A 72,089-nucleotide genomic window follows, 5' to 3' on the forward strand; every position below is an offset into this window, starting at 1 on the left:
TACTAAAATTAATTCAAAATGGATCAAAGACCTAAATATAAGACCTGAAACAATAAACTACATAGAAGAAGACATAAGTACTAAACTCAGGGACCTTGGTTTTAAAGAGCATTTTATTAATTTGACTCCAAAGGCAAGGGAAGTGAAGGCAAAAATAAATGAATGGGACTACATCAGACTAAGAAATTTTTGCTCAGCAAGAGAAACTGACAACAAAATAAACAGACAGCCAACTAAATGGGAAATGATATTTTCAAACAACAGCTCAGATAAGGGCCTAATATCCAAAATATACAAAGAACTCATAAAACTCAACAACAAACAAACAATCCAATAAAAAAAATGGGAAGAGGACATGAACAGACATTTCTCCCAGGAAGAAATACAAATAGCCAACATATATATGAAAAGATGCTAATTTTCATTAGTTATTAGAAAAATGCAAATCAAAACTGCAATGAGATACCACCTCACACCTGTTAGATTAGCTATTATCAACAAGACAGGTAATAGCAAATGTTGGAGAGGCAGTGGAGAAAAAGAAAACCTCATCCACTGTTGGTGGGACTGTAAAGTAGTACAACCATTATGGAAGCAAGTATGGTGGTTCCTTAAAAAACTGAAAATAGAACTACCATATGACCCAGCAATCCCTCTACTGGGTATATACCCCAAAAACTCAGAAACATTGATACGTAAAGACACATGCAGTCCCATGTTCATTGCAGCATTGTTCACAGTGGCCAAGACATGGAAACAACCAAAAAGCCCTTCAATAGATGACTAGATAAAGAAGATGTGGCACATATACACTATGGAATACTACTCAGCCATAAGAAATGATGACATCGGATCATTTACAACAAAATGGTGGGATCTTGATAACATCATACGGAGTGAAATAAGTAAATGAGAAAAACCAAGAACTGCATTATTCCATACATAGGTGGGACATAAAAACGAGACTAAGAGACATAGACAAGAGTGTGGTAGTTATGGGTTATGGGGGAGGGTGGAGAGGAGAGGGAGGGGAATGGGGAGGGGGAGGGGGAGGAGCACAATGAAAACTAGATAGAAGGTGATGGAGGACAATCTGACATTGAGTGATGGGTATGCAACAGAATTGAATGACAAGATAACCTGGACATGTTTTCTTTGAACATGTGTACCCTGATTTATTGATGTCACCCCATTAAAATTAATAAAAATTTTTTTTAAAAAAGGACTGATGACTTTTCTGAAATCCAGTCTGTCTTTTTTTTTTTTTTTTTTTACAGGGACAGAGAGAGAGTCAGAGAGAGGGACCGATAGGACAGAAAGGCAGGAATGGAGAGAGATGAGAAGGATCAATCATTAGTTTTTTGTTGTGACACCTTAGTTGTTCATTGATTGCTTTCTCATATGTGCCTTGACTGTGGGCCTTCAGCAGACCGAGTAACCCCTTGCTTGAGCCAGCGACCTTGGGTCCAATCTGGTGAACTTTTTGCTCAAGCCAGATGAGCCCGCGCTCAAGCTGGCGACCTCGGGGTCTCGAACCTGAGTCCTCCGCATCCCAGTCTGATGCTCTATCTGCTACACCACCGCCTGGTCAGGCCAGTCTCAGTCTTATCACAGCAATCAGAATTCCTAGCCTATTCTGGAGTCATGATTACTAAGAAAGTTCGCCCAGACAGTGATATCCGTCAGGACTCCCAGGTCTGCATCCCACTCTGTTAATTCCCCCAGTGGTACAGTACAAGGGGAGAGATGTGCAGATGAGCAGAGGAGAAAGATGCAACAGAGAGAATTATAATAAAGGAATCTACAGAACATTGGGAGCAGGAGGAAAGTGGTGATCCATTGGGCCTGGGGAAAAGGAGTTCAAAGAAGATCTTACAGAAAAGAGATAGCTGAGCTGGCTCTTGTGGTGGAGTAGGGGTTTCACATAGGAAACAACACTTGCAAAGGCCCAAAGGTGTGAAGAGGTGTGACACATTCAATTAGCCCATAATCTGATCTGGCCAGAGTGTTAAATACAGGGGGGAGGGTAGGTGGGGCTGGGCCATGAGCAGCAAAAGATGAAACTTGAAAGGCAGGATGAAACTCAACAGTTAAGAGCTCCACACTAGAGCCCAAGCACCGAACATCTTCTATCTCTGAGCAAAGAACCCTCCAACTTAACAGCTGCACCCTTGCTCTGCATGTGGACATCACTTCATTCTTATCTACAGGAGGTTTTGGTAACATACGCTTCCAATCCATTCATCTTCCTCTTAGGCACTCAGCAAGGCTACATTCCACAGCTTCTCACACAACTACATGCAGCCACATGAGGAACTCTGGCCAAGGAAATGCAGACAATGGCAATAGAGACTACTTCCAGAAACTTACAGTGGAGAACTGAGACTCCAATAAAAAGGCGAGTCACCAAATGGGAAGGATCGCAGGTCCCAGAATCCCGGCTTGGGAGGCCTTCTATCACATACCCAGACCAGAAGTGAGTGAGAAATAAACTTTTTAGGTTATTAACCTACCAAATCTTAGAGCTAGTCCACTATAGTCATTAGTCTGTCCTGATTAATTCAGTGGGTGAAGGAATTCTTGGGAAAATGTAGCTGCTTGCAGATGGTCTTGTGTAAGGATGGAGGCAGGGGAGGGATTCAGCCGGTTCGCACCAGTTCAGGGAACTGACACCTAATTTTCTATTGAGTTCAGTGAACCGGATGTTAAAATAGCACTTATAACCAAGGTTCTTTCTAAGGTGGACACCTGGGCTGCTGCCCAATGTGGAAATCACAAATTTACATTCCTTACTTTTTTTAACGTTCATCTGTGCAACCGCGTATTACAAGCACCTGTAGTAATGTTCATTCCAATCATAAGGGAGAAAAATTGCAACCCACACCAATCAAGAAGCAATATGGAAATACCTTAAATAACAGTTTTATTGGTTTTTGTCAAGTATTATTTAACATTTTTCATTAATATTTTAAAACTCTTATAACACAATCTAGTTTTGTGTACCTCTTTTATTGTTCTTATTTAAGTATTAAGTGCATGAAATAATAAACTACCTTTTGGTATATTGTTATTTTATACTTAAAGTGGTCATTAGGACAGAGAGCTGGTTATTAAATTATTTGAATCCCTCCACTAGGTGAAAGAACACCCATAGTCACTGCTGACTTTTCTCCAGAATTCCCAGTGCACCTGCTGTAGCACCAGATTCCCTCTGACTCTCACAGTTCCCTGGTTCTCCCAGCTCTGACCGATGATCTCCATAGACAGCAGACAGGACAGAGCCAGCTCCATGAAATATAGTCACCTCCCCCCTATCCCATAGCCACCATTTAAGGTGTTGGTTGTGTTTTATGACGCCTTCCTCAAGGACACTCTTAACGTTTATTTTACTTTACTTTGACCACATACAAACATATTTATTTAGAGAATGTTCAGGAGCTGCTGTCTGTCATAGGGGTAAGCTCCACATCTCTCTGGCAACAAGTCTGCCTACGGTTTACAAATCAGTCTTCTGCCAGGCAAACCTGAGCAGGCTCTGAAGAAATGGGAGAAGTGAAAGGGTGAGGAGTCAAGGGCAACCGAGGAAATCTCATTTGGGATCCAAACACTTTTGCCAACAAGGGGCTGGCTGGTGACATGTGGCTTTAATCACTGCTTTCCTGACCAGGTTATTTAACAAGAGCTGGATTTCTTTTGAAGTTAGAGACTTGGGCTGATAATGACAATTTTTTAAGGGTTCATTCTAAAAGATTTTCTTATCTGGATGTAAGGATCAGAAATTCACGCTCCTTTTACAATCAAATGCCTTAAGTGTTTATAGTCTTGGGGTTCTGGGTGAGAGTGCAGCACAGCCATAGGGAGAGAAGCCGGGAGCCCTTCTCACGGGACTGACCTTTGAACAAGCCACCATGGGACCCCACTGTGTCTTCAGTATTACTGCACTGAGCTTCAAGCTCTCACAACTTACAACCCACATCAGTTCAGTGAATTCTTTCTTGAAGAAACCCATAGCATCATTTCATAAAGCTTTATTATTGCCACCTGTGAGTCTTCCACTAAAGTTGTTTTCATGAAAGCCTGCCAAAAGTTTAGCCAAGATGGTACAGGTATATCAGCAAGAAGGCAAGCTCTCAGAGGAGACTCAGAAGTGTCTTCTTAGGCAAGCTCTAAGAAGTGACTCAGAATCATGGAGTCAGACTCCCAGGGATCAAATCTCAGCTCTACCAACAAGGATATGAAGGACTTTGGACAGGGTATTTAAACCTCTCTGTGCCTTGATTCCCTTCTCTAGAAAGCGAGTTATAACATTATCCACCTCATGAGACAGAGATCACAACGTTTGTTCATAATTCTCTAGTTCTTTTCCCTCCTTTACAGTTTTCTGTGTAAACATCCTTATCACACTGATTGGGTCTTGGCCATTTGACTTGCAGAGATGGGCCAAAAGGAGATGAAGCATGTGCCACATCTGAGCAGAGGTTGATAGAGGCGCTGCCTGTTCCCATCAATCGTAATGTTCTGGCCTACACTCCGAGGCCAGCAAGGCTCTCATCCTCTGCAGCCTAGGCTCTGGAATAAGAAGACACGGAGCAGCGCCAAGGTGCCCCCAGCAGAGCTGTAAATGTCCGGAAATGCTGCCTGCCTCTCCTCACCCAACAGAGACTGGCAGCTGCAATCCTGCTCATCGCACACAGCCCCTCACCTCCTTCTTCCCTCAGGGATAGGGGAGTAATGATGACTAATTATTCAGCTCTGCCTGTCATATTGCTGGGGGACAGAGGAAAGGACAGTTATGTCTTTATTGTCATTTAAATGCTGGAAGTCAATTGGTGTGTTTTTATATGGCAATAGATTAAGGAGCAAGGTGCCCAATCCGAGATATCTTCTCAGCCATGAATGGCATATTTTTCAAAACCCACCTTAGAGGAGCCCAAGAGTAATACTGGAACAGGAAAAGCTGTCCAAAGGGTGGAATCAAGCACCACAGGGAACCATGAACTGAAAAAGGACTCCTAGAAAATGTTAGAGGAACGAATCACAGAGCATACCCTACCATAAGGGTGGATGCTTGGAGCTTTTGTTCTAATGCTTGGAACATTAGAATTGCTACAATCCAGTGACTGATATGTACCTTTTTTCCCATTGTTTAATAGGGTGTCCCTACCCCACCATTGTATTATATTGGTGTTTGGGAAGAATGAAACAGACAGACAACTGTCATTTTAGTTCCTACATCTCTGAATCAAGAAGAGCAGTGAGTGGACATGACATACATCTCCAGATTCTGAATTTCTGTGACCAGTGCCTAGCAGTTTCAAGTATCTTCAGGAGAAGCAAAAGTATCTTGTGGACAAAGAGCAAATTGGGGCAGATTGCATTATTTGTTTATAATTATTTGTCCTCCCTTCCATTGCCAAACTTCTCCATAGATGGAATAATCTTGCTAACCACACTGGCTTTGAGAATGGCTATGTGACCAATGGGACAATAATGGATGGGATGTTTGTCATGACCCAACAGATGATTTTAGAGGCACTGCAAGCTTCCACCAATCTTTTTGTTGTCTCAGAGAGTGGTTTCAGCCCAGTTCTTAGGATGAGAAAACACGTGGAGTCTAGCACAGGTCAATAGAGCTGCATTAATTCTCAGCTCTAATGTAGCATGAGCCTAAAATCAATGTTTGTGGTTGTGAGATTATCCTGTAAACTGTAAAGGATATATTTGTTTAATCAGCATTTAAAATAACTGAGATGAGGAAGCATATCTTGAGCAATAGTTTAAAAAAGAACCAATTAATATTTTTGATGAAAAAAAAAAATATATACACACACACACACACACACACACACACACACACTTTTTTTCTCTCTCTTCAAAAATAGGAGAGGACTATTTTCTAGAATGAAAAGTTTTGCAACTATAACAAACTTTCATCAGTTGGTTTGGTGGGGAATACTCACTAAACCCGAATGAGACTCAAATTCTTATTAAAAAGACTCAGTGTGAACTTTGTTCCAGAGCACAGACATAGCTTTCTTCCCCTGATATTTAGAATGCTCCCCATGCAGACTTTTGGGGATTCTATTGAATTATAAGGTAATTTATTTTTGGACCTTGACATTTGCCATCCATAATTGAGAGCTCATTTTAAAGCTGCAATGACAAAGAAGGAAAAGTACTAAAAGTGGATAATAAAAATTATGAAGGATTTATTGGGGGCTCTTTAAAAATGATGTGTCCTTGGAAAGAGAGATGCTTTTAAAACATGAAATGTCCCCTTGGAAATCTAAGAAAGTCCCAAAGAGAGTGAAAAGCCTTCTGGGAACTCCTTCATACTGAACCCAGCAAAGTTTTAAACCAGTGCGAAGATCAGCATTGAGTTGATGGCTTTTTTAAAATTATTATTATTAATAATAACATCACCTAACATTTATATAGAAAATTTAATTTAAAGTACTTTCACATCCATTTTGCCATTGTTCTCCACAGCAAGCCCATGAGTCGGCTCCGACTCCTGACCCCCGCAGGAATGAGTGACATCCAGTGTCCGGTCTCAGCAGCCCTGCTCAGCTCCCAGAGACTCACGCCTGTGGCTTCTTTTGCCGCATATTTGGTCTTTCCACCGCATATTTGGTCTTTCCCTCTTCCCGCTGCCATCTGTTTTTCTCAGAATTGCTGTTATTAGAAAGTACTGTACTGACCAGGCAGTGGCACAGTAGATAGAGCATCGGACTGGGACACAGAAAGTACTGTAATCCACGGATTACATAGAGACACCAAGGCAGGTTACAGAAAAAATTTTAGAAGGAGTTTTATTATTATTAAGCCGGAGACATACACGGGGTGTGGGGGTATAGTAGCCCAAATCGTACAGCCTCGAATATAGCTCTGAGGCTGGTTATATAGAACTGGTCACATACTGGTTGGGGGGGAAAGGAAGAGGAGCACAGTACAGAAGTTATTTACTGATAAGCTTGCAACATTTACCTATCCAATTTATTAAAAGGAAAACATTCCTACATATTAAGACTACAAGATAACACAGTAGCGATAAATGTTTTACATACCAACACAGTAGTGATAAATGTTGTTTTACATATCAACACAGTAGCGATAAATGTTTTACATATCAAAGACATTCTCAAATCTTCTAGGGTTCACAACTTATCCTTGTCGCCACAGTAGAGGGAAATGAAATGTTTAGTCTAGGATAAGGAGAGAAGCTAAATGAAATTACTTTTGTTAAGAGTGTTAGGGAATAAACTAGTCCCCACTTGCTTAGTTTATAAATTTTATAGATATAAAGAATTTCAAAAGGGATGATTATTAGAAAGCATATAAAATGTTACAGAATGCAGGTTTTCAAGCAAGTGGAGTGGGCTCGTGATCCCTTTGTCTAGATCAGGGGTAGTCAACCTTTTAATCCCACCGCCCACTCTTGTATCTCTGTTAGTAGTGAAATTTTCTAACCACCCACCAGTTCCACAGTAATGGTGATTTATAAAGTAGGGAAGTAATTTAACTTTATAAAATTTATAAGGCAGAGTTACAGCAAGTTAAAGCATATAATAATAATTACTTACCAAGTACTTTATGTCAGATTTTTGCTAAGTTTGGCAGAATAACTCTTTATAAAACAATTTATTATAGTTAAATCTATATTTTTATTTATACTTTGGTTGCTCTGCTACCGCCCACCATGAAAGCTGGAACGCCCACTAGTGGGCGGTAGGGACCAGGTTGACTACCACTGGTCTAGAGGTATATGTCACTCTCAGGACTCCAGGAGGGGAGAAATAGTTAGGATCAGTGTAGGAATTTTAAGATATGTAAACGTTGTCTCCTAAAGGCTCTTAAATTGGGAAGAGGAAGTTCTCAGATAAGTTCTACCTTCTTTGCTCTGTCTAGCAAGTAGTGGTCTCAGTCCTTCCAGAGAACTGTAGTTAAACTATGATTAGTTACTAACTAATTTTTCCCCTTTAATCTCTTTCTCTTGGGGTTTGTTTTTTTCTCCTCACAAAGGAGGGGTAAGGAGGGAGGCGTGGTTCTTCTTTTTGAAATACCAGTATCAACAGTTTTGCAGTTCCTGGACACCCTATCACACTGTCCTTTCCAAAGAGCCCTGCCTTCTCATGAGGCATGAGGCAGGCCACACAGGTTGTACTATTATTATTATCTAACAGACAACAAAATACCTTCTCAGAAAGGTGTAGAGTTGCCTGAGGTGGTGTACCTGGAAAGAAACAGAAGTGTCTCATTCTGCCTCAGGACCATTACTCCTTAATTTATCATCAAACCTCAATAAAGATAGAAGCAACTGACTTTGAGCATTTAATGACAATAAAGATGTAGCTGATGCCTGACCAGGTGGTGGCACAGTGGATGGAGCGTCGGACTGGGATGCGGAGGACCCAGGTTCGAGACCCTGAGGTCGCCAACTTGAGCGTGGGCTCATCTGGTTTGAGCAAGAGCCCACCAGCTTGAACCCAAGGTCACTGGCTCTAGCAAGGGGTTACTCGGTCTGCTGAAGGCCCACGGTCAAGGCACATATGACAGAGCAATCGATGAACAACTAAGGTGTTGCAAGGCGCAATGAAAGACTGATGATTGATGCTTCTCATCTCTCTCCGTTCCTGTCTGTCTGTCCCTGTCTATCCCTCTCTCTGACTCATTCTGTCTCTGTAAAAACTTTTAAAAATAAATAAATAAATAAATAAATAAATAAATAAATAAATAAATAAATAAATAAAAAAGATGTAGCTGCCTTTTCCTTTGTCCTCCAGAAACAAGCAAGGCAGAGCTGAATGATGACTCAGTTACCTCATTCATCCATGAGGAAGGGGGAGACAAAGGGCTGTGTTCTGTGACCAGGGCTGTGGCTGCAAGTCTCTGTTGGGCGAGAGGAAGGAGGCAGAAAGAGCTCCTTCCTATAGGTGACTCTGTGAGAAGGAACTTCTCAGTGACCTATAAGGAAGCCTCTGTCATCTGCTTCATGGGCACCACCTGCAATTGCTGGTCCCGGACAGCCATTCTCATGAGAATGAGTGACAGCGACATGGACCACTCATGGGATTCGCACACAGAGATACTACAAAATAAAGGACAGAAAGAAACAGGGAGTGAAGGGGTGGGGCTGGAAGCAGGAACCAATTCAAAAAGATCAGCAGAACCATGACACTACAGATGAGGCAGAAATTCAGAAACATCACTGTGCATTTGCCAACATAGTTGAATCTGCTGCTTTACAAAACTAGAGTTTGGAGTTGGGTGATAAGGGCCCAGGGAAGATAAAGTGAAACAATGGGAGAGGAACCAAACCATCACAGAAACACTATGTGACTTTGGAATCAGCGCAAAGGAGGACAGACACTGCTGGGAACACAGAAACATAGATGAGAGTGAGAGAGTGAGGAAGCAGAGTGGAAATGAACAATGCTTGGGAAAGGGCCAGAAAGATAAATGTAGAAGATATGTTCCTGAGATCCAGAACAAATGGGAAACTTGGACCTCAATTTTAAATAGCCTATCTTATTCTCATAAAATAAACTCTCATCAAATGATCAGCACTGAGGCGTAGGAAAGCTACTGGACATCAAAGGTAAATATTTTCTCACAATAGGCACAAAATTCCGAGGGAAAGGAGCACATGATGAGAAAGATAAGGTAGGTTCAGAGAGTCCCACATCTTTCAAAGTCAGGCCACATTAGAAAGTTGCTCAGGGAACATTGAAATTTCCATGAGACCAGAAAAACATTTTATGGTCACAGTTCAAGGGTTGAGTAGTCAATCCTAGATCACAGAGGAATTTGTATCTTAACGCACCAGTGTGTGGAGAGTTAACGGGTGTGAAGTCGCAAGGCCAGGGTCAGGTTGCAACCTCTTTCCCAGATCACCACCACCGCAATATCCGCCATGCCAGAGTTGGAAGCTGTTTGAGTTTCTGAGTCAAGCAAAGGGAGGATCAGAATAGCTGGTTGTTGGTCAAATAAGTTTGTAAATATGATATATATGTTTGCTCACTTATAGTTTGCATTGGGTGTGGGGGACAGGTTGTAAGAAAGCAGGGTGGTTATAGCCTAAGGCTGAGTTTTAACACTAAGCCTTTCCCACCCTAAGTGACTTTGTATCAGAGACTCCCTTGTTTGTATATTGGATTAGAGGTTTTGATTTCTACACTATAAAATGGGGCAGACCGGGAGCTTGCTCTCTCTTAGCATTAGAGGGGAGAGCAGAGAAAGGCCACATGGAGGAGAGGAGAAGCAGCCAAGATGGTGGAGTGCTGAAAGGGAAGCCAGTTTGTGCAGAGTTTGTGCAGGAGAAGGTGATGGGGAACAGAGGTGAATAAGTCTGGTGAGCTAGAAACCTTAGATTCTAGGAAACTCGAATAAGTCAGTAGCTTTGTGAGCACTGAATGAGTGGGTTTTGGAGCCCAGTGTGTGTTTTTACTTGCTCGCTTGGTGCAAGCTAAGATTAAAGATAATGGCTCACCAGTTCTTGGTTCCATTGTTTCATTACCAACTGTCTGAATCAAATGTGAACCTGCACGGGCCAGGCGGCTGTGATGGTGGCCGTGGCTACAGGCTTTACACTGGTCTATCTTCCCTTGGGCCTTGGTGGGGGGCGGGGACGGGGGGGGGAGAGAAGAGGAAATGAAGTTTGTGCTTATGCTTTGCGTGCTGTGAAAGAGATGTTGTGACTCTTTGAGCAGTTCCTGTGATGATAATTCTGGGCTTTCTGTGAAACACAACTCTGCATCTGGTTGGTGATAGAGTTGCAGGTGGGGGCCGTGATCCCCTGCTCCCTTAAGTGGACTAAGGCAGTGGTCCCTAACCTTTCTGGGGCCATGAACCAGTTTAGTGTCAGAAAATATTTTCACGGACCGGCCTTTAGGGTGTGGGACGAATAAATGTATCACATGACCCAGACAAGCTTCAAGAGTGAGTCTTAGACGGATGTAACAGAGGGAATCTGGTCATTTTTTAAAAATAAAACATCGTTCAGACTTAAATATAAATAAAACGGAAATAATGTAAGTTATTTATTCTTTCTCTGCGGACCTGTACCAAATGGCCCACGGACCCATACCGGTCCGTGGCCTGGGGGTTGGGGACCACTGGACTAAGGGACATTGACAAACTAGATGTTCCAGAACACCTTCCCCCAGGCATTCGAGTGATTAACCTGAGTGTGGAAGGCCCCCTATTTTATCTACAGTTAATCTTACACAGATCACTGAAAGCTACATTTTTCCTTAATGACTACCAGCCCTCACCCTCAAATCCTCTATTTAACCCTTCTTATTAGAGAACCGGGGGCTGCTCTTCCTTACAGATAGCCCAGCAGGTCTTCTCTCAGTAAAGCCTGTTACACTGGTCTTTCGGACATCGATTGATTCTATCAGTTGTATCTGATTTTTTTTTTAAAAGAACATCTTATTGAGGGATAACTCACATGCAAAAAAATTGTGCATGTTTAATGTATGTAACTTGATAAGTTAGAGGATAAGTCTATACACTTAAAACCGTAAAAACATCCATCCTTTCCAAGGGTTTCCTATTACTCTATTTATTTATTTAGTGATAAGAGGATTTAACATAAGAGTTAACTTCGTAACAAAATTTTTTAAAATTTTATTTAGACAATTAATCTTAACAAGGTGACTTTGAACAATTAAGAGTACATAGATTCAGAGAAAACATCTCCAGATCATTTTGACTTTGATTATGTTGTATACCCATCACCCAAAGTCAAATTGTCCCCTATCAATTTCTATTTGGTTTTCTTTATTCCCCTCCCCTCCTAACCCCCTTCCTCTCTTCCCTTCCCCTCCCCCCGGTAACCACTGCACTCTATTGCATGTCTCTGAGTTTCCATTTTTTATCCCACCTATGTATGGAATCATACAGTTCTTAGTTTTTTCTGATTTACTTATTTCACTCCGTATGATGTTATCAAGGTCCATCCTTGTTGTCATAAATGATCCAATGTCATCATTTCTTATCTCTGAATAATATTCCATTGTATATATGTACCACCTCTTCTTTATCCAGTCATCTATTGAAGGGCTTCTTGGTTGTTTCCATGTCTTGGTCACTGTGAACAATGCTGCAATGAACATGGGGCTGCATGTGTCTTTATGTACCAACGTTTTTGAGTTTTGCAGGTATATATCCAGTAGAGGGATTGCTGGGTCATATGGTAGTTCTATTCTTAATGTTTTGAGGAACCACCATACTTTCTTTCATAATGGTTGTACTACTCTACATTCCCACTAACAGTGAATGAGGGTTCCTTTTTCTCCACAGCCTCTCCAACATTTGTTATTACCTGTCTTGTTGATAATAGCTAATCTAACAGGTGTGAGGTGGTATCTCATTGAAGATATTTTTCAATTTTTCTGTTGTAGTTGATTTCTAGTTTCATGTCCTTGTGATCAGAGAAAGTGCTCGATATGATTTCAATCTTCTTAAATTTGTTGAGACTGCTTTTGCACCCTAACATGTGCTCTATCCTAGAGAATGTACCATGAGTATTTGAAAAGAATGTATACTCTGCTGATTTAGGGTGAAAGGTTATGAAGATATCTATTAAATCGAGTTGATTTAGTATGTCCTTTAAGTCTGCTGTTTCTTTGTTAATTTTATTTCTTGATGATCTATCTAGTGATGTTAGTGGGGTATTAAAACCCCCTACTATTATAGTATTGCTATTAATCTTGCCCTTTAAATCCATCAAAGTCTTCTTTATATATTTAGGTGCTCCTATATTAGGTGCGTAGATATTTATAATGGTTCCTGTTGAATTGCTCCCTTTATCATTATGTAGTGACCTTCTTTATCTCCTACTATAGCCTTTGTTTTAAAGTCCATTTTGTCTGATATAAGTATTGCCACCCCAGCTTTCTTTTCATTTCCATTTGCGTGAAATATTTTTTCCATTCTTTTATCTTCAGTCTATGTGCATCTTTTGTTTTAAGACAAAAAACTACAGACAGCATATGTATGGGTCCTGTTTTCTTATCCATGCAACTACCCTATGTCTTTTGATCGGGTCATTTAATCCATTTACTTTTAAGGTTATTATTGATATGTAGTTGTTTATAGCCATTTCATTCTTTAAAACTGTATTCCTTTTTTGCTATATTCTTTATCTCCTTTGATCTGTTTACAACAGGCTCCTTAGCATTTCTTGCAGCATTGGTTTGGTTGTAGTAAATTCCTTCAGTTTTTTTTGTCTGGAAAGCTTTTATTTCTCCTTCAATTTTAAACAATAGCCTTGCCTGATAAAGTAGTCTTGGTTGTAGGCTCTTGTTCTGCATTACTTTGAATATCTCTTGCCATTCCCTTCTAGCCTCAAGTGTTTCTGTTGAGAAGTCAGAAGTCATCCTTATAGGGGCTCCTTTGTAGGTGATAGTCTTTTTATCTCTAGCAGCTTTTAATATTTTCTATTTATCATTTAGCTTTGGTATTTTAATTATGATGTGTCTTGGTGTAGATTTCTTTGGGTTTCTCTTTAATGGAGTTCTCTGTGCTTCTTGAACTTGTGAGACGTTTTCCTGCCTTAATTGAGGGAAGTTTTCAGCTATGATATGTTTGAACAGTCTCTATCCCTTGTTCTTTCTCTTCTTCTTCAGGAACCCCTGTGGTGCAAATGTTATTTCTCTTCATGTAGTCACAGAGCTCTCTTAGAGTTTCCTCAGACTTTTTGAGTCTCTTTTCTTTTTTCTGCTCTGCTTCCATGCCTTCATTTATCTTGTCCTCTAACTCACTGATTTAATTCTCAGCTTCATCCATTCTGCTTGTAATTCCTTCCATTGTGTTCTTCATTTCTGATATTGTATTTGTAATTTCTGACTGATTTTTTTTTATTATCTCAATGTCCTTTTTTATACTTGCTACCTCTTTATTTAGGTGTTTGTAATGACCATCTATTGTTGTTCTAATATCTTTGAGCATCCTAACAATCGTTATTTGAAACTCTGCATCTGGTAATTTGGTTATATCTGACTCATTCAGGTCCTTTTCTGGGGCTTTCTCTTGATTCATTTGTGTTGCACTTCTGTGCCTTCTCATTTTGTCTGTGTAAAAGAAGGTTTTGGCCACTGGAGTCCACTGGGTGTGGCCTCTGTGTTCCCTTGGTGTGGTCTCTCTGCAGGCCTGCCACCCCTTCTGCTGTTACTGCCTAGGGCATTTGGGCATGGGTGTTGCCAGTGCCTGCCCACTGGGGCTGTTGCTGTGGTTTCCGCCTCTCCTTCATAGGAGTGGTTGTGATCACGTGTTCGGGTGTACAAACCTCAGTGGCCTTGGCCTTTGCCCCACCCCCTGCGGGTGATATTATGCTTAGCCCTGAGGGCAGGGTTGAGCACCTTTGCTCAGCTGCAGGTCTCCACCTGATTCCAGGTTTTCGCCCCGCTCCTGCAGGAGAAGCCCGCTCATGGGACGGCTGCAAACCTTGGCTCCACAGGCCGGGCGGGACTGCGTGCCCATGCTCAGTAGTGGGACTCTGCCTGTTTGGGGCTTTTGGCTCCACCCCCATGGAAGGAGCCAGCTCCCAAGTCAGGCCACAAGCCTCTGTTCCATAGGCAGGGCAAGGCTGTGCTCCTGTACCCTTGCTCAAGGGTGAGTCTCCGCACCTTCCAGAGCTCCTCCCCTTCCCCCACAGGCAAGATTGCAGGTGGCCCACAGTTGGGCTTGACCACTTTTGCACGTCCCCTCCTCCCCAGCCGGGCAAGATTGAGCTCACACATGGGCCTCAGTGGTGGCCAGCCGGCTTCCACCCTTGCTGACAGAACCGCTCTTCCATATCCCGCCACCGCCTGCCCTCGGGTGAGCACTCAGCTGTGTGGGTGGGGGTACTGCAGCTCAGACCCGAAGACTCACTACTGTAGTCCTGAAAGCTCTCTCCTTCTATGCAACTCTGCTCTGAGTGCCACAGGAGAGCTTGTTTGGCTGGTGTCCTGCTTCCCTCTGCTGGTATTGCTGTTTCCAGGGGAAATATTCACTTCAGATTTGGGGAGTGACTCGTCTCAGGAGTTAGGGTGACTGTCTCTCAAAATGTTTCTCCCTGTGCCTTCTAGATTACACTCTCTTCCTGCTACTCCAGTTCTCTCCTCTCCCCCCATCCCCTGGAGCCCTGGGTGAGTGGTTGTGAGAGAGGTTTTCTGCGTGGTCCCTTTAAGAAGAATCCTGGGTCTGCGAAATCAGTTTCTTTCTCACAAACAGTATCCTGACTTGTTTCCAGCTAAATACTGTCCATATGCCTCTTCTAGGCTCTGGGGCTGCAGGCTGGGGCTTTGTTCCTGGGACTCAGGACCCTCCCCTCTTGGCTAAACTCACTTCCCGCCACATGAGTCTCTCCCAGCTGCCATTAACTCCAGGGAGCTGGGCAGCCCTCTCCGTGTTTCCGCTGTTCCTACCAGCCTCAGTGTGGCTTCTTCAGTGTTTCTTGGTTGAAGAGTCCTCTTAGTTTAGTCCAAAGTTGGTTTTTTCAGATGATGGTTCTTAAAATTAGTTTGTAATCCACTTTGGTTCTAGGAGGTGGAAGTTCGATGTTGCATTGTTAACTTGGGCTTTCTCTTGTTTTGTTCATATAGGCCTGTAGTGATATAAACTTCCCTCTTATTTCTGCTTTTGCTACATCCCAGAGATTCTGATATGTCGTATTGTCATTTTTGTTTGTCTGTATGTATCTTTTTATCTCTCTCTTTTATTTCTTTTTTGACCCACTCATTTTTTAGAACTATGTTTTTTAATCTCCACATTTTTGTGGGTTTGTTTTACTTCCTTTTTGCAGTTGATTTCTACTTTCAAAGCTTTATGGTTATGCTTGGTATAGTTTCAATCATTCTAAATTTGTTGATGTTAGTTTTGTGGCCCAACATATGGTCAATTCTTGAGAATATTCAATGTACACTGAAGAAAAATGTATACTCTGGCGTTTTGGGATGAAAATGTCCTGTAAATCTCTATCATATCCAATTGTTCTAGTGTTTTGTTTAAGGCCCATATTTATTTATTGATTTTCTGTTTGGATGTACAATCTAGAGCCATTAGTGGTGTATTGAAGTCTCCAAGTATGATTGTATATTTGTCACTTCTTATTTTTAGATCAGTTAGTAGATGTCTTATATATTTTGGTGCTCCTTCGTTTTGTGCATATATATTAATAAGTGTTATGTCTTCTTGATTCAATATCCCCTTTATCATTATCAAATGACAATCTTTGCCTCTGATTATCTTTGCTGTCTTGTAGTCAGCATTGTTAGATATGAGTATGGCTACACCTGCTTTTCTTTGGATGTTACTTGCTTGGAGAATCATTTTCCAACCTTTCACTTGAAATGTATTTTCATCTTTGTAGCTTAGATCTGTTTCCTAAAGGCAGCATACAGTGGATTTTCTTTTTTGATCCATTCTGCTACTCTGTGTCTGTTTATTGGTGAGTTAAATTCATTTACATTTAGTGTAGTTATTGACACTTGAGGGTTTCCTATTGCCATTTTATATATTGCTTTCTGATAGCTCTGTATCTTGTTTAGTTCTTCTCTTTTGTTTTTCTGTAGTTTGTTTTTGTTTGGTTGTATTCTATACTTCTTTCCTCTGTTTCTTCTTTTTTTAAGCCATGTGTTTCTGTAGTGATTTTTTCAGGGGTGGTTACTATTAGGTAATAAAAAAGATATATATATCATATTCATTGTAGTACATAATCTCATGAGTGCTTGTGCACTCCATCCTCCTTTGCTACTGTTAATCTTTGTCCTCTCCCTTTTTGTTTTTGTTGTCACAGATTAATCTTTTTTTATTGTGATCTTGTTGGAACCTTCACCTGTAATTCTGTTTAGTTTTGTTCTTTGTTTCTGTTCAGATAACCCCCTTTAATATTTTCTGAAATAGGGATTTTCTGGTGATAAATTTCCTCATCTATTGTATATCTGTGAATGTTTTTATTTCCCCTTCATATTTCAAGGAGAGTTTTGATGTATTCTTGGTTGGAATTTCCTCTCTTTCAGTACTTTAAATATTAGGGTCCAGTCTCTTCTGGCTTGTAGAGTTTCTGCTGAGAAATCTGATGATAGCCTAATGGGCCTTTCTTTATATGTTTATTCTTATTTTCCCTTGCTGCCTTGAGGCTTTTTTCTTTGTCATTGGTTTGTGATAATTTCATTACAATGTGCCTTGGAGTAGGACTGTTTGGGTTGAGGTAACTTCGTTTTCTGTTTGCTTCTTGATTCAAGGCTCTAATTCTTACCACATGCTTGAGAAGTTCTCATCAATATTTGTTTGAATATGTTCTCCATTCCATTTTCTCTCTCTTCTCCTTCTGATATACCCATTATTCTTATGTTGCTCTTTCTGATGGAGTCAGACAATTCCTGTAGGGCTTTCTCATTTTTTTTAATTTGTGATTCTCTCTCCTTTTCTTTCTGTGTGTCTCTAGTTGCCTGTCTTCTATGTCACTAATTCTCTCCTCTCTCTGGCCTGGTCTATTAGCTAAGCTTGTTACCTCATTTTTCAGTTCATGTATTGAGTTTTTCATCTCTGTTTGATTCCTTTTTATAGTTTCAATTTCCTTGGTGATGTATTCTTTTTGTTCATTGAATTGTGTTTTTGAGCTCTCTAAATTGCCTTTCCATGCTCTCTTGTATTTTCCTGAGTACTTTTAGGACTTCAATTTTTAATTCTCTGTCATTTAACTCCAAGGTCTCCAAGCAATTGAAATTTTTTTTCTAGAGATTTCTCATCATCTATCTGAGCTACATCTGTATCTTTTGTGTCCATATTTGACTTCTTTTTCCTTAATGTCATTTGAGAGTAGTGTTGTTAATAACACTAATAGGAGATAATTTTTAAAAAAATAAAATTAAAATTAAAAAAATACAGTGAAAAAATGAAAATTCTCTTGTGCTAAGTGGAACAAAAACTACAGAGAATGGGGAGCCAGAACTGAGAGAAAAGGACAAAGAGATAAAAAAAATGAAGTAAAAAACACATGAAATGCCACAAAGAAAAACATAAATCCAGAATAAAATAATTTGTTGATAAATGATGATTGAATGAGAGAAAAAGAAAAAGAAAAAAAAAAGAGAAAAGAAGAAAAAAAGAGTTCAGGTTTTTGAAATGTAATGTAACCCTCATATAAAAAACAAGAATGAATAATGTAACACCTATAAATAATGAAGTTCAAAAGGAAAAGGAAAGAATAAAATGGAAAGAAGATAAAATGATCAAAGTGGGGAAAAAAAAAAGAAATTATAAAAAATGTAATTTTTTTCCTCGTTTTGAGAGGTAGCTTCTTTTTTTTTTCAGCAGGTGGTGCTGTACTACAGGTTTTGCCGCTGTAGGCCCTTGAGTAGAGATTTGCTGTTGTGTTGCTATGACAATGATGTGGGCTGGGCCTAAGCCCCGTTGGTAGGTGGGGCTTGTTAGGGTTTGCAGGCTCCAATGATGAGAGGTGCCTCTCCCCACGTCTCTCCCTTCTGAGCTAGCAGCCTGGGGACTTACCTGTGAGGTTGCTCCACTCACTGCTTGCAGAGCAAGAGTCTCTAAGAGAGCTAGGTCCTTCCTTAAGCAACGTTCAAAGCACAGATCTGGGTAAGGCTGTGCCAACCAGAGCCGCCAGCGAGAGTAGGCAGGTCTGGGAGCCGATTGCTGGTCAGGCACCTTGCTAAGGGCCCCTGGGCATGTCTAGTATGCCTCAGCACTCTGCGGGTCTAATCTCCACAGGCTTTTCTCCTTTGTGCCCTGTCTGGTAGCCCACAACAAGCTACATGCACACCCAGCCCCACAACTTCCACAGTGCACTCAGAGGTCTGCTCCCACCCACTTAGGCGCACAATGCCTGTGATCTCAGTCAGTGTTGGAAATGCAGAAATGTGCTTTGTGACCTATATTGGCTCATGGAGTCACCGCACCCGGACAGGTCCAGGCCTAGGGATCCCGGCCCTTGTGCACTTCCCCTGCTATTGGTCAGAGAGCCATAACCACACAGAAATGCTGGCTACAGCCCACACAGAAGTCCACCACTGACAATTTTGGGCCTAATCCTTCTGCCTGGGATTGCATGTGCCCTCACCAGAGGCACCAGCTGGAGCCACTCGCACACTGCCTGGGACCATGGACCTGGGAGCACACAAAGCCCAAAGCCACTCCAGCAATGGCCTCCACGAAAAACCCGCTCCAACAACCTCCATTGGAGGCTGCCACCCATGCTAGCCCCGCGTCCACAATATCAGGCTGAGCCGCAGTGCTCTCTCTCCCCTGCTTGATCATCCGCCCTAGCCCAGCTTCTTCCCTCTGCCCCAGACCCTCCGTTTCTCTTGGTTCCAGACAAATGTGGCCCTTCCTCAGATCAGTGAAGAAAGTGGAATACTCTGTTCTCTGTCTCATTTCCTTCAGAGTAGATTATATATATTCATCCACCTTTTCGTTTAATCATACCTTTGTCTGGTGTGTGTATATTTCAGATGTTCCTAAGATTTTTTTCTCTGTCTTTAGTTGTTGAATTTGTTGAAATTTCAGGGGGAGATATTGGGAACCCCCCTCACGGCACCATTTCTCTGACATCACCTCCTGTAAGATTATTTTATGAGTTTATTTGAGCCAAACTGTTGACAATTGCCAGGAAGCAAAGTCTCAACAAGTTGAGAAAAGTGCCCCCCAAAATGGCGGTTTCACCACTTATTTTATACATTAGAATCAAAGGGGAAGATGTAAGGGATTACATAAAATAATTGATGATAGATTAGGGAGGCAGGAGAAACAAAGCGAGGAAATCTCTTAGCAAAATTTTAAGCAGACAGTACAGCACCATTAACTATGGGTTCTGTGTTGCACAGTAGATCTCTGGGACAAAACTTGTCTCTCAAAACCAAAAGTTTTGGAGCTAATCCTTAGTTTAAGACTTCCTGCCACTGTTATGAAACTGTCTATGGCTTGGTTCAAAACTAATTTTCTTTATATGTATTATTTAAATAAAAAAATGTCATCCCTGGCTCATTCGGTTAGAGCATCATCCCAAAGCACAGAGGTTGTCAGTTTGATCCCTGGTCAGAGCACATACAGGAGCAGATTGATGTTCCTTACTCTCTCTCTCCCCTCTTTACTCTCTAAAGTCAATACAATAAACTTTTGTTTCAAGAAAAAAAAGTCATAATATTGCATTTCATAACACTTTTAAGTAAGTTCTGATAATTTCATTAGACAATCAATTATAAAAGTCACTTATTACAACTGCATATTTAGATTTCCTTTAAACAATCTAAGCCTCTCTCTATTGCATTTTTTTCAATTAATACACATAATTATTTTAAATTAGTAGCATTGTGTGGGTGGAGCGCAGAGCACATTCCTAGCAGCTGTGGCTGATGAAATGATGTGAGAATACTCCCAGAAGCCTCCTGGGCACACCCAGGAAGGAAGCTCGCTTACTATAAGGAAGTGACTCAGCGCCAACCAGGCAGCTCCCTAATCTTTTCAGCCATTGGCTATGAAGGACACGCTGTAACACCCTATAGGCTGAACCTGTGTATATAAGCTAACTTACTTCTTGAATAAAGTGAATCTGCGTCACTGAACCTGGTCCCGGAGTCGGGTCTTTGCATCTCCGTCGTCCTCACCCCCAGCAGGACTTGTCCACAGCATTGCTTCATAATCCCATTATGGAATTGTTCTGGGTAGTTAATGGAGCAAATGTCACCATGCCATCACTCTGAACTGCCTAACTGCACTCTCCAGGCCTTCCGCAAAGCAAACCAAGCCTCAGGCCTGAGCCACACCCAGCAGAGTTAGAGCATTGGTGGAGGGTCCCACAGCATAAGTCTGTGTGAATGAACCAGGCAAAAGTCACCCAGCTGCTGCTGCTGCTAGGAGTCACCCAAGATACACACGGGATGGGAAATGAATCCATTCTGTGGCCAGAGCTGAAACTACCTAGGAATCCTCCCTGACACCCTAAGGACTCTGATAAAGACAGCCTGGGAGTAGTTGTTCTTACTTGCTCCACACACAGGTGTGAGCTGGGGTGCCTGAGGATACACCTTTCTGCAAGTGAGAAAGGGCAGGGAACAGGCCCATTCACAGTTGTTTAAATGAGCCAGATCCGTCACTTAACCAGAGGCTGTGGTTTCCAAACAGGACAGATGGGTGTGAGCTGAAACTATGGCATAACCACCAGAAAGAACTGAAATTGCCAAGCAGGAGGCATAACTACACACCCTGATTATGATCTTCTGCCTGGCTACAACCTACAATATGAGCCATGTCAGTTTTCTGAGAAAGTAAAGTTATCTAACTGAAAATGAAGAAAGGCTTAGTCCACAGAGTCAGCTATCAGCCCCAGCCTGAGAGCAGAGAGTGTGCAGGGAGAAGCTCCAGGCAAGCAGGAGAGCCCAGGGCCACCCCGTCCTGGCACAGTTGTTGACAAGAGCAAAGCTTACAAGTGCTCTCTGTGCCTTGGCCTGTGTGTCCATCAAAGGAGAACAACACCAACCACGTCCTCCTTGAGGAATTGTGTTATGGGTAAAGAAAACCCAGCAGCACGTAGCTAGGAGCTCCCAGTGCTTTCAAAGTTGGAGACGGATGGTGGGCTTGAACAGGGACCAGAGAATGTGTCTGGGCTGGAGCATTGCACAGTGCATTTTGGAGGAGATAGAGCTAAAGTCTGTGAAAAAAGTGGTGAAACACTGGACAGTATTTGCACAAGTACTCAGTTATAGAATATCACCCATAATTCCTCTGAGACTTCACAGGAAAGGGAGGGTGTCCACAGTGATTGAACAGCTGGACTGCATCCTAGAAACTGACGACAATCTGGCCAGGGCACAGAGGTGAGGACAGGTGTTCTTGCGAGAAGAACTGCGTTAGTGAAGGCGTCCAGGGAGCAGCGATCAGGTCAGGATCACTGAAGGAGCCATGAAGTGACTGGCAAGCAATTAAGGAAGAGGAGAGAATATAGTTGTATAGATAGAAGGAGACCAGAGTACAACAATGAAGCCAGACAGAGCAGGTTTTTAAGGAGACATACTTTCAAGCCTCAGTGACCCTGTGTTTAAGAAAGATTAGTCTGGTTATTTAGTATGTAGACTGATCAGAGCTAAGAAAATGGAAAGTAATATGGAAAGGCATCAATCACCCACTGTTAGTAGTGATGACAGAAAAAGAAATTGAGAAATCATGGAGGAAAGATCAAACATTATAGAGGAAAAAATTGAAAAGGAAATAGATGTTAAAAGTTCATTCAAGGTTTTGAGCCTTGGTGACTACTAGTGTCTGCTCTGTCTGCAAGGCACTCTGGTACTTTTTTGTGTGCTTTGGTTTTTTGGGGGATACAGGGGCATTTTGGGCATTGCATCACAGAGTATTCTGAATGCAATTGATTCACTATGAATGTACTTCTTCACCATGCACTGCTATTCATTGAACGGTTCTTTAAGTTTGGTGTTTGACTCTTCTCATTTTGATTTAACTTCGACGCCTGCTCTTCAGTTTTGCTATAAGTGTTCAGCACTGTGTTCTTTCCATTGCTTGAAGCTGCCTGAAGCTTGAAGTAGAATTGTTTGTTGTCCTTATTTAAACCAACAAACAGTTTTAATAAATTTGAGCTTCTGGGTCTTTGGTCAGACGCAATTCTGACTTTGTACACTAGATGGCAGACAATAACTACTTTCTCTGGGTCCCATCATAAAAAAGAAAGGAAGCCAGTGTGGAATCTAAATCCCTGGCCCACACATTTCTTTTTCTCCTCTAATTGGAGCGTTGTCCTGAAGCGCAGAGGTTGCCAATTCAGTCCCCAGTCATGGCACATACAAGAATGGCTTGATGTTCATGTGTGTGTGTCTCTCTCTCCCTACTTTACTCTCTTTCTCTCTCTCTCAACACACACACACACACACACACACACACACACACACACACACACACACACACACTTACCTGTATTACCCATAACAGCTATCTGCATTCTGCTTAAAAAAAAAAAGTGGAGAGAAGGATTTTCAGTCTATTGAGACCTGAGTACATACACTTGGCTTCTTTTGGGTTTGTTTTTTATTTCTTCAAGATTTTTGTCTAATTGACTTTGTTTTGCTTTGCCAGGAAGGAAATGGTGAAGGGAACAAACAATAATGGAAGTGGTGATGAGGACATTACAAAGTGACATGTTGATTGTGATATATTATTTATGCATTCATTCATTCATTCATTCATTCATGGTGCAGGGCAGGGTTGGGGGGGGTTGGGGTCAGGAGAACATAGAAATTATGTACCTAATTATATTAGATGAAAGATACAATCAGGATGAATAGCAATGAAATTGTTCCTCAGAGCCAGACAGCATCATCACCAAAACCCTTTCAACATTGCCCTGGCACACCGGGGCTGCGTGTTTCCGAAAGTCCTTTTAAGGAGATGTCTAGTTTATCCTTCTGTTTCTGGATAAGACTGTACTTAAATCAACTTAATAGAAAGAAGCAAACAGTGGACTTCCAACCTGACTGATTTCGAATTGCTGAGGAACATGGAGTAAAAACAGTTTTACTCAACATCCGTTGAGTGTCTACTTTGTGTGATGCACTCTGCTGCGAACAGTCCTTCTCATGTGTGACAGCTCCCACCTCTACCCCAGAGAAATTTAAAGCAACTGAAGCTTGTGAGGTTTCTGCATATTTTTTCATAGTCTTAACAACATTCAATGTCCTCCTATGTGTTTTCTTATTATAACTAGAAAGTAAAATAAATATTTTCTTTGACTGTAAAACTTGGGTGAAAATTCTGTTGATAATTTCCTTGATGAAGTCTAATATTGATATTTCTAGCTAAATAGTTTGAAGATATGTTTTTTTCAACATTTAAAAAAAGGAAAGGCAGCTATTTAAAGTTAACAAGGTCGTATTGAAAAGATCTTATTTCTGCACTGTTCCTTTAAATCTCTGGTCATTCTGAATAACCTGGGCTTCTTCATGACCTGCTTTAGTGGGAAACACCTTACAACTTATTTCAAGTTATGTTTCACACAGCAGGACTTCTAGATGCCTACTCTTCACCCTTGTGCTTCCTCTTGGCTGGACTCTATAGCCTTAAAGTGGATAGACTGCATTGCACCAAGGCAGACAGAGTTTGGCTCCATGAAAGGCACCTATGGGGTGAAAGCACGCTGCCCTGACTTGGCCTGGGAACCAGGCACTGGGTGTGAGGACAGCAAGTGACCCACCACAGAGGGAGCAAGCTGCCCGTGACTCTGCGACATACAGCGCATCAGGTTGCCAGGGATGAGTAAGATCCAGCTACGAAGACAGAACTGCTGTCATAATCAACTCTCTAACTAGCACAGAAATGACTCTGGCCAACAGTATGCTCAAGTTTTGACCATGTGATCTTACTTTCCAGGTTTCCTGGGAAGCCAGCTGCTGAGCTGTGTAAGCATTATTACCATATATAGAGAGAAAACCGTCTGGTGGGGCGGGAGAAAAGAACAGGAGAGAAGCCTGAGTCAGTGGCCTTAGGTGGGAGTGACTGCTGAGAGTGTCAGGACTAATCCGCCCCCTCCGCAGACATTACTACCAACTGTGCTAGTCTGCAAATGACTCAGAGCACGCTAGGAAAGGGGAGGTGCCTGCACACTCACAGAACCCTAACGGGCAGGAGAGGCTGCCCGCAGTGACCACAGCGCCGGATCACCAATGCCAGCAGGCTCTCTCAGCTTCGATTCTTTAAAATGAGCATTGCTACTACTTTTATTGCTACATTGGCTTATTTTTTATTATATATATGTATATATTCATTCTAAAAAGAAACAGTTCATTTTATAATCCAAGACTAAAATCTCTGTGACTTGAAGTATGGCTGTAGGTTTGAAAAGAGTGGAAATATAGACAAGAGGCAACCTTGCTGACAAGTCAGAATAGTTACACATGTGTACAATCCTTGTTTTTGCTGTTTGTGACATCATAATAACTGGCAAACCAAAAAACAGAACTTCAAAAAATTCTGAGTGGAATGGTTTCCAGAGGAGGGAAGGGATTTTTAGATGAATGTTCGGAAAAGAATAAAAAATGCTGCATCTATTCCTGACTCTTCAATTATGCCAGTGTATTCATAGCTCATGTGACCTCACTTTTCCACTCAAAAATGACTGTAGCACATTAGGCTGATTACCAGAGGGCAAGGGGAAGAGAATAGGTGAGGGGGAGTAAAGGAGGATCAATGGTGATAGAAGAAGACATGACTTGGGATGGTGAACGTACAATATACTATACAGATGATGTGTTACAGAATTGTACACCTGAAACCTATATAATCTTATTAACCAATGTCACCCCAATAAATTCAATAAAAATAAATAAATAAATAAATAAATAAATAGACTGGTTGTAGCATCTGTCCCTACTTAGATTTTAACACTCTATTAAATTTTCCTGTGATTATGTTCATAAGACTTTTCAAATCTCTTGAAAGTAATAAATTCTAATTTTTAAATTTATATATGGTTTTGAAGATATATATGACTATTGATTATCAGATGACAATAAATAATAAGTCTGTAACACAGGAAATTTAAACATTACTATATAATCAGAACAAGCCCATGGGTTTATTATTTTTGGAGTCTATATAAATGGCAAAAAAGAAATATCTATTCCACACAAATCAACTAGGAAAATCCCCCTGGAGCACTGCTGAACCTGAACGCGCGCGGCAATGTGTGGAAACTGGACGGCGACCCAGTGAGCACTTCCTTGTGTAAAATAAGGAAGAAAAAAAATGTTTTTCTCTAAAAAATACTTTTTGACTAAATAGACTATCTCCAGTTTTGTTTTGTTTGGTTTTGTTTTAACAGAGTTAGCATTCTCATTGTGGAAAATACAGCGATGCAGAAATGCAAATTGAAAAATGTGAATACAAGTACCATTTTCTAATCCCACACTCTCTAGAAGTATCCCTAGAGATAATATCTTGCCAGACCTCTTTATTTTTTTTTATTTTTTTAATTTTAATTTATTGTGTTATCATAGATTCAAGTGTTCCACTTAATATAACACCCTCACCCCCTCCACTCGTGTCCCCATTACAACCCATTTGCCCCCTCTCCCTAACTCTCTCCCCCCTTCTCTGTGGGCTTTGCTGTCCTGTTATCTGTATCTCTGTGTTATGTATATATAATTTCACTAATCCCTTCACCTTCTCTGATCCCATCCCCTCCTCCCCCTTCCCTCTGACAGCTGTCCCTCTGCTCCCTGTGACCCGCCTCTGCCTCTATTCCGTTCCTCAGTTCACTTTGTTCATTAGATTCCACATATAAGTGAGGTCATATGATATTTGTCTTTCTCTGCCTGGCTTATCTCATTCAGCATAATAATCTCCAGATCCATCCTTGTCATCAGAAAAGGTAAGATTTCCTTTTTTTTCTCAGCCGTGTACTATTCCATTGTGTACCTCTGCTTTTTAATCCACTGATGGACACTTGGCTGTTTCCAGATCTTGGCTATTATAAACAATGCTGCAGTGAACATGGGGGTGCATATCTTCTTTTGCATCAGTGATTTGATATTCTTACTATATATTCCTAGAAGTAGGATAGCTAGGTCAAAAGGCAGTTCCAGCCTGACCAGGCGGTAGCACAGTGGATAGAGCATCGGACTGGAATGTGGAGGACCCAGGTTCAAGACCCCAAGGTCACCAGCTTGAATGCGGGCTCATCTAGTTTGAGCAAAGCTCACCAGCTTGAACCCAAGGTTGCTGGCTCAAGCAAGGGGTTATTCAGTCTGCTGTAGCCTCACGGTCAAGGCACATATGAGAAAGCAATCAATGAACAACTAAGGTGTCGCAACGAAAAACTAATGATTGATGCTTATTTCTCTCTGTTTCTCTCTGTCTGTTCCTATCTATCTCTCTCTCTGACTCTCTCTCTCTCTGTCTCTATTAAAAAAAAAAAGGCAGTTCCATTTCTAATTTTTTGAGGAATCTCCATACTGTTTTCCACAGTGGCTGCACCAGTCTGCATTCCCACCAGCAGTGCAGGAGGGTTCCCTTTCCTCCACATCCTTGCCAGCACTTATTCTGTGTTATTTTGTGGATGAGCACCATTCTGACAGGTGTGAGGTGATATTTCATTGTGGTTTTAGTTTGCATTTCTCTAATGATTAGTGATGTTGAGCATTTTTTCATATGCCTATTGGCCATCTAAATGTCCTCTTTGGAGAAGAGTCTATTAAGTTCTTTTGCCTATTTTTTAATAGGATTGTTTACCTTCCTGGTATTGAGTTTTAGGAGTTCTTTATAACTTTTGTTTATTAATCCCTTATCAGACATATTGGCAAATATATTCTCCCATTGTGTGGGTTGTCTTTTTATTTTGTTAATGGTGTCTTTTGCTGTACAAAAGCTTTTTTATTTTGGTATAGTCCCATTTGTTTATCTTGTCCTTTATTTCACTTGTTCATGGAGATAAATTGGCAAAAATATTGCTACTAGAGATATCAGAGACTTTACTGCCTGTGTTTTCTTCCAAGATGTTTATGTTTCCATGACTTACATTTAACTTTTTAATTCATTTTGAGTTTATTTTTATGAATAGTGGAAGATGGTGGTCTAGTTTCATTTTTTTGCATGTACCTGTCCAATTTTCCCAAAACCATTCATTAAAGAGACTGTCTTTACTTCATTGTATGTTCTTACCTCCTTTGTCAAGTATCAATTGTCCATAAAGGGGTGGGTTCCTTTCTGGGTTCTCTGTTCTGTTCCATTGATCTGTATGCCTGTTCTTATGCCAGTACCAAGCTGTTTGATTACAATGGCCTTGTAGTATAACCTGATATCAGGAAGTATGATACCTCCCACTTTATTCTTCATTTTCAAGATTTCTGAGACTATTCATGTTCTTTTTTGGTTTCATATAAATTTTTGGAATAATTCTTCTGTATCTTTAAAGTATGTCATTGATATTTTAATAGGAATAGCATCAGATTTATAGATTGTTTTGGCTAATATACACATTTTAATGATATTTATTCTTCTTATCCATGAACACAGTATATGCTTCCACTTGTTTGTTCTTCCTTGATTTCTTTTTTCAATGTCTTATAATTTTCAGAGCAAGTCTTTATTTATTTATTTATTTATTTATTTATTTATTTATTTATTTATTTTGGATTTTTCTGAAGTGAGAAGCAGGGAGGCAGAGAGACAGACTCCTGCAAGAGCCCCACTGGGATCCCCCTGGTATGCCCACTGGAGGGCAATGCTCTGCCCAACTGTGGTGTTGCTCTGTTGCAACAGGAGCCATTCTAGCACCTGAGGTGGACGCCATGGAGCCATCCTCAGCACTGGGCCAACTCTTCTCCAATGGAGCCTTGACTGCTGGAGGGGAAGACAGAGACAGAGAGAAAGGAGAGAAGGAAGGGTGGAGAAGCAGATGCACACTTCTCCTGTGTGCCTTGGCCAAGAATCAAACCCAGGAACTCTACACACTGGGCCAACACTCTACCACTGAGCCAACCAGCTAGGGCCCTCAGAGTTCAAGTCTTTTACTTCCTTGGTTAAATTTACTCCCAGGTACTTTATTTATTTACCTATTTACTTATTCATTTATTTTTGGAAAGTGAAGAGGATTGTTTCCATAATTTTCTTTCAAACAGTTTATTGTTCGTATATAAAAAATGTCACAGATTTCTGAATATTAATTTTATACACTGCCACTTTACTGAGTTCTTTTGTCAAGTCAAGTAGTTTTTTGACTGAGACTTTAGGATTTTCTATGTACAGTATTATGTCAACATCAAATAATGATAGTTTTACTTCTTCTTTATCAATTTGGATGCCTTTTATTTCTTCTCCTTGTCTGCTTGCTGTGGCTAAGACTACCAGAACTATGTTGAATAAGAGTGGTGAAAGGAGGCACCCCTGACTTATTCCGATCTTAATTGCTTTTAATTTTTGTCCGTTGAGTATAATGTTGGCTGTGGGTTTGTCATAGATGGCCTTTATCATGTTGAGGTATGTTCCCTGTATTTCCACTTTGCTGAGAGTTTTAATCATAAATGGGTGCTAGATTTTATCAAATGCTTTTTTGCATCTATTAATGTAATCATGTGGTTTTAATCCTTCCTTTTGTTTCTGTGATGAATCACATTTATTGATTTGCAAATGCTGTACCAGCTTTGTCTCCCCAGAATGAATTCCACTTGATCATGATGTATGATTTTTTTAATGTGTTGCTGGATCTGGTTTGCTAATATTTTGTTGAGAATTTTAGCATCTATGTTCATCAGCGATATTGGCCTATAGTTTTCTTTCTTCATAGTTTCTTTACCTGGTTTTGGAATGAGGATAATTCTTACCTCATAAAAGGAGCTTGGGAGTCATTTCTCCTCTTGAATTTTTTGATATAGCTTGAAAAGAATAGGTGTTATTTCTTCTTTCAATATTTATTAAAATTCACTTTTGAAGCCATCTGATCCAGGACTTTTGTGTGCTGAGAGTTTTTTGATAACTGTATCTATTTCATTTGTTGTAATTGGTCTGTTTAGGTTTTCTGATTCTTGCAGATTGAGTTTTGGAAGTTTGTATGTTTCTAGAAATTTATCCATTTCACCTAGGATCTCCAATTTTTTGGCATAAACATCTTTGTAGTATTTCCTTACAATGCTTTGTATTTCTGTGGTGTCAGTTGTTACTTCTCCACTTTCATTTCTAATTTTATTTATTTGAGTCCTCTTTTTTTCCTGATGAGTCTGGTTAAAGGTTCATCAATCTTGTTTACCTTTTCAGTGAACTAGTTTTTGGTTTCATTGATCTTTTACATTTTTTTTCTTTTAACCTTTATGTTATTTATTTCCACTCTAATCTTTATTATTTCCTTCCTTCTACTTCCTCTGGGATTTATTTGTTGTTCTTTTTTTAGTTCTTTTAGGTGCAGGGTTAAGTTGTTTATTTGAGCTTTTTCTTGCTTCTTAAGATATGTCTGTAATGCTATGAACTTCCCTCTCAAGACTGCTTTTGCATGTGTCCAATAGATTTTGAACTGTTGTATGTTTATTTTCACTTGTTTATGGAAACTTTTGATTTCTACCTTGATCTCTTTGCTAACCCATTTGTTATTTAATAACATGCTCTTTAGTCTCCAAGTGTTTGAATGTTTATTAGTTTTTCTATTGTAGTTGATTTCTAGTTTCATGTCATTGTGATCAGAGAAGATGCTTGATAGGATTTCAATCTTGTTAAATTTATTGAGGCTCATTATGTGTCCTAACATGTGGTCTATCTTAGAGAATGTACCATGGGCACTTGAAAAGAATGTATATCCTGCTGCTTTGTAGTGAAAGCTTCTGAAGAAATCAATTAAATCCAGTTGATCTAGTGTTTCATTTAAGGCCGCTATTTCTTTGTTAATTTTTCATCTAGAGGATCTATCCATTGATGTTAGTAGGGTATTAAAATTCCCTACTAATATAGTATTAATCTCGCCCTTTATGTCCATCAAAATATGCTTTATATATTTAGATGCTCCTATATTAGGCGCATTAATACTTGCAAGGATATATCTTCCTATTAGATTGCTCCCTTTATCATTATGTAGTGACCCTCTTTATCCCTTACTATATTTGTTTTAAAGGGTATTTTATCAGATATAAGTATTGCAACCTCAGATTTTTTTTTTCATTTCCATTTGCATGAAATACTTTTTCTCATCTCTTCACTTTCAGTCTATGTGCATCTTTTGTCCTGAGGTGGGACTCTTGTAGACCGCTGATGCATAGGTCCTGTTTTCTTATCCATGTAGCTACCTTATTTCTTTAGATTAGAGCATTTAATCAATTTAAATTTAAGGTTATTATTGATATGTACTTATTTATTGCCATTTTATTTTTTAAATCTACAATGCTCTTTTTCTTGATTTATTTCTTCTTTTGCTTTTTATACAGCAGGCCCCTTAACATTTCTTACAGTACTGGTTTGATTGTAATAAATTCCTTGAGTTTTTTTGTTTGTTTGTCTTTTATTTTTGTTTTAATGTTGCTTTTTTCTCTGGGAAGATTTTTATTTCTCTTTCAATTTTAAACAATAGCCTTGCTGGATAAAGTAGTCTTGGTTGTAGGTTCTTGTTTTGCATCACTTTGAATATTTCTTGCCATTCCCTTCTGGCCTCAAGTGTTTCTATTGAGAATTCAAATGTCAGTTATCCTTACCAGGACTCCTCTGTAGGTAATTAACTGCTTTTCTCTTGCAGCTATTAGTATTCTTTCCTTTTCTCTCAAATTTGGCACTTTAATTATTTATGATATGTCTTGGTGTTGGCATCCTTGGGTTCCTCTTTAATAGGACTCTCTTTTCCTTCATCAATTTACAGAAATTTTCAGCTATGATTTTTTCAAACAGGTTCTCTATTCCTTGTTCATTCTCTTTCAGGAACCCTTATGATGAAAATGTTGTTTTTCTTAATGTTGTCACAAAGATCTCTTAGAGTTTCCTCAGTCTTTTTGTGCCTCTTTTCATTTTGCTGCTCTACTTCTGTGCTTATATTTCTCTTCTTTTCTAAAATTGCTGATTTGATCCTCTACTTCATCCAGCCTGCTGTTGATTCCTTCTAGTGCAGTCTCCATTTCTGATATTGTATTTGTCATTTCTGACTGGTTCTTTTTATAATTTTAATGTCTTTTTTGATGCTTGCTATCTCTTTATTTAGGTGCTCATTATGTCCATCCATTGTTGCTCTAAGATGGTTCAGCATCCTAAAAATCATTATTTTAAACTCTGTATCTGATAGTTTGGTTACCTCCATTTCATTTAGTTTTTTTCTGTGAATTTCTCTTGTTTATTCATTTTGGTTACATTTCTTTGTCAGCCCATTTTGTCTGTGTGGTAGGTAGTCCTGTCTGATTTGGAAATTTTTTGAGTCTTTATAAAGAAGATGGGCTCCGTGGTACTGATCTCCAGGCCACCTGGTTTCCTTATTCTGGGAATGCTTCCTGAGGGTAATATTTTCCCTCTTGTTTTATGTGAGTATTGAATGCAGTTGGTTCTTTTCTGGGTAAGGTTATTCCTTCAGGCTGACTGGCTCCAAGTGTCAACCTTGATCATGTGTATTAGACACTGTGCAATGTCTGTCCTGTTGAACATATTTATTATCGACAATGTCTGGTGCCTGCTGGACTCCATTTTGGGGCATGCTGCTTGTGTAGCTAGCTGAGTCTAGGGTTGATACTCTTTGCCACCCATTGCCAATTGTGTTGGCTCTAGATTTTCTTGGGTTGGCATCAACTATTGTTTGTAACCCACTGTGGGCTACGTGTTTGCAGCCACTGTTCTTCTCAGTGTTTGTGTCTGCATTTTCTGTTCTTGGGTAGTGTGGGAGGGGCCAACCTGTGTATAAGGATCAGCTTCCTCCTGCTTAGAGATGACAGCAGCTTTGTAAAATCCCCAAGCTCCATAAGATTTGCCTCCACTTTTCAGCTGCTCCACCTCTTCTTGCAGCTGCCTGGTCTTCCCACAAAGTCTTCCGTAGTAAGACTGTAGTGTGGGCTTATACCAGATTCACCCAACCATCCCCTTTACAGGTTGCAATCTGGTTGTGTTAGGGCAGCTGAGGTTGGGAATACAACGTTAGTGGGACCCTCTACTGCAGGAATTTCTTGGTCAGGAGTTCAGTATGGGGAATGTGGTCCCTACTCTAGAGCCTAATCCCTCAGCCACTGGTGGATATTCAAATCTTATTTCTCTCCAACAAGGTGAGCAGCAGGTTCTGTTCGAGTGGAGCCAACAGTCCCTTTTGTAGAAGTTCTTACAGCTGGTGAGACCCTGGTCTCAGAGAGGAAGACTGAGAAACTCTTCTCCTGGGGCTGACTGTGCCCACCCCCCATAACCAACAATAGACTCACAGGGACCCACACTTTAAATATTCATGTTCCAAGTCTCTCTTCCTTCCCTCTGTAGAATCTAGCCCAGCAGGGCAGGATATCCAGTGCCCAGGCCTGCTGACTGTGAAGCTCCACCCTATCCAATGCACATGAGCTGCTGTGCTGGTACTGATCACAGAGAGCGGAACTCGCCTCAGCTCGGCCAGGTTGAAGAGCCCTTCCTTAGGATACAACTCTAACAAGGGTTATTAGGTCCTGAACCGATGCTCTCCCCAGTTGGCCACTGTATGTGCCAGCCTGGGGCCTTCCTGGCAGGAACTCAACACAGACTAATGGGAGATACTGCTTGTGACTGGCCCTCAGCAATCTTCTTCGAGCTACAAGCAACCCAGAGTTTGTGGCTGCCTCTACTGGGCCCAGGTGCTCATGCAAACACCAAGTTGCCCACCTACGCTGGCTTTTACCCACACTGGGCCCGGGGGAAGGTACCCTGAGTCCCACCTCCTGCAGCCTCTGTCTGCTGGCTGCTTGTTGGGCTTGGCCTCTAAAAAAACAAGACTAGTAAAGTCTAGAGCCTGCAGCAATTCAGGCATAAGGAATGGTGGTGGGTGTATCTCTGCCCCAGCCCCAGGTGTCAGTCTGTCCAGACTTTTTTTACAGACCTCAGGAGGGTGTGGCCCCAGGAGTCTGGTGGATGTGGCCTCTGAGACCTAGAGGTGTGGTCTGCCTGCACACTGGACAGTTTCTACTGAGTCTCCTGTAAGGGGGGATTACCAGTCTTAGACTCAGCAGTATGCGTGGGGAGCTCAGGCCTCAACACCAGAAACCTTAGTCTCTGAAGCGCACCCTGCTTCCTGGCTTCTCAGAATGACCCAACCTTTATGACTGGGGCAAGAGAGATTCTCAGGGGAAGAGCAGTTGCTATTCCCCAGGTTCATGCTGCTCAGAGGGGACTGCTTCACCCAGAAAAGATGCGACTGCAGTACTGGAGAATGACCCACATAGGGCTTGCAGTGGCCGTCCCCCACAGTGTCTCTCTCTGGGCTTCCAACTTTACACTCTCCTCATGTAACTCTAGTCCTCTCAGCTTTCCTTCCACTACAGCCCTGGGTAAGTGGCTGTGAACAAGATTTTTCATGCAGGCCCTTTCAGATGGAGCCTGCATCTCTGAGAGCTCCATCTCTTTCTCACAGACAGAAACCCAGCTCTTTTCACCTCCACATGCTGTGTGGGCACGTCTTCTAGGCTCTTGGGCTCTATGCTGGGGCTCTGGGCCTGGGGCTGAGGACCCACACCTCTCAGAGTCACCCTCCCCACAATGAGAGCTCCCTCCAGGAGCTAGCTCAGCCTCTGCTAGCTCCTGGGAGCAGGGCAGCCCTTTCTGTGTCTCTGCCCTTCCTACCAGTCTCAGTGTGGCTTCTTCTGTGATCCTTGGTTATAGACTCCTCTTTGTTTAGTCCAAAGTTAGTTTTTCAAGATGATTGTCCTTAACTTAAATTGTAATCCAATTTGGTCCTCGGAGGTGGCAGTTGGAACATCTGCCTACTCCATCGCCATCTTGGAATATCCCCACTGCTAGTCCTCTTTCTAAGGATAAACACACACACACACACATGCATGCACTTCCATGTGATCACAATGTAATGTTATGAAATTAATTTCCTATAACTTTACAGTTTTTTAATATGCATAGATCAATCCCATTCTGCTGATTGGCTTCAGCCACTGACTGACTGCACCACAATTCACTTGGCCCGTCTACTCTTGGTGAAGTCTTAGAGATCCCTTCAGTGATGTTTTTGTAGTACAGAAAATGCTACATGCAGTGAATATCTGTCAATATTTTCATGCCCAGGACCGAGTATTCTCCTGGAGGTAAATTATGAGAGAGAAATTTCTGGGTCAGGCTTTGTCCACTTTTAAATTCTATGATAGTTTCATTGCTCTCCCTCCTCTCGAAAGGACTTACTGTACCACCCACTATGCCATACATGCTAAGGTATGTCCATTTTCTTCAGGGGTTAATTCTGCTGCAAAAACCATTCTTGTTACAGCATGTCTGAAATTTTATCAGGTTAACCATTATGTTGTTATGTTCAAAGAACCCCAAATGTATCATTCACTTCAGCCAATCTGTTTCATTTCCCATGGGCTTTGCCCAACAGGCAAACAGAAAGCAGTGTCCAGTCTATGATTAGCTACATAGGGACTTAAACACAGAGCTCTGAGGAAGCTGTATCCAGAATGCAGCTTAGACGTGAGGTGGAGGAGGAGGTACCCCAACTCTTCTCATGCCCCAGTCTGAATGGTGGGGTTTTGAAGCAGTGACAAGCATGCTTAGTAGTACATGCAGAAAGAGTTGGCAGGACCTCCTGCCCAGAGTCAGTTTATCTACCAGGGGGAAAAAAAAGATGGACAAGATGATGTTACCCATGAGCCCACCTCTTGGAATACCCAGTCCTTCTGGAGGGGAAGCTGGAAAGGGCATGGTCAAAGGCGGGTTGCTGCAAGAAACTTTGTAATTGATGCAATATCCTCTCAAGTCTCATTGTGAATATAAATAAGAATGCTTCCTCCAAACTCTCTCCTGGTTCTTATTTTATAGAGGTTCATCCGTCCTGAGTGGTCAAGTTGATTCTCTCCTTCTGACCAGATGATTCTACTTCTGTGGTTATTTATTTGTTACTCTTGTCTGGCTTATTTAGTACTGTTTGCTGGAGTGAGTCTTGTTAGTGCTTATACAGCTCTGTCACTGGGATTTCCCAGGAGGAAACAGTCTCTGACTTGACAATCATGAGTGACTGAGCCTTTTGTGAGATGACTTCCAGGTGCACTGGAGGAAACAGTCTGGCATCCTGAGTCCTCCCAATCAAGGCAGGAAGCGGTGGGGTCAAGGGGAAAACTGGAATTGGATCAACTCTTCTGGCCAACCGGAGAGATTTACAAGGATGAAAGGACTGCCTCAGACCACTCTTCTGACTATGGAGTCCACGGGCTTCCCATTGTAGTGGTGAGCAAGGCTAAGTGATCTGTGCCACCTGACTGCCCCTGCACAGCCTCATGTTAGTTTCCTATTGCTGAACAACAAATCACCACACACAGAATGGCTTGGAATAGCAGATGTTTCTTAGTTTCCATGAGTCAGGAATCCAGGAAACACTTTGTCGGGTTCTCTGCACAGGTCTCGCGAGGCCAGAACTGCGATGTCCATCTCGGCTGCAGTTCTCACATGGTGCTGCTCTGGGTCCGGTCCTCTCCCAAGCTCATTCAAGTTATTGGCAGAATTTTGTTTCTTGCAGTGTTTGACTGAGGTCCTTGTTTTCTTGCTGGGAACCACTGTCAGTTCCTAAGGCCCCTCAAAGGCAGTTCACATCCAGCTATTTGATTCTTTCCAGACCAGTGGAAGCACATTTCTCAGACTTCCAATTTCCTTCCGGTCTGCTGCCCACGTCTTATAAAACATGATGCCATCAGGGGAGCTACTATCCCCACACCTCTACATCCTCATCTGTACTTCTTTTCTTTTTGTTTTCCCACAAGCCCTCCTTTGGGTTTCATGTCCCTCAAAGAATAATTCTAATGGTTCACCCATTTCAAATGGGTGTGACCTGACTAGTTTTCAACTGAGTGGGGAGCCAAAGAAAAAAGGGAACAAGTCTTTCTGTACTGCTGGTGGGAAGGTAAAATGGTAAAGAGCGATGCAATACAGTAGAGAGAGCCCTCATGAGGTTAAGTGGAATTACCATATGATTCAGTAATTCCTTCCATCGACATACCCAAAAGAAGGGAAAGCAAGCATGAACAGATGTTTGTACAGACAGACTCACAGAAATATTCACAGTAGCCAAAAGGTGGAAACCATTCAGTAGGCACTGACGTCAGTTCATTGGATAAACATAATGTGATGTATACATACAATGCACACGGTGAAATATTATTCAGCCCTAAAAAGGAATGAAATTCTGATGCACACGACAACATGGATGAAACTTAAAGACCAAATGCTAAGGGAAACAAACCAGATAGAAAATGAGAAATACTACATCCTCCCACTTGTATGAGGTAAATCATTGAGACAGAAAATAGCATGGTGCTCCCCAGGGGCTGGGGAGGGGAAATTGGGAGTTATTGGTTGATCATAACACCAAACATTTCTAGTTTCCAAGGTTACCGTGTCATATAAATTAAGCTTACATTTTTGCCATAGAATAAAACAAGAGAGAAGAGAAAGTTCTGGTGATGAATAGTGATGATAGTTGCACAAATTTGTATGTACTTAATGCCATGGAACTCTACACTTAATGACTCATAAAAGATAATATTTAAAATAAATTTTATCTTATGCATATTTTGCCACAATACTGAAGTATTCATTCAGGCAGGAATGGAAGCCTGGCCCCACAGTCAGATCTGTCTATGTTCTCATCTGACACTTACCTCTGGGGTCTCTGAACCCTACTTTCCAGAACCTTTAAGTCTGAAGTCAGTCATTCAGTCATTCAACCAGAGTTCAATGTTTGCTAAGTACGTACAGGTGTTTAAGTTACTCTAATGCTATGGGTTAGCTTGGAAACTAGTGATGGTGGGTCTGATGCAAGATAAATTTTATTAAAATTACCAGTAAATGAGATTAATCAAAATTGGTTTTCTACTGAAATAATATAATTTCTTGTTCTAACCTCATTGCAGATTGTTGACATGCAGATATAGATTTGATTCCTAAATCAGAGTGTAACAAAATATGATAGTGGGGCCCTGGCCGGTTGGCTCAGCGGTAGAGCATCGGCCTGGCGTGCGGGGGACCCGGGTTCGATTCCCAGCCAGGGCACACAGGAGAAGTGCCCATTTGCTTCTCCACCCCCCCTCCTTCCTCTCTGTCTCTCTCTTCCCCTCCCGCAGCCAAGGCTCCATTGGAGCAAAGATGGCCGGGGCGCTGGGGATGGCTCCTTGGCCTCTGTCCCAGGCGCTAGAGTGGCTCTGGTCGCGGCAGAGCGACACCCCGGAGGGGCAGAGCATCGCCCCCTGGTGGGCAGAGCGTCGCCCCTGGTGGTCGTGCCGGGTGGATCCCCGTCGGGCGCATGCGGGAGTCTGACTGTCTCTCCCTGTTTCCAGCTTCAGAAAAATACAAAAAAAAAAAAAATGATAGTGGGAAAAAATATGATCTAGCCTAGTCAATTGTTTAGCAAAGTAATATTTTTCCCAATAAAATTCTACAAGGATCACTAATATAACAAAATAAAATATTAAAATGGGTACATAGCCTCTTGAACAGTCTACATTTTTATTATTGGGCCAAAATCATGATATCCATTGTGGAAGATGTAACATATTCAAGGACCTCTGATTTCTAAAGTTCACTTGAGCTTTTAGGAATTCCCAGAGCACAGCTTAAAAACCCATATCTAGTTCTACTCCTCCTTCTACAGATTAATCTGCCCAAAACACATAATTTTTCTGTGATTTTCAAAAAAATAGTTCTGCCTGACCTGTGGTGGTGCAGTGAATTAAGTGTCGACTGGAATGGTGAGGTCCTCAGTTTGAGGTCCCCAGGCTTGTCCAGTCAGGAGACATGAGAGAAGCAACTACGAGTTGATGCATCCCGCTCCTCTGCCCCCCTGCCTTTCTCTCTCTCTCTCCCTTTCTCTCTCTCTCTCTTCCCTCTCTCTAAAAATCAATCAATAAATTTTTTTTAATTGTTCTAAGTTGCAACTGAAAATGAAATAGTTTGGGGTTTTTATCACAATGTTTTAAGTCTGTAAAGGAATTGCAAATTGGAAACATCTACATGTCTACAAAGAATTTGGATAAATATGGTACTATAAAAGTGTGTGACCTCAGAGTCTGGTCCTAGCTCTGCTGGACTGGGAAAGCATCGGGCAGCCTCCCTGAGCCCTCACTATGTTACATCTGAAAGTAAAAAGCAGAATGCCCAGCACACCTCATGTCCAAGGTTACCATGTATTTTTGAGGATGTTTTTGCCATGGTATGAAAGAACGATAATAGCTACCAAAATTGAATTCTTTTAGGTATAAATAAGATGGTGTATAGATTTAAAGTTCTAAAAAATGTCAAAATTTTATGTTAGCCCAGATATTGTTAGCTTATAAGGTATCAACTCTGCCCCGCCCCTCACAAAAACAAACCGGTCATACAATCTGTAATCAACTTTTGAATTACATATAGGTCATTGGGCAAACATCTCTAGAGACTGAAGATAGCAGCTACTCTATTATTTCACTGGTCAGTCTCCCCTCCACAGTAAGAAAAACAAAATTCTTGGTTCCTCCAATGTCTGACCCTTATATCTAGTCATGGCTGAGATCACACAACTCTTCTCTTCATCACATTTACGTTTGAAATGCAAGACATTAAAACCTTAAATTTATTTTTCTGTTGAAATACAATAGCTTTATTAACTTAAAATATGCAAACTTCATGCCTTGCTAAGGTTATTCCTCTTCTGTAACAATAATAGTTATTTCAGATGGATTCCTTTGGCCAGTATCCAACCCATGGAAATAGAATATACCCATATTTAAAAATCTGAAATCCTTTTGCTATCATGGTTTGGTATTTTGTTTTGTTTTGTTTTGATTATTGGTGCTTTTAATCCACAGGTGTTTGTTTGTTTGTTTGTTTAATTCATTGATCTAGGACATGGATTGGCAAAGCAAGGCCTGCACGCCAAATCTGGCTTACTTTCTGTTTTTGAAAATAAAATTTTATTGGAACACAGCCATCCTCCTCTGTTTAGATATTGTCCACAGCTGCTTTTGCACTATGAGAAAAATTGCAGTGGAGTAGATGCTACAGAGATCATATGGTTTGCAAAGTCAGGACTATTTCCTATTTGACCCTTTGTAGAAAACGTGTCGTCCCTCCACCCACCAGCACCCCCAACCCCCCGCCCCAGAGCTAGGGACTAAGTAGAGAAATAAAGAAAGTCGATGCTCCTGTTTCTTTCAGTCATTGTCCCACAACTAAGTTCTCAAACATAGCTAGTGTGCCCTGACTTCGAGAGCAGGCATTCGGCCTAATGCTAATGAAGGTCTTACACTGAAAGGTCAGCCTCTGGCCGGGGTTCTTGACTCTGGAGGACAACTAGCTGTGTCCAGGAGCTTAGACAGTAGGATATGTTAAAGACAAACAACAATAATATACAAACAGTCATGATATATAAACCACAAATAACAAAATGGTGCAGATCCTTTTTACAAAATTTTGTATGGGTTTTTGGGTCAACTTTACTTTAGTTACACTTTGGTCTCGAGAAGCTGCTCCGTTGGGAGCCCAGGTTTGGAGACTACAGGGTGTGTGCAGCGGTATCAAGGGGGAACACTTCTTGTGCTCCCCTCTGCGGGCTAGGGTCACTCTCTTCTTTTGTAGAAGAAATTTTTTTTTGTTTTATTTCGGTTTTTATTTATTGAGAGAGAGGAAGGGAGAGAGAGAAAGCAAGACAGGAGATATGTTTCTGTGTGTGCCCTGACTGGGGATTGAACCTGCAACCTCTGTGCTTCAGGACAATGCTCTATGGAGCTATCCACCCAGAGCAGAAGAAATACTTTAACACCTCCTGTACAGACTGCCAAGCCCTGATGTTTCTACTCGATTCCTTACCAGCTACAAATGGCAGTATGTTCCCATTTTTGCTTAAGTATTTTGTGTTGGGGTTTTTTTATTGTTGTTTTATTTTCTGTTTTTAACTTTTGTTTACTGATTTGAGAGAGACATAGATTTGTTGATTCATTTATTTATGCATTCATTGGTTGATTCTTGAATGTGCCCTGATGGGGAATCTCTCTCTCTCTCTCTTTCTCTCTCTCTCCCACTCAACCGACATGTATCAGTATGCTTTCAGTTGCTAATCAGGAAAAGTCTGGATTCAATATTCATTTGGCTTAAACTACAATAAATAATTGGCTCATATAACTCCAGAGAAAAGGAAGGTGACTTCTTAAGCAGAACAATTCATCAAGAGTCAGTCTCAAGCTACAACAACAAGGAACAGGGACTGAGACAAATTTAATATCTCCTAGAAAGTGCTGTTACAAAGAGAAAATGGAAATCAGTAAACTATACCTAACTAGTGAAAATAAATGAGTCAAGTCAGCACACTGGCCACATGGGGAATTAATGATAGTGGTGCTCATTTGGCGCATTCACCTTTGGCCACGGACCTACCACCATGACTGCAAGGTTGACAGGTTAGCAGATCAGCGGGGCCAGCCTCCAATGACCTTTCCACCTGTCCACATGCTCCTGCATGTCAGCTCAGCCCCAGACCTGGTGGCATGGTGGCTGCCATGGTGCAGATGTCACTTGCAGACTTAACCAACATTTAATAGAAGCAGGACTTTCATTTTCTGGATCTCATTTCAAGGTGGAGGAAAATTTTTTTAGAAGGCTTCTTCCCCAACAGCATCTCAGTGGCCTAGAATAAACCACATACCTGTCCATGCCTCAGCCCAATATGGCAAGGTGAGCTCACTGTGACCGGAGTCCTTTCTCCAGGCGGGAAAGGTAGAAACCTCTGCCTAATTGTGTTGTTAGAAGGAGAAGGAAATGGATATGGGTAGGAAACCAACAGTTTCTCCTACCGTATCTTTTTGACTTATCATACATAAGTTACCCCATGATGACAAATGTATTTTTAAAACATTGATTTTTAACAGAAAACACAATTACATGCCCCCCATCATAGTTTATTTAGCAAGTTTCCTATTGTTAGACATTTAGGGCAATTCATTTATATATATATGGTCTACCGAAAGTTCTGTCCGTTTCTATCACAACAAGTTTTGACATGTAAGCACATGTTTATTTGGCACATGTGTGCCTCTCTATTTTTATCACTTAATGTATACATACTGACGTAACAAATTAACTAAAACAAAGTTGATTCACGTTAGTCTTATGTGTGAAGCGATAGTGTACCCATGGCTACTGATAAAGTTCATTTTTGCCACTGTAATTTTTACGAATTTCTACAAGGAAGAAATGCTACAGAAGCATGTCTGTCACATCCACCATATTCCCCGGACTTAGCACCCTCCGACTATCACTTGCTTTTGTCCTTATAAAACATTTTAAAGGGCAAAAAATTCAAAAATGAAGAAGATATCAAATAAGCACTGGTTCAATTTTTCACATCAAAAGATAAAACATTTTTCAAAAATGGAATATACAAATTGCCCTCATGCTGGCAAGAAATCATTAATAATAATAGCAATTATATTATTTAATAAAGTTTATTGACGGTAAGAAAAATTTGTATTTTGTTTTATTCCAAAAACAGACAGAACTTTCCGGTAGACCTTATATATTATGAATGACTCAGAACTTTGTCCTAAAACTGTCAAATTAATGTCCAGAAACCCACTGACTGGACAATGCTATCTCTCCCACTGCAATGAGCAGTGACATTGCCAGGTAACAATGCTGTCATGTTTGCTCGCATCATCAATAAGTCAGTAAGTGATTGCTTGAGAAATGCTGATTTGTAATATACATAGAGAGTTTTTTAATCTCGATGACCAGCTCCTTCATTACCTCTCTTGGCCAACTCATGTCAAACAAATGTTTACTGATAATTGTGTCAAGCTCCGTAAGATGAGTAAGACCCAAACTCTGTCTTTTTTTGAGCTTATGATTTGGCAGGATTCTTCCTGAGTTAACTCTCAGCAGATAAAGATTTGGGGATTTTCAGAGCTGTCTGATTCACATATTTGTTTCATATATATTGAATATCTATTATAGGCCATTCCCTGCTCCAGGATCCAGGATGCCAGGCCCTCATCGAACTCGGTCATCTTCTTAGGTACGGAGAAAACAGGCCGAGTGGGTCTTTCAAAAATGTCCGTCCAACTTTTTGTTCCCAAACCCCCCTTTTTCACTTAAAGAGGAAACATCTGGCCTCCCTGGGCTTTTTCTGATCTTTTTTTTTTTTTTTTGAGGGAGTAAATTCATGTATAATTTCTCACCTTTGGCCTTGTCTCTGATGTCAGTGATAATGTGGCTATTTCAGTAGAGGGCTGGTCAGAAGCTAAAGCTTGACAAGCTCTATTTCCTGAAGCAGTTCCTGGCTCCACACAAGGCAGGAAGTGCCAGTCACAGTGAACTCTGTCGGCTATGCCTGTGAATGAGATGGCCGCCCTGAGATCCTGCTGACCCAGCTGGTCCGTCCTCTCTGGGGACCCTGGGCCAGCCCAGCGGGAGAGGCCACAACGCATGGGGCTCAGACATGGAATTTCTACTCAGTCTGGAAGTTTTCAGGATAGAATTTCCTCTCCATGAGTAGGAACTGAAATGTGGACAGTTCTGCAGTTAGTTGCCCAGGTGATCTTGGTTTTCAAAAGCGCTGACAAGCATTTCATTTTCCCTGTAATAAAATGATAAGAATCTTTCTGCCTTTTTGTACTTCACCTAACTCTGGACCATTAATACATTTTTTTTTCTTTTCTTTTTCTTTTCTTGTCCCAATTGGAACTTGACTGGAAAACAGATCATGATGTATAGAATTTTAGATTTAGAAAGGCCCTTGGAAATCATGGAGTTTGATCGTGGGCAAACCTGGCTGCCCATCCACACAACACGGGACTTTTTATAGATTGCAGGCCCCACCCGGACCAGCTGATGAGATTCTCAGTGTACAGGGTCCCAGTGTTAGAAACAATGGTCCAAATCTTCCCATTTCACAGATGAGGAAGTAGGGGCCCTGGACTCGCCTAGAGTCACAGCGTCAGGTCATGTCAAAGAGAATAATACATTTTGTTTCCTCTAACATCAACTTCTCTCTCTAGTTTATTACCCACAAAAGGAAAGTGAAGCCGGAAGAGAGGCACTGCTGAGACTCTTGAATTCTGTAGGGGATAAGGAGCCCCAGCGTTATCTGAAGAGGGACACTGTGAGTGCTGTTCCGGAACAGGGCCCCAGCCGGGCCTGCAGCACTCCAGACAGAGCCACGGGGCCTGACACACCCTGGAGTCCTGCTGCAGCCCAGCAGCTGACTAATCGGTCTGTGCAACAGAGGCTGACTCACCTGTAGCACTGACTCAGGCTGGGCACTGCCCCACAGGGAACTCACAGCCCAGCACCCCTGAAGATGGTCACAGGGATTCAGGTTCCAGAAAGCCCCAGGCCTGGAGGACCAACGGCCCATCCAGGACACACCTACAGCTGAGCTCAATTCAGTGGCTGGGGCCACATTCTCCTCTGTGCAGATGAATATAGAAAATGGTTAAATGCTCTCCCCCACCCCGCCCCACCGTCCACCCCCAACCTCCATGGTGATGCAGCTTTTTCAGAAAGGCAACAAAGATAACACGGTTGCGGGTTCAATCCCCCATCAGGGCACACACAGGAAGCAACCAATGAGTACACGACTGAGTAGAACAACAAATTAACATTTCCCTTCCCTATCCCCTTGCTTTGTCTCAAAAAAAAAAAAAAAGCCCTGGCTTGATAACTCGGTTGGTTGGAGCATCATCCTGGAAAACAGAGGTTGCCGATTCGATTCCCCAATCAGGGCACACAGAGGAGCAGCTCAACATTCCTGTCTCTCTGCCTCCCACTCAAAAAAAAAAGAAAGAAAGACAGCAAAAGCTAATTTTTTTAATGATACGTTTTTTTAAAGGCAGATTGAAACACTATGCAAAGGATGATACATTGCGGTGACAAAGTTCTCCCGGAACACGCATGAATTGAACAGATGGTTATTAGCACTTACTACTACTACACAATAAGCACTGCTCTCCCCATTGGTTTCTAGAGCTTATAGTCTTAAAATTGCAGTCCTAAGTATCTCGGTAATTAAGGAATAATTCACAAATGATGATCTCTCTTTCCTGAAGTAAAAGCTTCCCAATACGTTTCCTGAGGTCTAGTTTTTTTCAAAATTTAAAAGATCTTCAATTTAACCAAGTGCGAATGAATACCTGAACTAAAGATTGTGGCTTGTTAGCATATAGGAAGAATGTGTTACATTAATTTCACTCTCGTTCACATGTTAGATGGAATTCCTTGAAGATACTTGACAAACAAAATTTAGTAGATTTTGACTAAGTCAAATTCACACACTATAATGCTTCATTTTTTATACTCTTGTGTTAATCTAAAAGCTAAAAATATGATATATAGATTTTAATAATATTACCAATAGCTACAATATACTGAACATGATGGGTCAAGCATGGTGCTAATGTGCATTTTTAAAATGTTTATCTTTATCATAAGCATTTGAGGCAGGTCTTGTGTTTCCCATTCTGTAGGCGTGATCATTTAAGCAGAGAGAGGTTAAAAAATATATCTAAGTTTATACAACGCTAGAACCAAATTCAAACCCACTTAGCCTGGTCCCCAAGTCCTCAGTGTTAACAAGCAAGCTCTAGTGCCTTCCCAGACATCTTCATGAATCTGTCATGTGTCATAGGTGCCCAGAGGCAGATTAAGGTCAGTTGAGGCCCAGGGCACAGAAGAAAGTATTGGGCCCCTTAAGAAAAAAGAGAGAGACAGGGAAAATAAAAGTGCCATATATTTTAAATAAATAAAAAGTATTATGTACTATTAATGTTAAAATTGCACATATGAAACCAAACTTGGTGTCATTAGAAAAAGTGTCAAGTTGGGGTTTTGTGAGGCCCTTCAGAAGTCAGGGCCCAGGGTGTGCGCCTGGTGTGCCTGCCTTTAAATCTGCCTCTGCAGGTGGAGACAGTATTGGCTTTGGCGCCAAGCACCTCTGCGGCAAAGCCAATTAGCCCTGCCTCATTGAGCTTTCCTGGGAGCAACAGGATAATTTACACAAGCAGGTGGAACAGTTCTCGGCTATTCGCTTTCCATTAATAATAACCAGGATGACTATCGTTGTAAAGATGATGGCAGGGAGACTACACAGGAGTTAGAACCTTGGCTTTGGTAGAAATCTTCTCTTTTTATTTTAATCCCCCAATATCTGAGGTTTGAGAACCTGCGTCCCCTAAGAATAATGATAAATTGTCATCTGATTGCTGATTTCTTTCTGGGCTTATAATTAGCATCAGCAAATTGGGAGATAGGAGACTGTCGTGCTAATGAGTAAAGGGCTTTGAAGTCAGGATGGGGTGAATCTGGTTCTGACACTTAGCTGATGTGCAGTCTTGGACTAATCAATCGTTAAATGTCTTAAGCCCATATTTCTCACCTATTTATGATGAAAGGTTAATTTTTTTCTTTTTCCTTCTCGTTCCCTCCCTCCCTCCCTTTCTCGCTTCTTCCCTCCCTACCTCCCTTCCTCCCTTCCTTCTTCCTATTCTTGTAATTTTCAATCTACTATAGACAAATACTTTTGAAAAATGCAATAGAAAAATCTATGTCAAAATGTCAAACTGCTACAGACATTCCTGGGTACTAATTCTCAGTTTCTGTTCTAACTTCATGGGGGAGAGAGAACAACTTGTGGAGCTCACTCTACATTGTCTCACTCTAAGCTTGTGTTTCATATTCCAGACATGTGAGACCCTGATACTGATTTCATAAGGTGGTTGTATAAAATCAAGTGAAATAATGTAGATGAAGTACTTAGCACATTGTCTGCCTGGTATATTGTGAACACGGAAGACTTAGAGAGCCCCTTAGGATATCCAGTTCTCAGCCTGGGCCAGAAACAGGACAAGAGACATAGAAGAAAGCTATAAAAAGAAGAGGACTCATGTATTCATAGCTGAGCCCCATCTGAGTTCATTTCTCCCTATCTCTTTGGGAGCTGAATTGCTCCTTGGGACACACATCCCAGAACACCAGTGTTTTCAGTGATGTTTAAAGGGTGACCAGCTGGAGCTAAGCCCTGAGTCATGCAAAGTACATTCTGAGCTCAGCCTGCCCTTCTGCTCTGCTCAGGAGAAGCATAAACCTCGAACATCACTAAAAATAAGCAGGGAAGATATCAGTCTGTTTGTCTAAGCGAGGTGAGCACATTGTCACCAGTGTTTCGATAGTGAATCAGAAGTCAAAGAGCTCTCCTTGTCACACTCAATTAAATTCATTTGAAAAAAACACTATTAAAGCAACACATTCAATGACTGTGTGCTTGCTCTGTGAGCAGCGGCATCCGTTTGGCCCTTAGAGTGGCATGAAGGGGCTGGTACTGGCCCGTAATGCCACCCACCAGGGCAATTCCTATAGTATGTAATACGCAGAAGATCATGAGATGCAGCTGAGTCACAGTGACATTTCCAGCAACCTTCAGGTGACACTCAAAGGCTCTCTGAGCATCTGAGTGTGTAAATCGTGATGCTGACATGGAAGCAACCAACACTGTCTCCTTGTTCAGGGTATCTCCCTGAACCCAGCAGGGCCGAGATCAAAGCACCAAAAAACATGAAAATGGAAGATGACAAAGATTTCTGAGATGTGTGTGATAATGCTAGCCCTGAGCCATAGCCTCAGAATTTTGAAGAACAGTGGCCTCATGCAAATAGCAGTTAAGGCATGCCTACACATCAGAGTGAAATTAAGCTCTCCAAGTCTAAATTTACATCCAGTTTAAGTTGATATCAAACTATATCCTAATATAAATATAAGTATTATTTAATATAGCACTAATTCTATTAATATTTAAAATCCTTCCCACAGATTATTCATATCAGATAAGAGACTTTAATGTGAATATTATTTTGCCTTTTAGCCGCAGCATGGGAAGGTAGGATACTGAAAAGTGTCTGAAGGATAATATCTGTTAAATCAGAGGCACCATAAAAATCTTTCACATGAAGTCTCAAATGGAAATAAGCTGGTGGAGGGGAAAAGGTGTGAAGGCAAATAAATATAAAGCCAAAACTATTCAGTTCAGCACACAGAAAAATCAGTATGTTGGCTTGTCATGTGGTCTGAAATGATGACAATATAAAGTTGGTCACTTTTCTCTAATTGAGCTGACATTGTCTAAAGGGTCTCAATGTCAGCTTCATTCCAAGAGAGGAATGAAGCAGTGGTACAGAAAGGGAAAGAAGAAAATTTCTGGCTTCCCAAAAAATTGGGACAGATTAAGAGGAACATTAGTGGGCAACACGTAAAGTAAAAGAAACAGCCTGCAGATAGACTTCTTAGAGCACTTACGAGTAGCTTTCAGTCACACAGATCTGGATTGAAACCCTTCTATCCAATGGGGTTGATAATGTCTTCCTTGAAGATTTAATGAAATGATATATGGAAAGTGTGTAGCAACTTCCTAACGTATATCATGTGTTGGGAAATGAGAACTATTGTTAAAAGTAGCAATAATGGGTCCTGGCTAGTTGGATCAGTGGATAGAGCATTGGTGTTGCCTTGTGGAGGTCCCGGGTTGGATCCCTGGTCAGGGCACATGTGAGAAGTGACCATCTGCTTCTCCACCCCTCGCTCTCCTGTTTCTCTCTCTCCACAGCCAGTGGCTCAGTTGGTTCTAGCATTGATCCCAGACAGGTGTTGCCAGGTGGATCCCAGTCGGGGAGTATGTGGAAGTCTCTTCCCTCCTCTCACTTAAAAAAAAAAAGTATCAGTATTGATAATACTGATAAAGTAAGAGCAATAGGTAGGAGCTAATTCACCCACTGTTTTACCTGCCAGTCTACCAAAATATGAAGTTTTTAAAACCTAATGATAACAATAAAGTGTCATTTATACCATATTTCTAAATCTGTATAGCTCTCTTAAAGGGAAAAATCTCATTATAAAGAGAAAGTAGAGATAAATTTGGCAAATTCAAGAGGAGCCTACTTAATTTTAGTTCATTTCTAAATCAGGGTGAAATACATAATCAAAGGGTTAATTTCATGAAAGGCAGCAAAATCTTTTAGGGGTTCAATTGTTTATCTAGTAAGGTAAGGGAGACTACATTACCATTTGCCTTTAAACTATAGACTTCAGCTATTTCTACAGGATGACTGACCGACTTTCCAGCAAGCTAGTAGCCAGACAGTAAGACAGGAGAGGTGTTACAGCTACAGATTATACAAGACTGTGGTCGCAGGTTGTTTAGGGGCTGGGGGCTTTGATTTAAACAAACCAATTGTAAGAATATGCACTTTTGAAACAACCAGAAAAATCTGAATATGAGATACTACTAAAGGAAAAAAGAAGTTACCTTTATTGAGTGTGACAGTAGTATTGCAACTGTGCAAGAAAAATGCCTATTATTTTAAAAATGGTACTAGAGAACCAAAGTGTGAAATGGGTTCTGGATGGCTGGGTTTTGCTTCCAAAAAAAGCAAACCTGGATGGCTGAATACAAAGCAGCAAGAGCCTGGTAACTGGTAACTTTGGCAAAGAGAAAATGAGATGTCACTCTACTCTATTTCTCTGCTTTAATATGCTTGAACTTACACCGATTCACTAAACTGAAAGCACTTGAACATCAGGCAGTTAATGTTCTGTGTTTTAAAAAGGAATTCTTGAAAATGAAAACTCAATTTATTCATATTTACTTTTATTTTTTCCCAAGAAGATAGAGTACATTATTTCTCTACATTACATCAGGAGGAATAGAATGCAATAATTTGGAATTTACAGTACTTAGCATAGCAGAATCTCTACCTTTTAAAATCTTCTTTACAAAGGCTCTAATATTATCGAGAACTTTGGCTAATCACTAAGGAAGTTTATGTACTCTGACAGATTCTGAGATTTTAAAGGTATTTACTTCCTAATGACATCAATGACTGGTAAAATGTACTTTTTTGTTTCAAGTGGAATAAATTAAGCTATCTGATCAATCCTATTGGATTAAATTGATTTTGTGCACCCATGTCTAAAAAGATACGAAGAAGAACTGAAAAGCCAGGATCATAAAAAGTCCTTTCTGATGTTAACATTCAGGGACAGTTCTTTTCCAATCCTTTTCCAACACTCTTAATTTAATTTCGTGTGCTCCCACCATAGAAAGAACCCGTCAACCATATCTTAAAAATGTGCAAGATCCTGCCTGTTTGTAATGGTGTGCATGCAGGTGTGTGTGTGTGTGTGTGTGTGTGTGTGTGTGTGTGTGTGTGTGTGTTTCCTTCTAACCTGAACCTGGCCCCTCTGTCTTGATGTCTTGATAGGGCCTTGGGCAGGCAGGAGTGTGTGTGTGTAGGAGGGGGGAGTTCTGCAGTCATAACCACAGACCTCAAGCCTCAATGATTCTTCAGAAGCTCTGCTTTGTCCCCTTTCTTTTTCCTCCCAGCTGTTTCTCTTTTGAGTCATCCCACATGGCTTTTCTGCCTTCTTCTGTCCTGCCTATCACTTTCATTTTCTCTCCTTGGATGGCTCCCAGTCTCATTCCCCATCCCCACGCCCCTGCCTCACGTCCCACGCCCCTGCCTCACGTGTAGGACTGGGTTTTTTGCCCCTGGTGTTTGGCTTTCAAATACGCCACCTGTCAAAAACTGGGAAAGAGAAGCATTATATCGGTACACATTTCTACTCGTGAGAGAAAAGCATTACCAGCAGTCCTCTAAGGAGAAGGAAATTGGAATGACACCAAAGCACCAATGTGCTTTCCAGTGGAGATGATACTATATAGAAAACGGTTTTAATAATTCTGTAAATGACTAGAATCACTGTGAACTGAGAAGCTGAAAGAGTTTGAGACGGTATGTCAATATTTACTAGGAAAACACAGCCAAAGCTTCTATAATAAGGTGACCAATAGTCCTCCTTTAGGGAGGATAGTCCTTCTTTTGTAAGTTCCGTCTTCCCTTGAAAAGTGTCCTCCTACATGTCCTCCTTTTTGATATTGGAAGACTAGTCTGTAAATGTCCATATTCAATTAAAGCAGAGTCGATCCATTGTGTGTGATGTGACGTATTTGTATTTGACATGACGATTCATCAAGGATCACTACAGTGCAGCGAGACGCGATTATGAGACGCATGCGCTCTGCTCGGGAGACCTTGAGAGAGCGTGTGATATACTGAGTGCGCAAATGGCTTTGTGTACTTCTTACTGAAACACGACACGGCACATAGGACATTGTAGACTCATGATTATTTCTTTCTCAGTGAATATTCAATCATAGACTGGTAAGCACAATTCACATTTTATTAATTCATTCTCTATTTAATAATTTCCAAATACGTATAATTTTATTTACAAGTATTTTCCCAAAATTTGAGTTTTAAAGTAGAAATTTAACCTCAAATCATATCTATTAATAACGCATTTTGATTAAATAGTTGCATAAAACAGATGTTTTTTAATTAGAAAATGATAAATACACCCGAAATCACTCCAAATTAGTTGGCTTTGTTTGATATTTAGTTTTACTAAATTAGTACTTTTTTATTACAATTATTATTAAAAATTAATAGGCATGTAAACATAATTACAATATAAAATATTACAAATGTTTTTATTATGCATTTATCATATTATAATGTATTATTGTTGCAATGAGTAAAATGTTTCTTTTATTTACAATATTGTTTTCTTTAATTTATTTTTGTCCTTTTCATTGTAAAAAAGTTGATCACCTTATTTACAATGAAATTTGGAGTTGAATATTCTTTTAATTCCACAATGGCAATGTAGCAAACTCAAAAGCAAATTGCAAGATTGACCTGCAAACAGAGACAACCTTGGTTTACAAGTGATGTTATGATCATAGATAAAAAAGAAAATTATTTTCAAAGAATTACAGAAAGTTCAAAATTTCAAACTGTAAGGACAGATACTCAGCTCAATGCTGAAAACATCAAAGTCTAGTCAAAATGAAAGGCAACAAAAGCTATTTCCTTCCCAATTATTTTTTCGCATAACATCGGAAAGACAAGCCGCTTACCTTTAACATGCTTGGCTGGGCCGGTCTCATTTTCATCAAGGGCTCGTCATCCTGTTGAAAAGCTGTGGCCTCGAATATATGCCATTGTTCATGACAATAATGCCATTACAAATTTTGGAAAAGAAAATGCTTTCTGCTTTGTCAGCCTGGCTCTGGTCAAAATATTGCTCTTTAATTAAGCCCAGAAAAACAATACCCGTCATTCAGGTCTAGGGAGGGATCATTACTGCATTTCTTATACTTAAAGTATACATTAACCAAACTAGTGTCAACCTAAGAAATTTTCAAACCTGTAGGGTTTTTTATGGGTTTATTGGAGCCAAGCTGTCAACAGCTCCCAGGAAGCAACATATCAACAGATTGAGAAAGTACTCAAGAAAACGGTGGTTTCGCCACTTATTTTATAAATTAGAATCAAAGAAACTGTAAGGGAGTTACATGAAATTGATTGGTGATAGATTAGGGAGGTGGGACAAAGCAAAGTGGGGAAATCTCTGATTGGATAAAAAGTGGATATGTATATACTGAAACTTCTTTTAGATAGGCCGGAATAAGATAGTTAACAGTTAGTTAACATGATAATAACAATGAGAAGGTTTGTTGGTTCCTGCTCTGGTGGGATGCCTGCCCTGACTAGAGTGGGGGTGGGGGTAGGAAAAGAATATTACCAGTATATTATGAGGTACGTTATTCTAGATGCAAAAGACTACAGACAATCTAGATTAAGATAAGCATGGACCTTTTATAGAGAAAACTACCTCCCCTGGACATGACTACCCATCATGAACTGCTTTTAGTTAGAAAGTTTTAATCTCAGACCATCCTGTGTGGTTACTGCAGGTTTCTGAGTCTGCAAGGCCACCATGCAGGCTTTCCCTGAGCTTGTCAGGTTGAGCATGTGGCTTCTTTTTTGTATGCACTAGTAAGTGACAAATTAAGATATAACCTCTGGCCCAGCATATGGATGTCCCACGTTCAATTCCTGGTTGGGGCACACAGGGGAAGGACCATCTGCTTCTCGCCCTCATCCTCTCCCCCTTCTCTCCCTCTTTCCCTCCCACAGCCAGTGACTCTATTGGCTTGAGCATGGTCCCAAGCACTGAAACTAGCTTGGTTGGTCAGAGCATGTCAGTGTCAGGTGTTAAAAATAGCTTGGTAGTTGAGCATCAGCCCTAGACAAAGGAAGGGGTTTTGCTGGGTAGATCTTGGTTGGGTGCTCATGAGGGAATCTGTCTCACTATCTTCCCTCCTCTCACCTAAAAATAATTTTTTTAAATAAAATAAAATATAACTTCTTTGTTAAAATCTTTTCATTATGCTACAATTTCAGTGACTAATCCCTACTCCACAATTCCTGTTCTGTAACCAGACCTAATAGCTGGTACACAAGTTTGCTCCCCTGTGAAGCACAGCTGACATCACCCTAGTTGTCCCTGGAGGAGACTTGATATTTGCCAGGCATGTGTCCGAGATGGGCTGGGTATTGCAGCCGTGTTGAAGCACTTAGCACTCATCAAGAGCCAGCTGTGTTCTGCACATGGCACACAGAACTGCCAGCTGTTCACCCAGCTCTGGACTTGATCGCTCAGCTTAGCATTTTTGCACTGGCTGGAGTGCTTGCTTTCATTTGCTTTTCTATGGAACTATATCCCCCTCCACACACACACACACACACTCACACACGCACGCACGCACGCACACACACCACCACCACCACCACCATCACCACCATCACCACACAGACCGACAGTACGTATTACATTTGGATATTTAATTTATTGCAAATTTTCATGTCCTGTCTCAGAGTATTGCTTTTGAGACCTCATCATTCTCATCACAGGCACTGAAATTGACATTTGTTTTCCCTTAAAGGTGGAAGATTTGTCACATAAAAATAATGTGGTTTTTTTGTTTTGTTTTGTTTTGTTTTGTCTTGTCTTGTTTTTTGCCCTTTATTCAAGTTGCAGTTGTCAGTGATGAAGACAGACATGCAGATTGTGCAGATCTGTGGCTGGTGACTCAGTCCCAAACAGTGGTGGGCAAGGTTGCTAATCACACCTTAACAAAGGTGCCAATGACTTCAGTTTCTACTGTAGTTTCTTCTTTTCTTTCTTTAAAATTTATTTTTAATTTATTGGTATGACATGGTTTGCCAAAACATACAGGTTTGAAATGTACAACTCAATATAATCCCATCTGCACACTTCATCATTTACTCCTGCCCCAAGCAGAGTCTCTTTCGACCCCCACTCCCCCTTGTTTGATCCCTCCTGCTACCTTCACCCCCACTTCCCTCTGACTAGTGCCACCCTGTTGTCTGTGTCTATGTGTTTGTATATATGATTTTGTCTAATCCCTTCACCTTCTTTCATACAGTTCCCACACCCTCTCCCCTCTGATAGTTGTCCATCTGTTCCCTGTGTCCCTGCTTCTTTTTTTTTTTTTTTTTTTTTTTTTTACAGAGACAGAGTCAGAGAGATGGATAGATAGGGACAGATAGACAGACAGAAACAGAGAGAGATGAGAAGCATCAATCATCAGTATTTTGTTGCGACATCTTAGTTGTTCATTGATTGCTTTCTCATATGTGCCTTGACTGGGGGGCTTCAGCAGACTGAGTGACCCCTTGCTCGAGCCAGCAACCTTGGGTCCAAGCTGGTGAGCCTTGCTCAAGCTGGCAACCTTGGGGTCTCAAACCTGGGTCCTCCACATCCCAGTCCGACGCTTTATCCACTGCACCACCACCTGGTCAGGCTTTCCCAGCTTCTTAAAGCTAATAAAAACTGTACATGGTAAACTGCGAACACAAATCAATGACTTCTGATACCTCTGGAATCAAATTCTCCTCACAGCTTAGGGCAGCTCTACACAGCAACAACAATGAGACCCTGATTAATGTGTCCTCTCTTCTTGTCTTCTCTCTACTATTTTTTGCTTCTTAATTATATGCAAGTGCAGTCTCTTTGAAGACCTATTCCTCCCATGCCAATTTTGGGCAGTAGGGTGTGCGTGCCAGGTGCACCATGGCATAGTGAACATTTTTCAGAGTGCCAAGTGAAAATAGTTGAGGTGCTTCCTTACGTAATATCCCAGTGGCCCATGAAGGCTGTTATCTGTAACCAGCTTTCACTACTTCCATTCAATAATCTCACTTGCATCCCTGACCAGTTGGCTCAGTAGATAGAGCATTGGCCCAGCATTCAGACAGCCTGGGTTAAATCTCTGGTCAGAGCACACAGGAAAGCAACCATCTACTTCTCTCTCACTCCCTCTCTCTTGTCTCTCCCATTTCCCCTCTTGTAGCCAGTAGCTCCATTTGTTCGAGCATCAACCGTAGGCTCTAAAGATAGCTTGGTTGATTCAAATATCGGCCCCAGATGGGGGTTGCTGGGTGGATCCTGGTCAGGGTACATGTGGAATTCTTTTTCTCTATCTCCTCTTCTCTCAGTAAAATAAAATAAAAATAAAATAAAATAAAACAAAAACAATAATCCCACTTGCTCTGTTTTTCTCATACTTTTTAGTCTTACTCTTCTCTGCAGCCCATCTCTGAACTTCCACCAACTTGAACAGCCTCCATTGCTTTGAAACAATCAGTGCTATACATGGAATTCTCAGAAGACTCTAACCAGCTCACTTGTGTAATGACATGACAGGGAAAACAGGGACCTCTTGAATTGTAAGGGTATGGAGCCATGTTCCGGGTAGTTTGCCACTTGCCAAGCAGCCAGTGACACTGGGACGAAGGTGTTCTCATTTGTAGTTTTCCAAGATGTTTTAAGGGAAGGGGGTTAAAATATCAACCAGCACTAATGTTTCATTACATATAGTGCTTCATTTAATTTTTACATGACATATATTGTTTCATTTACTTCATTGCCCATAGGAACCCTGAGAAGGAGGTCATCAATATCTCTATTTAACAGGTAGAAAGCTGAGGCTCAGAGAGATGTTAAAAATCAGAATGAGATTCCAGATTTGTCTGACTTCAGAATGCAAGCATAATTGATATGAAATCATGCCATTTTGCAAAATGTTGTTAGCAAAGACTTTTCTGCCCCAGAAACTGCTCACCAGGTCCTACTCAAATGATCAAAACGGCATATTAATAATCTTTATAACTTTGCAGAAACCAGAAGCTTTTATTTCACCTCTCCTTCCCCAGTTTAATATCACTTCAAAAGATGGCAAAGGGAGAGGGAAATGGAAGAAAAGACAGAGAGAAAACTGCTATGTACCAAAGATGCTTTGTTGAAAATAAATTTTGTGATTCATGAATGGGATTTCTAGGAGGCTATATTCAAATTAATGATAATTTTTCTATGCAGTTTTAAAACAGGAATCTTCTTTGTGATAAAAAACATTTTCTGTGTTATACAATTTATAATATATATCATTGGAGCCTATAGTCATGCCACTTTCAGACTGACTTTGTCAGTGGCTCTACCCTGGCTTTGTTCACCCGTCTCCGTCAAATCTATGGTCTCCAGCTTAACTTTATGTAAATTATCATATTTTATGAGCTTTCCACCATTTTTTTTCCTGACTTACTTTTTTTTTAACACATCAATATGATTTTGATGCTAATTCTGTTTTTCACAATGTTAGCTATCCACACTCATCACCTGTAAATGAACAAGTCTCCTAAGTACTGCCTAGGAATGACAGAAATAGTTACAACTCTTCACCCAGAACCAATTTTAAAAGAACAAAATTCAACATTTTTAGAAGACAATTTTCTAGTTGATTAGTGAGCACACCTCATAGTTTATATACCACATCATCTCCTTTTTTTCTAAAAAAAAGTGTACTTTACAAGTATATAATTATAATTACCAGATATTATTTAACTAGAAAGCCCGGCGGTCATATGAAATGACCGCTGTTCTAGATATTATAAATTGTAATTAAAATGATTTGTGCAAAGGTGTCTGCTAATTCAAACTGAATTACCCAGGGCAGGCGGCGAGGACGCCCCTTTGCTTAGTGCCCTACGGGGTTTCCCCCTTCTACTTGCTTAATTGCTTAAAGTAGAGTGCAATGAAGGAAACCACTGGCAGTACATTTCTTAAGAGCCACTGCTAGCTCAATAAATAAAGGTGATTTAAATAATAAAATGTTAAATATGCTCATCAGTCTCATTTTGCCGAGAAAGACGCATTTGCTCTGCGACTGAAGCTAGCCTTGTCTTTCTCTGCTCAGTGGTTTCTTTTTGTCGAGAAAGCCATTTTTGTGCAGCTTTAGCTCCTTTTCTCTCCTCTTCAGTGCTGTATTTTCTAGGAGGCATTCTTAAAAGAAATTACGTTAAGATGTAGTTTTTATGTAAAACAGATGATTGCCAATGCAAACAAATGTTCACCTGCCCCCTGACCCGCTCAATTTGCGTTCAGCCGTGGCAACTTCACCCCATTGGCTAGTACAGTTACGCAAGCAACCAATAAGCTATCAGCGACAAACAGACACTTAAGCCGCATATAATAAAGATGTCTATAACAATTCAATTGATGTTGCACTAGACTTATTTTGTACTAAAAGCCAGGATATTCGGAAGAATAAATCTTTTCCCAGAAACATCAGACTTTATTTGCTCAAAAAGGATATTTATTTCTGAAGTAGGTACTTATTGTCAGAAATAGCCTCCAGTTTTTAGGTGTGCAAGTGCAGTTTTGGCAGGGGGAAAAAGATAAAGTAATCAATTTATACTATTTTGGGGTTTTCTTTCAGTTTTTTAATCAAGAGAGAGGGAGAGAGAGAAGGAGAGAGAGAGACAGACATACAGACAGGAAGGGAGATAGATGAGAAGGATCAACACATAGTTTCAGCACTTTAGTTGTTCATTGATTGCTTCTTATATGTGCCTTTGACCAGAGAGGGGGAGTCTACAGCAGAGCCAGTGACCCCTTGATCAAAGCCAGTGACCTTGGGATTCAAGTCAATGACCTTTGGGCTCAAGCCAGCAACCGTGGGGTCATGTTGATGATCCTGCACTCCAGTTGGCAACCTTGGGGCTTTGAACCTGGGTTCTCAGCATCCCAGGTCAACACTCTAGCCATTGCACCACCACCTGGTCAGGCTTTTTCAGTTTTATTGAGAAATCACTGGCATACATCACCATATAAGTTTAAGGCATATAGCAAGATGGTTCTGAAACCAGAATGTTTGGCCTGTGCCACCTGTCACTACAAATCCAATATGCAGAGACACAGATGGAATCTTGAAAAGCTTTTTATTCAGATGTCTGATGACCTGACATCTTTTTCCTTAGAATACCTGCCACCCCATCTCCTCTCCATCCAGCCTTTTTATGTAGAGGAGAAGGAGGCTGGTGAGGGGATTGCAATTCAAGGGACAAATTTAACTGCTCTGTTTCTTCCGGAGCCCAGATCCAAGGAGAAAGGTTTATTGCTTTGCTTACTGGTCTCAGTCTAGTCGTGTGTTTCACTGACACAACTTTTGATGGATTGCTATTTTCCCAGAGCCAGGGCTAGTCTAGTTCATTGCTTGTGGCTCCTAGAATGACAGGTTTTGTTTTGTTTTTTACATGCATTCATCACTAGCCTAATTAGGGCTAAAGCTACAACTTTTGTACTTAAAAGTTCCCTATTAGTTTGATTTACTATATATTGTGAAATGATCACCATAGTAGGTTCAGCCAACATCCATTATCTCATATAAATATAATATAAAGAAAGAAAGAAGAAAAAATATATATTTTTCCCTTGCGATGAGAGCTCCTAGGCTTTGCTCTCTTAACTCTCTTATACAGCATACAGTGGCATCAGCTAGAGTCATGCTGTACATTGCACGCCAGGCACTTATTTATCATAAAATTATTTGTTCCTGTGACCATCACCTCCAGTTCTACCTTTCCCTTGGCCTATGGCAACCACAAGTCTTGTCTCTTTCTCTATGAGTTCATTTATTTATTTATTTAGATTTCACATATAAGTGAGATGATATAGTATTTGTCTTTCTCTGTCTGACTTATTTCACTTAGCATGATGCCTTCGAGATCCATCCATGTTGTCACAAATGACAGGAATTGCTCCTTTTTTCATGGCTGAATAGTATGCTGTTTTGTGTATAGATACCACAACTTATTATTCATTCACCCATTGATGGACATGGAGGCTGTTTCCATGTCCAGCTGTTAAAAATAATGTTGCTAGGAACATGACGATCCAGAAATCTTTTTAAGTTAGTGTGCTTGTTTCCTCTGGATATATTCCCAGAAGTGGAATTGCTGAATCATATGGTAATTCTATTTTTAATCTTTTGAGGATCTTCCACACTGATTTTATAGTGGCTGTACTAGTTAACAATTCTAATACAATAGCATTTATCTCTTGTCTTTCTGATTTTGGCCATTTGAACAAACTTGAAATAATTTCTCATATTGTTTTAATTTGCATTTTTCTAATGACTAGTGATGTTGAGCATTTTTTTGTGTTAGCTTTCTGTATATCACACTTGAAAAAATATTTATTCAGGTCCTTGGCTTGTTTTTAAATTGGATTGTTTATTTTTCTCCTGTTGAGTTGTATGAGTTCTTTATATATTTTTGACATTAACCCCTTATCAGATATATGGTTTGCAAGTGTTTCTCCCATTCCACCAGTTGTCTTTTCATTTCATTGATGGTTTCTTTTGATATATAGTAGCTTTTTAGTTTGATGGAGTCCCCCCTTTTTGTTGTTGTTGTTGTTCCTTGGGCTTTAGGTATCATATTTAAAAAATTATTACCAAGACCCACATCAAGGAGCTTTAGTCCTATGTTTTCTTCTAGGAGTTTCACGATTTTAGGTCTTACATTTAAGTCTTGAATCCATTTTGAGTTAATTTTCATGTAAGATCTAGGTCCGGTTTTATTCACTTTCGTGTGAGTATCCAATGATTCCAGCACCATTTATTAAAAAGATGGTCTTTTCTCCTTTGAATAGTATTGGTTCTCTTGTCAAATATTAGTTGATCATAAATGTTTGGGTTTATTTTTGGACTCTGGATTCTGTTTTAGTGGTCTATGTGTCCAATTTTATGCCAGTACCACATTGTTTTGATTACTATAGTTTTTACAGGATAATTTGAAATAGAAAGTGTGATGCCTTCTGCTTCGTTCTTTTTTCTTAGGATTTCACTGACTATTCATGACTTTCTGTGGTTCCATATAATTTTTAAGTGTTTTTTTCTACTTCTCTAAAAAAAATACATTAGAACCTTAATAGGGATTACATTGAATTTATAGATGACTTTTGGAAGTATGGACATTTTAACAATATTAATTCTTCCAACCCATAAAGTTGGGATACCTATTTATTTATTTTTGTATTTTTAAATTTTCTTCAGTGTCATATAATTTTATCATACAGATCTTTTATCTCCTTAAATTTATTTCTAATTATTTTATTGTTTTTGATGTTATTAAAAATGGGATCCTTTTTAAAATATTTTTTCACAATATTTGTTGTTAGTGTATAGAAATGATACTAATTGTTGTATGTTAAGTATGTATCCTATAACATTACTGAATTCTTTCTAACAGTTTTTTGTTTGAGTCTTTAGCATTTTTTTTTTTTTTGTATTTTTCTGAAGTTGGAAACAGGGAGGCAGACAGACTCCGGCATGCGCCCAACCGGGATCCACCCAGCACGCCCACCAGGGGGCGATGCTTTGCCCATCTGGGGTGTTGCTCTGTTGCTACCAGAGCCATTCTAGCCCCTGAGGCAGAGGCCACAGAGCCATCCTTAGCGCCCAGGCCAACCTTGCTCCAGTGGAGCCTTGGCTGCAGGAGGAGAAGAGAGAGACAGAGAGGGGGAGGGGTGGAGAAGCAGATGGGCGCCTCTCCTGTGTGCCCTGGCTGGAAATCGAATCCAGGACTCCTGCATGCCAGGCTGATGCTCTACCACTGTCTTTAGCATTTTTATACATGAACTCAAGTCATCTGTATAGACAATTTAACTTCTTTCCTTTCCAATTCCAGCACTGTTTATTTTTTTTCTTGATTTACTGTTTATTTATATTTTGTGCTTTAGCTAGGATTTTGGGTACTATGTTGAATAGACGTGGTGAGACTGGGCACCTGTGTCTTCTTCTTGATCTCAAAGGAAAAGCTTTCAAATTTTCACCATTGAGTATGATATTAACTGTGGGCTTGACATATGTGATCTTTCGTATGTTGAGATGTGTTCCTTCTGTGCCTAAGTTGTTAAGAGTTTTTATCATGAATGGATGTTAAATTTTGTCAAATTCCTTTTCTGCATTTATTGCAATGACTATATGATTCTTTTATTTTATTAATGCAATGTATCACATTGATTTGTATATGCCGAACCATCCCTGTATTTCAGGGATAAATTTCAGTTTCTCATGGTGAATGATTCTTTTAATGTGCTGCTGGATTTGGTTTACTAATATTTTATTGAGGATTTCTGTGTCTACATTCATCAAGGATATTGGCTGGTAGTTTTCTTTTCTAGTAGTGTCCCTTGCTGGTTTTAGAATAAGGATAATATTGACCTTTTCCAATGAGTGGGAGTGTTCCTTCCTCATCGATTTTTTGTAAGAGTTTCAGAAGTATTGCTATTGATTCTTCTTTAGATAGTTGGTAAAATTTACTAGTGAAAGCATCTGGTCCTGAGCTTTTCTTTGTTGGAAGATATCTGATTACAGATTCAATCTCCTTGTTAATAATTATTCTATTCAGATTTTCTATTTCTTCTTTATTTGGTCTTGGAAAGTTGCATGTTTCTGAGAATTTTCCAATTCTTCTATATTGTCCAGTTTTTCGTCATATGGTTGTTGATAGTAGACTCTTACGGTCCTTTGTAATTTTGTGGTATCAGTTGTAATGTCCCCCTTTTTGTGTATAATTTTATTGATTTGGGTCATTTTTATTTTTTCCTTGGTTAGTTTAGCTAATAGTTTGCCACTTTTGTCTATTTTTTCAAAGAACAAATACTAAGTTTAGTTAATCATTTTTTGTTTTTCTGTTCTTTATTTCAACTCTAATTTTTATTATTTCCTTTCTTCTGCTATCTTTGGACTCAGTTTGTTCTCCTTTTCTAGTTCCTTAAGGTATAGAAGTCAGTAGTTTATTTTTATGAGCTTTATTCTTAGAATTGCTTTTGTTGCATTCTATAAGTTTTGAATGTTGTGGTTCCATTTTTATTTATTTCAAGATTATTTTTATTTATCCTTTCATCTTTTTGATCCATTGGTTGTTCAGGAAAGTGTTTAATTACTATGTATGTACTCATGAATTTTCCAATGTTCTTCCTGTTATTGATCTCTAGTTTTGTGCCATTGTGGCCAGAGGAGATAACTTGGTGTGATTTAAATCTCTAACTTGCTAAGACTTGTTTTATGTTCCAATGTAGTCATATGTTCTTGAAAAGAATGTGTATTCTGCTGCTGTTAGATAGAATGTTCTGTGTAGGTTGGTTTTGGTGTCTAGTGTTGTTCAAATTTATTGATTTCTTATTGATTGTAAAGAGAATCTATCCATTGCTGAGATTAGGATATTGAAGTCCTCAATTATTATTGCCTGACTGTTTATTTCTTTTATTAGCTCTGTTAGTTTTAGCTTTATATATGTAGGTGCTCTGAAGTTGGGCATATAAAATTTTACAATTGTTATATCTCTGATAGCTTGACCCTTTATCACTATGCAATGACCTTCTTTGTCTCTTTGTACTATTTTTTTATTAAAGTCTATTTTTTTTCCATATAAATATAACTGTTACTGCTTGATTCAGGTTACCATTTGCTTGCAATAGCTTTTTGCATTCCTTCACTCTTGGCCTATGTATGTCTCTAAGACTAAAGTGAGTCTCTTGTAGTTAGCATATTGTTTGATTTTTTTAATTCATTCATCCATTCTGTGTCTTTTGATTGGAGAAATTAATCTGTTTATGTTTAATTATTCATAGCTAAGGAATATTACCGTTGTTACTTGTTTTCTGGTTGGTTTGTAGATTTATTATATCTTGTTTCTTATCCTACTGTCTTTATTCATGCTTTGATGTGTTTTGGAGTCAGTGTGCTTGGACTTCTTTATCACCTCTTCTGTGTAATTACTACTGGTTATTTTTTTTTTAGTCCCATAAATCCATAAATTTTTTTCATTCTTTTTCTTTTCTTTTTTTTCTTCTCTCACTAGATAATTTTTAATGTTCTATCTCCAGGTGGCTGATTTTCTTCTTCTTCTTCTGCATGATAAAGTCTGCTTTTAAAATTCTCTATTGAACTCATCAGTTAAATTTTTGTATTTTTCAACTCTAGGATTTCTGATTTTTTGTTATGCTTTGTCAAACTTCTCATTTTGTTTACACATTATTGTCTGTGCATTCTTGTAGTTTATTAAACTTCTTTAAGAGAACTATTCTGAATTCTTCATCTGATAAGTCATAGACCTCCATCTCTTTAAGATAGTTATTAGAGGTCAGCAGGACAGGTGTAGGGCCTATATGGCTCATTTGGATAATCAGAATCAGGCAAGAGTGTGCACTGAATTCCCTGGTCAGATGAAGCCATCAGTTTGAGAAGCCATAGGTTGTGCTCTCTGTTCAACTGCCACTGTGAGCACGGCTATTGGATGGTCTGCACATTTTCTTGTGTTCTCTGGTTAGGTTCCCTGGTTGGAAGGGCTTGATATTGTATTCAGCTGTAAGGGGGCTAGGAATTAGTTTCCCTGCCTGGACACAGTGGGAGAAGCAGCTCTAATGCTGGTAAAGCACTTTGTTGTCTTAATTCAAGTTGACCCATGCTCTGTTTCCAAACAGATCCACTGGCTTTGCTCCACATATTCTCCCTTCACATCTCAGCTAGACTGCTACAGGGCTGCATAGCTTTCAGGCATTTTTTCCAGCCCTCTGGTCAGATAGGGTCAGGAGCCACAGGGGATGGAGCTATATCTCAGTCCCTTTGTCGGACAGGAAGGTGAGGGGTCACTGCATGAAACTCTCAATTTCCCAACAGGATTTCTGTTCAGGAAGGGCTGGGAGCTACTCACAGCCTTGGCTATGAATTAATTCTCTTCTCCACCTATATGTAGCAGGAGAACTCTCTGCATCTGGTACTGACTTTGCTCCAAGTGTAACCAGCTATGCCCACTCACTTCTCAGGGTCAAGCATTGCTGAGCTACCTCACTTCCAGGTGTTCCTGCCAAACCCTCTGGTCAGATGTGACAGGGAAAAACTCTCTATAACAGATAAGATTGTGACTTGCCTGGGCAAGGGCAACCCAGGCTCTAGAGTCAGCAAAATCTCTTGTTTGAGGATCCAAGTAAGGCAGGTCTGTTTTTTGCTGAGTTTTCTAGCCAGAGTGTACCAACTTGGTTCTGCAGATGAGTGAAGCTGCTGGTTGGGATGACTACTTGGCCACTGCAGACATGAACTCTGTCTGCCAAGATCCTGTGCTGGGTGTTGCAAGCCCCTCTCCCCTTTTCTATCACAATCAGATGCCCAGTGGCTGAGCTCTGAAGATTCCCCTGCTAGTCCTGTTGGCTCCCACGAAGTGACCCATAACGCTAAGGGTAAGGAAAGGTTGGTTGTCTCCCTCCGGTTTTCTTTTTCCACTGGAGAAAATGCAGACCCAGGGGCCATCTCTCCATGTGGTGCCCGACCAGCCCAGGGGAGGAGCAGTGTGGTCAGTAGGTAGCTGCTTCTCTTACGCCTCCAACGCAGTCTATCTTTGCATCTGTGGTGTGACAGGGGTGGGGGGACTGTCTCAGCCCCACCCCCATGTTCTAGGGCACTCTCAGTGGTGTCTTGTTCTTGAATATTTGTTAGTTGTGATGGGGTGCAAAGCCAGGAAAAACCTATGTCACTGTCTTGGTGATGTCACTCTCCAAGTTATATTTTTTAAATGTGTAATTGTAACCACTAAATTTAAAGCATGTAAACTACCTTTCTTATTATTTGTATTAACATTTATTTACTCTGATTATGGTTAAGTTATAGCACTTATTTAGCATTTCTATCATGTTTAAAAAATAACAAAAATGATTACGTTCAGTAGACAAATCTACTCAAGGCATAAATTTAAAGCAAGATTATAAGAAAATTCTGCAATATGAGGAATTTTATTTGTAGAAATGGTGGCATTGTGGAGTATGTTTTAATTTGTACACATTTTATAATGTAGCATTTGTAATACACAATGATTTTAACAATACATTATGAAAATTTATAAACACATAATAAAAGTAGTGAACCATGGTATGTCTATCACCTAGATTCAAAAATTCTTAATACTTCTGTCATGCTTACTTTACCTTTTTGTTTCTTGTAGTATTTTAAAACAAACCCCTAAATTTCACAATTTTTCAATGTCACCATTTTCCGCATCATATCACCCTGCATGTTTCTCTAAAAATTAAGGACATTTTCTTACATATTCACAATCCCAAAATCATCCCATCAAAAAAGTAATTTCTTAATGTAATCTTAAAATCTGTCCATGTTAATAGCTCTCCTAATTGTCTCAAAAATGTCTTTTTATATATTTGGTTTGTTCAAATCAGAATCCAAGTAAGTTTCACTCATTGCAATTGATAGTTATATCTCTTAATTCCCTTTTCCTGTTTAGGTTTTCTTTTCAAGACTTTTACTTGTAAAAACCCTTCAGTGGACCGACAGAGTAACCCATATTCTGTTTTTTTCTGGTGCTTTCTCATGTTGCCATTTGAATTGTTCTGCTATCTCCTGTATTTCTTATTAACTTAAAATAAGATCTAAATGCTTGATTAGAGTCTGCTTTGATTTTTTCATAAATATTTTAGAGGTAGTGTTTTGTGCTTCACAAGACGTCACATCAAAAAGCGTGTGTCTGGCCTGACCAGGCCATGCGGTGGATAGAGCATCGGACTGGGATGCGGAGGACCCAGGTTCGAGACCCCGAGGTCGCCAGCTTGACCGCAGGCTGATCTAGTTTGAGCAAAGCTCACCAGCTTGAACCCAGGGTCACTGGCTCGAGCAAGGGGTCACTGGGTCTGCTGTGGCCCCATAGTCAAGGCACATATGAGAAAGCAATCAATAAACAATTAAGGTGCCACAACACAAAACTGATGCTTGATGCTTCTCATTCTCTCTGTTCCTGTCTATATGTCCCTGTCTATCCCTCTCTCTGACTCTCTCTCTGTCTCTGTGTAAAAAAAAAAAAAAAAAAAAAAAAAAAGCGTATGTCTGTTTTAAAGAATTTTGGTGATGCTAAGATAGATCTGTAAGTTCAGACAGGAGCATTTCAATCCTGTATTGTGTAGCTCTCCATCAAACATTCTAAAGGTTTATAGAATAATCAATTATTTCAAGAGGTTGCTAAATAGTAATTTTCATATTTCATGATTTATTTATTCTACATTTATTAGCTGTAATTCCTCCATAAAGAAGAGTTTTACTTAATCAAGTACATCTAGTTAGATATGTTGCTGAACAGTTTATACAGAAAAAAAACAAGAAAAAGCTTAATTGTTTTCTCTTCTAAATATTAGTTTCCAATGTCAGAAGTCAGCGCTCTGGCCACTTCCAATGATTACCAAAGAGGGTTTCCTTTTATTTTCTTTTTAAAAAATGTTTGTTTTTCCCATCTTAAAAATGATGAATTCATAACTTTTTATAAAATCAATGTGTTTGAATCAATTGCAGTCATCTTTCCTTTTGGTGCTAAAATTGTCCCATCTTGGACAATTGGAAGAGTTTTTTCAGCTGGATCCTCTGTCTTTTTGACATAGTCCAATTCATATTTGATAGTTTCCTTGGTTTCGGGCGAGTACACAAGCACACGTGAATACACACACACACACACACACACATACACACACACACACACACACAAACACACAGGTGAAAATTATTCCCTATGTTTTCTTTTAAAAGTTTTATAGTTTGGAGTCCTATGATTAATTTTGAGTTAATTTTTTATATGTTGTAAGCTAAGAATTCAACTTCATTCTTCTGCTTGTAGGTAACCAGTTTTCCAAATGTTATTTGTTGAGGAGACTGTTCTTTTGCTGTTGAATAGTCTTGCATGCCTGTCAAGAATCCTTTGACCATATATGCAAAGATTTATGTGCACTTAAATCTATTTCATTGCTCTAATGCAGTGGTTCTCAAACTTTTTGAAGTCGGGGCACATTTAAAATCCTACAAATAATTGTAGGTGCACTATATACAAATTTCTGAGAAGTGTTATAATAATTAAGTCAAATATTAAAGACAAAATATATAAAGACCAAGCGTACTTTTATGGTAATTAAATGAAATAAATATGACAAAACTAAATTTATTCTGACATTAAAAAATATTTTTATGTTACATTTTTTGTTATGCTTTTTAGAATTTGTAAAAAAGAAAGGTTAAAAAATTTAAAAATGACAAAAAAGTTATCTTTTTATATATATAAATACATTCTTAGTAAGATTTAATAAATTTGGCAGGTCCTAGCATAAATGTGTTAAGTTTTTTCATTCTTGTGTTTATGAGAAACATGAGTCTGATGTGTCCTAGTGATTTCTTCAATGTTCAGGCATATATTTGAAAGGCAAACTCTCATTTCCTCGTCAATACATTGAAGAATTCCTCTTTTTACTCTTAATTGTGTTGAGTGCAGAAAACCCCCACCATATATATCATCTTAACTTTACACCAAACAAAGGATAGAAGAAACTTGCCTCCAGTCTTTCCGAGGAACATGGAGGTAGTGTAAACACTCCAGCACCACAGCTTAACAGCCTTTTGCAACCTAATCAGGCAAGTGAGGTGGGGGGTTGGGCAGACTGTCAGTTTACAGCCAATTCCCCATACCTCTTACCCAAAAAAATCTAAACTCCAACAACCCTGTTGGTTTTTTGGTCCCCAACAGGCACATATTTCTCTGGAATACCACAGGGCACACCTGGAAATCTTCTCGAGTGCACCAGTGCGCCCTGGCGCACACTTTGAGAACCACTGCTCTAATGTGCCTGTTTTGATGATCACAGCTTTGTAATACATTTTAAAAATCACAATATGTGAGGCTTCTAATTTTATTCTTCTTGTATCAAGTTTGCTTCTTTTTTTTTAGCCAGCATTCCTTGAGATTCAATATACATTTTGGGATTAACTTTTCTATTTTGCTTTCCTGTGGCTCACCATCTCTCTCCTGTTGCTTTTAAGAGTCTTTGTCTTTAACCTTTGTCATTTTAAGTATGATGTGTCTTGGTGTGGGCCTCTTTGGGTTCCCCTTGTTTGGGACTCTGTGATTCCTGGGCTTGTCTGTCTTTTCACAAGATTATAGAAAGTTTTCAGTCATTATTTCTTCAAATAGGTTCTCAATCCCTTGCTATCTCTCTTCTGGTACTCCTATGATGCAAATGACTTTAATGCTCAAGATTTCTTAAACTATCTTCATTTTATTTATTGGTTTGTTTGTTTACTTATTTATTTTCTGCTGTTCAGATTGGGTGTTTTCTGCTTCCTTATCTCCCAAATTGCCAATTAGATTTATTTTGTTTCATCTAATCTGCTATTAATTCTTTCTAAAACATTTTTCATTTTCTATCATATCCTTTATTTCTGGCTGGTTCTTTTTTATGCTATTTCCATTTGTATGCTTAATATTATTTAAAATTCTCACTGAGCTCATTCATTCTTCCCCTAAATTCACTGAGCATCCTTAGAGCCTGTGTTTTAAATTCTGTGTCTGGTAGATTGCTTGCCTCCTTTCATTTAGCTCTTTTTCTAGAGATTTCCCCAGTTCTTTCATTTAGGACATATTTCTTTGTCTTTCCATTTTAGCTACCTCTCTGTGTTTGTTTCTAGGTATTAGTGAAATCTGCTACTTCTCCTAGTCTTTATGGGGGTGATTTTATGTAGTAGGTTTCCAGTGATGCTCTGAGGCATCATTTCCCTGATTTCTTCAGCTGGGTGTTCCAAGAGTGTCCCTTGTGTTATGAATTTGTGCCCTCCTGTTGGAGAAGAGCTGATTGCTGTTGGCACCTCAGTGGGTGGGACTAAGCCTCCAGTTGTCTTGCTGTGAGGATTGGCTATAGTCACAGCATATGAGCTGCTCTGTGAGGGCTCATCTCACAAAGTGACATTTGCCCCTGTGGGTTCTGGGTCCAGCTGAGACCTTCTTTCGGGTATGGCTTACAGAGCTAATCAGGTGGTGCTCTGTTGTGGTCTGAAGCCAGGCACCAAGTTTGTTGGTTCAGGAACCACTTGAGATGGACTCTGGTACAGGTTCATATCAGATGATGCCTGTGACCAGTCTGGGGATTCCTGTTAGGAGCTACAAAGTGATCCATGAAGCTGTTTTTTCTGGACTTATGTTCATGTGGGAGAAGCCAAGCTGGGTATAGAAACCAGCTGCAAAACAACACAGAATAAGTGCTGGCGAGGATGTGGAGAAAAGGGAACCCTCCTGCACTGCTGGTGGGAATGCAGCCAATGTGGAAAACAATATGGAGATTCCTCAAAAAATTAAAAATCGAACTGCTTTTTCACCCAGCTATCCCACTGTTAGGAATATACCCTAAGAACACCATAGCACTGTTCCAAAAGGAGAAATGCACCCCCATGTTTATGGCAGCATTGTTTACAGTAGCAAAGATCTGGTAACAGCCCAAGTGTCCTTCAGTGGATGAGTGGATTAAAAAGCTTTGGTACACACACACACACACACACACACACACACACACACACACTATGGAATACTACTCAGCCATAAGAAATGATGACATCGGATCATTTACAATAACATGGATGGACCTTGATAACATTATATTGAGTGAAATAAGTAACTCAGAAAAAACTAGTAACTATATGATTCCATACATAGATGGGACATAAAAATGAGACTCAGAGACATGGACAAGAATGTGATGGTAATGGGGGGGGGGAGAGAAAATAGAGGGAGCGGGGAGGGGCACAAAGAAAACCAGATAGGTGATGGAAGACAATTTGACTTTGGGTGATGGGTATGCAACATAATCAAATGTCAACATAATCTGGAGAGGTTTTCTCTGAACATATGTACCCTGATTTATCAATGTCACCCCATTAAAATTAAAAAAAGAAAGAAAGAAACCAGCTGCCATCAATATTGGGCCTGGGCCAGGTCATCAAATGACCTAAGGCTACTCCAACCTGTTACTATCTGCTCGCTGCTCATAAGACTCAGAAGCTGAAAAAGGCTTGGAAAGTAAGCAAGTTGGGGGAGAGAGGGTCCCAGGGAGTTACCAACATGGAGTGACTAGTGTTTACTAGGTTAATACAAATGCAGATTTGTTACCAGTGCCAGGGCTGAGGCCACTCAGCAAGAGTCTCAGGGTAAACTGAGGCCAGTTTCCTGGGGCATTCAGAACTTTGTGGCAGGTGAGGGTCACAGGGAGTCATCAGTGTGGAGCTAGTGGAGTTCATCAGGCTAAGAGAGATTTAGATTTGGCCATAGGGACAGAAGGCTCAACACTGGGACAATGACAGCCATCCCTTCAGCCCTCACTCTGAAGCCTCACAACTCAGTTTCTCTCTGTATGTCTATGACACACTTCTGAGCTTGACCAAAATTCTTGGAGAGTTTTTTAAGGAAAGGCTGAAATCAATTGATATACAGATAGATGAGAGATAGATAGACAGACAGATAGAGAGACAGGTCGATTAAGAGATAGATAATGACTAACATAGAGGTGAAAATGTCAGTTTTTATTACTGAAAATGTTGCTTTTGGAGAACATGATTTATATTTGCAGACAGATTGACTTCCTATTCTTTAATGTCAGAATTACAGACTTATTTGTCTAGTCACAGTGGAGATGGAACAGGGTGAACAATGTCTCTCTAAAATTACACAAGGGATCAGAGGCAGTAAAATACTATAAATAAACATCTGAACTCTGGAGACAGACTGCCTAGTATGAATCTTGGTTCTATAATTTACATATTTTTTTAATGTAACCTCTGATCTCAGTTTCCTTATCTATAAAATGTATGTCATAGTAATACTAACTACTTCATACAAGGAATTATGGTACACCATAATGTGTTCTGCATCTTGTACACTGCATCCACATAATATATATCAAGTATCTTTCCATATCAATGCATTCAAGTCTAACTCATTCTATTTATTTATTTATTTATTTATTTATTTATTTATTTATTTATTTAGACAAAGGCAGAGATAGAGTCAGAGAGAGGGACAGATAGGGACAGACAGGAAGGGAGAGAGATGAGAAGCATCAATTCTTCATTGCAGCTCCTTAGTTGTTCATTGATTGCTTTCTCATATGTGCCTTGACCAGGGGGCTACAGCAGAGTGAGTGGTCCCATGCTTAAGTTAGTGACCTTTGGGCTCAAGCCAGTGACCATAGGGTCATGTCTATGATCCCACGCTCAAGTCGGTGACCTGAAGGTTTAGAACCTGGGTCCTCTGCATCTGAATTCGTTGCTCTATCCACTGCTCCACCGCCTGGTCAGGCTCTTTTATTTTTTTAGCTGCACCAAAAGCATAACCTAGTTTTATTAAAGGGCTTGTGCCACAGAGTCGATATAAAAACACAAAAAATCCCACCAGTTTAATAATAACTTAATTTTTTTAAAGCCCTTTAATATTCCATGGATATATTAGAGTTTATTTAATTAATTTTGCTTTTTTAAAAATATCACCTGGTTGGGATCATAGAGAACGTAATCCTTTTTCTTCTTTTTTTTCTTTTTTTTTCCTCCCAGGACATAATCTTCTTAGTGGCTTCTTTCACTTAGAAATATGCAGTTAAGTTTCTGCCACATCTTTTCGCTGCTTGATAGCTACTTACTTTTGAGCACTGAATAACATTCTACTCTCTGGATGTATAAGAGTATATTATCCAGTCACCTACTGAAGAATATTTTGAGTGTTTCAGGTTTGGGCTATTATGAATAAAGCTACTGAAACACCTTTTGTGCAGGTTTTTGTGTGGACATAGATTTCCTTTGGGTTGATATGAAGGAGGGTAACTGTAGGACCATAAGGTTAAAGAGTATGTTAATTTTATAAGAAACTACCAGACTGCTTACCAAAGTGGCTGCACCATTTTGCGTTCCCACCAGCAACGAATGAGGGGTCCTGATGCTCCACATCCTCACCAGCATTCGGTGTTGTCAGTGTTTTGGAGTTTAGCCATTCTAAAAGGTGTGTAGTGGTATCTCACTGTTGCTTTCATTTGAAATACTCTAATAACCTATGATGTGGAGCATCTTTAAACATGCTTATTTCCCATATATCCCCTTTGGTGAGGTCTCTGTTAAGGTCTTTGACCCATTTTTTTTTTTTATCAGGTTCTTTATTTCTTTATTGTTAAGATTTAAGAGTTCTTTGTATATTTTGGATACCAGTCCTTTATCAAGTATGTCTTTTGCAAATATTTTCTCTCTACTAGTGAAGTTTGACTTGAAGTGTTTTATGTTCATAGTCAATGTTCTGACCATAAGAGAAAAACAGTTTAGTTGATATTTTAGGCATGTG

This window comes from Saccopteryx leptura, chromosome 5, assembly GCF_036850995.1.
Source record: "Saccopteryx leptura isolate mSacLep1 chromosome 5, mSacLep1_pri_phased_curated, whole genome shotgun sequence".
NCBI lineage: Eukaryota > Metazoa > Chordata > Mammalia > Chiroptera > Emballonuridae > Saccopteryx > Saccopteryx leptura.